The following is a 57,524-nucleotide window of genomic DNA, read 5'->3' as shown; positions in this document are numbered from 1 at the left end:
AACTTGATGGTTGTTGGATTTGATTATTTATTTGGAAAACAACTAATTGTGTAATCTTTCCAAAACACCAATCCGCACGTTAGAGGAGTTATTAGGAAGTAATTGAGAGAGATTAAAGAAATAAATAAGCAATCATTGGAAAGGGTGAGATAAATTGGGTTGTCAGATAATTAACAGGGGCTTGATTTATTAAGTGTCGTGTGAACTATGAAGGCCTTATTTTATCAAAGATATTTGGGACCATGAGTCATACATATAGGTCTTACTGGGTCAAAAATTAAGGCCTTAAATAGACTGACATAAGGGACTTGGTTGACCGGGGACCTCAAGCGAAGGCTTTACTTGCCAATAGCTTGGGACGGCCCGTATCCGTACCTCTATTCTCGGATTAATAGTAATGTTTATTATTGTTTACCTATAAAAAAAAAATCCTACCGCGATCATATGGCAAGAAGTCCAGATAGATTTCAACGGGGATTGATCGAGAGAGTAATATGCCATATAATTGTTATTCGTGATAGTATTCAAAAGGAAATTCCAAAACGAAATGAACATGGGGAGTAACATGAGAAACACGGCAAACATATAACCTTTTAACTTATCCCACGTTTCTTTTGTCTACGGTGAACGTGAACAGAACTTTACTTTGAACATTAATAAAATTAAGAAATAAAACTACAAATTTTGACTCTAATGTGCATAGACTTGAATTTGCAATTAATAGGTAGCAACGTCTCGTTGGCTCATGAGACTCCGACTGATACGTAAGGCCTAGTTTGGTTTGTCTTTGGTTCCACACCAGCTTTTTCGATATGTGAATAGCAGGAGAAACTTCCCAGCAAAAAATAGAAAAGCAGGGAAAACTACGGCAATGTAGATCAATGGAAACAGCAATGCCGCATTTTGCCAGTCTCACCATGCCGCTGCCCGCAAGATTCCACGTGAACTCACCACCTATATATATATATACTGGTAAATTTGTAGGCGGCACGTGAAACAATCTATATATATTATTTAATCTATTCTCACGAAGTTTTTCCCTCATGCAACGAAGGTTTTCCATTATTGGACATAAGAAAAATCTTCCATTCATGCCTCTCTGTCTGTTTGAGTCTCCCCATCAATATAAACTAAACATTTTTCAATTTTTTTCATAATTTTCATAATATACTTACAATTTTATTATGTGTTTCTTAGGAGAGTTTTGCAATTTATTTAGAGATACTAATTAATGTGACTACTCCCAATATTTTTATATTTATTTTCTAATATTCTGTATTGTGAAATTAATAATATCAATAACATCAACGAACGTCTGGGCAATGCATATGACTAGTCTTTGATTAAATTAGAACAGATAGTGCTGGAGTAATAAAAAATATGCTTGCTGGTAATCTATTCTTTTACACGCATCGGGAGTAATCGCAAAAGCCAGATCCAGTACATTATTGGTATCTCTTGAATAAAATATGATGCTACCAAGAAACTTCCTGCACCTTAAAGTTCATTGGACGAAAAGATAATTTTTTGAGGCCCTTATACTCACTTATTAATGACTAGCATTTAATAGGCTGGGTATTCACCTTATCAATATCTCAAATCAAGGATAGGTTCTATTTGACGCTTAAATGGGCAACAAAATCGGACCGAGAACCTTTTATCAGGCTATTGTTATCTTATTTTGTTCCCTAAACGTTATGGATTAAGACACCAATTTCTCCATTTTTGTACAGCAGGGTTATGAAAATCCACGAGAAGCGACCGGGCAGATAAGTATTAAAATATAGTGGGCTTATACAGGTTTAGACTCATCTCCAATTAAAAATTCAAACATTCAAATGTTGAAACTCAAACCTTATATAATCTTAATTACTTTTGCATGTTTGTTCTATGTGGGACATTCACATTGCTTTTTCACTCGTCAACACTCCGTCCTCACATGCAACGTGTGGCTTTTTTCGACCAAAAAAACTCGCGTTGATAGGTTGTGGAATCTAATCTCTTATAAACTTATGGTTTACTATTTAATTTTTGGGTTAATTGCACAAAGTATTCCAACCTTTGCCTTTTGTCTAAATTTTATTCCAACCTACGAAAATGACATGAGGCATCCCACCGTTTAGGATAACGTCTCAAAGATATCCCACCGTCAACATTCCATCCACTTTGGACGAAAAAACCTAACGTCGTACATAATGGTGCTGGGCCCCTCTTATGTTGGTTGACTTGAAGAGTTCATTGGGCCAATTTCGAGCTGACCGTTCTCATAGCTCGAGCCACTAATTTGCAAGTTCTTGAATGCTATGGAAAGCTCATGTATAACTTAAAAGCAAGTTTCGACTCAAAAAAGAAGAAACGAGCTAGACAATTATTATTGAAATTCGATTTTCATCAAATAAAGCAAAAACTTTGTAGAGCTACATCTTTCAACCGTACAACGAAATTACAAGCTATAAATAGCTGTAGCTTCCTTGCGAGATGAGAAATCTAGCCATGTGAGCCCGCGAAAGCTTGACATGCTCTGATACCATATTAAAATTTCCCTGGCCTTTTTCGACGTGGGACATTGCTTTTTCACTCCTGCATGTATAGGAATACAATTACAAATGGACCTAAAAAATGTTTCATGAGCTCAAGAATATGTTATTTATAAAAAATATAAATTATAAATAAATTAATATCTTAAAAGAGGAGGAAAATGCACCATAGAAATAGGTTATTGATGTATCTATATCCATATATAAATATAAACCGGAAGCATTTCGGAAGTTCTCGAGGAGAGTACGTTCATTTTTCATACTCTCAAGTTTCTCTTTTATTTTTTAAAAAAAGCAAATAAATTAATGTAAATATAGATATTACTTAACCATGAAGTAAGTAAGTAATAATATAATAATAATATCATAAAATAATAATATAATATAATATAGTATAGTATAATATAATATAATTGCTCTTAATTCAATCTTATAGGCCGATTTATAAAGTATTTAAATAGGGATTGTTACTTATGAAGCTTGAATAGGCCAACAATATTATGGATAAGATGCATCAATATAATGGCATAATAAAGGGGGTTAATTGCCTAAAAATACAAAATTTTCACATTTTATCAATTCTCGCACGAGCTTTTTTTCTTGACTTAAAAATGTACGAACTATCAATTTGATATCAATTTTAGCACGTTTCAACTTTTTCTTTTATTTAAACAAGCACCTATGGCCACACCCTTCGATCGAGGTAGCCGAGGTTGTCGGCGACATTATAGGGGCGACGGTGGGCCCTGATGAGGCCCTCATTGCCCGAATTTGAAAAAAAGAAAACGTAAAATCGAGAAAAGAATAAAGGAGACAGATGGTGGAAGTCTTATCGGCAGCCATCATCCTCTTAATTGGGGTCACCAAAGACCTTTGTCGTCATGAGCAACCTCGATTGGGCGGGCGATGGTTGTCATTGAGGCGCAAAATGGAAGTCATGCTAACATTAATATCAAATTGACAATTTGTGTATTTTTAGGTCAAAAGAAAAAGTTTGTGCTAAAATTGATAAAATGTGAAATGTTTGTGTTTTTTTGACAATTAATATTGTCGGTTGAATAATACATTATGTATTTTTAATAATGGTATTAAATTGTCAAAATTTTTAAATACTTTATAATGATTGGATTAAATTGAAGTAGAATTTAACTATGAAGCACAAAATATATATATGTTTTCCATCATATATATACTATGCATGATTTTATTTATTAGTTTCCCCTTGCATTGCACGAACAACCCTGCTAGTATAGTATAAACATAAACCGTTTGAAGAGATCTGAGATAAATTTATAATTATTAGGCAGTTCTTTCAGCATAAAATTTAAAAGGTTTGCATTATAGGTGAAGACATAATTTTTAATTTTATATATGCGTTTGCTTATTACAAAAGAAAAGAAAAATGAAAATCACGTCACCAAAATCTCTTCTTTTTGTTATACGTTTAAATAAATAGTCAATCAAAATAAATTGGAAAAATAAAACCCTACAACCAACTTTTTTGGATTTTTATATTGCAGCATAAATTCAAATAATTTCATGATATATCACAATTTTTTTTTCACCACACAGCACATTGTTGGTATTCCATAAAAACTTGGACAAAATGCTGATGTGGCGATATTTTTAATGTAATTTTGCACAAAAAGCAACTTGAGGGACCTAAAACAAATAAAATTATATAGAATTATTTTAAAAAAATAAATAAAATATGAAGGTAATATGTTTTAAATGATATGTTTTTTATAAATAATCTTTCATGTTAGTAATTACCCCAAAAAAATTTAAATAAAAAAATCTGAAGGTAAACTTTTTCTTTTAAGAAAAAGAAGTCAAATTATTAACATAAATTAAAGAAATTTAAACAAAAATATTGTTATCATTAGTAGTCTTGCAATAGAACCCGATCACCCTTAGTAGAGCACAAATGTAAGAGGGTCCTAGTCTACGAGTTCGTGCTCAAAATCCACAGGTATATCATATATGTTGTGTGTTGTTTAAGGGAGAAAAGCTGAGATTTTAAATTGACAAGGTGCAATGTGATGGACAAAAATCTGAATAGGCTTGAAGCACTACATTTGAACGGCAAACATCATGGAGGAGTTTATACATAGTATAGATATAGATTCATAATTATATGGGTGGGAATATCTGTTGGGGTTTATGTTAGAGATGGGCGATTTGGAGACGAAGGCGGAACGAATTTGGAGACGAATTCCCGAGAAAGTTGATGAAGAACACAAACATGAACTTCGATGACAAATTTCAATGAGGATGACGCTTTCCAAAGGGAAATCCCCCCCCCCCCCCCCCCCCCCCCCCCCCCCCAAAAAAAAACATGAAATCTTATTAGTACTTCTTTGACTAGCAAACTCGAAAAACTGCCTAGTTCTCTCACGGAAGCTCACACCTTTTTCAATATTTGATCATTTTGTGGACGTTTGGAGAGGGAAACTGCCACATTTCACCCTAAGACTGTGGTCGGCTGTGGCTGCAAAAGGACTGCCCATGACCATAGTCTGGGTGTTGCAAACTGAGGTCTGGGGCTCTCTTACACCGCAACTGCAATCATGGTTCCTTATTGCGGTCATGTAGCGTTAGAACTCCGAGATCTTACACATATGGTTGAACCTTTTTGATTCGAAGCCTTGATTTTGTTGATTTATGCCTTAATAATACCAAGTAATTCACTGGATAGTAGTTCAAAATGTATTTACAATCTCATTTTGTCAATGGTTTCCATATCTATAAGCGTTGAAGCAACATACTGTGAAGGCGGCATGTAATCTAGAATCGAACATTCTCAGGCCCTGACCCTTGTCCCCTGCAAGTATATTGGAAAGTCAACTATGTATCTAAGTTTCCTTTCGCTAGTTCCTTTGTTAGAGATATCAAATGTCTCCCATTAAGCTTCGGAAGACCCTAAGACTCAAAAATGAGGAAGCTGATCAAAAGGGGAAGAAGTCGCAAATTGCAACTAATGACTGTAGTCATGCGCTGCTGACCGCAATCAATAGGCGCAACAGATGACGATGACCACAATCACGGGAGAAGAGCTCGGTTAGGGTGTGTTGAAGTGAAGACTGCAGTCAAGTGGCTAACAAGACAGAGATAGGAAATATATCTTGTATTCAATTGAATCGTAACAGAGGTTACTAGACCAGATGTACAAGAGTGAATAAGTTTAGGAAGACTGAGAACATGGTAATTACAATGAATATTTACAGTATATAAAGTAATCCCAAAACTATTCTTGCCTAATGCTAGATGTTGACTGGCGACAATTAATTTTGTTGATTCATCAGAGGAAATCACTAATATTGTCGATGTAACCCATGAGATCGTAGCAGATCGACTAGAAGAGAGTTGAATTGTGCTCTCCAAGGAAGGATAAATGTACGCATGAGCTTGACAGGAAGCTGCGTTTGGGGTATTGTTATATGCTCGAAAAGTTTACGAGAACATATACTTGTGGAACGTGCGGCCGGGCTGGTGACCCTTTAATCTAAAGACTCTGTAATTATGAAATGCTCGTAATGGACGCAATCTTATTAATACCAGACTAGGTTACTCAATTTAGGCCCAGCTTTTATAATTTCCTCTAGATCATGGGCTCTTGATCATATGCGGCTTTTATACATCAAACGCAGCCTCTTCCCTTGCAAGCTGAGTCGACTTCCACTCATTTCTTCGACTACTTGAGTTAGGCCAGGGGTATTTTGAAATCTTATCGTACATATAGTTAATGTATGTACGGTACCGATGAGTTTTACGGTTTTTTCCTGACCGGCTCCCCCACATGAACTCAACGGATGACCTGTCATATATTGCAGAAGATCGAAGCACTCCTAGACTGAAACCGGATTTTGTTCCCTAACTCTATCAATTACCAGCGAGTAAGCTGTAAGTGCATCTTCAAAATCTATCTTCGAGTTGAATATCTTGGATATCCATAAAGCCTTGGCTCGTCTGTCATCTCCACGGGCTTTGACCAAGAGAAAACATCCGAGTTCTTTACTGCTATTCGATTATTTGGCCCTTCACGGCTCCTTGTTCTCTGTGTTGGCATAGTGTGTAACGTTCGCCTATTTGTCTGCGTTGGCATGGAAAAAAGAAATGCCTTTCCATATGGATATATACTATTGGAGATATGCTATGATATTGTACGATATTTCTGGTATATGTATTAGGCAATATAGTGATATATTAGGAATACTGGAACTGTCTTATTTCATCTTCTTGTAATCTATACGGATGTAATCCTCCATTAATCAATAGAAGAAAATTGCCCCATTCTTTGGCAATTTGTCATGGTATCTGAGCCACGTTCGCTTAATCAAGCCCTAGCTCCAGGATGTCAGGCGCGGAGGACAAAGGGAAGGGGATCGACCAGAAGCAAATCAATCATTCATCCCCATTCTTTCTAAGTCTTTCAGACAATCCAAGATCTACCCTCGTTCCGTCCACCTCTTTCTTGATGAGAGAGAATTATCCAACTTGGGCTAAGGCAACGAGAAGAGTTTTGCGTGCGAAGAATAAGCAGGGTTTCATTGATGGATCCATCAAGAACCGAACTCATCGTTGAGTGATTTTCACTCATGGGATATGTGCAACAACATGGTTGTTGCATGGATATACAATTCACTGGACAAGAGTCTCCAGAGGAGTATGGCATATGTTGATGACGCTTACGACATGTCGAATGAGTTGAAGGAGCGTTACTCTCAAGAGCGCTCAAAGAATCTAATAGCTGAAGAAGGAAATTTGTCGTCTTGAGCAAGGTAATGCCACTGTCATTGATTACCACACGACATTGTAGGGATTTTGGAATGAACTTGAAGATTATTATGAGGTGTCAGAATGTACGTGTAGAGCCTCGGGGCAACTAACCAAGGAGTGGGACGTGGAGAAGCTGTACCAATTTCTTATGGGATTGGATGCAGAAATCTATGGTTCGACTGTCTCACAGATTCTCAATGCCGATCCACTTCTTACCGTGAACAAAGCTTTTTCCATGATCAGTCAAGAGGAGAAACGCAAGGTTCCTTCATGCAGTAATGATCGAGTTGATGTTGCAACCTTCTCAGTTGCAATGAAATCGGGGGAGAAGCCTTACTGTGATTATTGCCAGAAAACAAGCCATTGGAGGAGCATGTGCTGGAAATTGCACGGATACCCGACTTATTAGGATATGAAGAAGGTAGGCCAAAAAGGAAAATCGAAGATCCGTGGGTCAGAAAAAGTAATTTTCAGCAAGCACATTCGGCACAACAGAATGTACTAGGTGATCAAGTCGATGAATCTGAAGGCGTGATAGCCAGGGCGAGCCGTCCATTGGCACTGGCTGGAATGCATTCCTCTTCGTCCACACAGGGCAGTGCATCAACAATCCCGGGATTATCAGCAGATCAAAATCAAGAACTGCCCAATTTTGTCAGCAAATTAAAGGGACCTACTGGTCGCCTCTCAGGTATGGAATTAATTTCATGTGATGGTGAATGGGTTTTAGACTCAGGAGCCTCATCACATATGACGGGCAATCTGCGAATCCTTGAGAGATGACGGAAGCTAATTAAAGTTTTCTCAATTACCCTTCCTAATGGGGAGGTAGTATCGACAGAAGTGGAAGGACAAATTAAGCTCGGTCCTAGCTTGATCTTGCATAATGTTCTTTATATTCCAGGTTTTTGTTGGAGATAAATGCATCAGAGTTGCTTTTGTCTTTTGTTAGTCAAATGTCAATTTTCTTTGTTTCTTAGTTGCTATTTTTAAGGAGTCAGTTAACTGGTGTTTAGGTGCTTAGTTTTTTTGCACGTTAGGTGCAGTTATTTTTCAGCTTTATGTTTAAGCTTTAACTGTTTTTTCTTCAGTGTATTGTATTGAAGTTTTTCTGCAGCAGACAGTTATTCCCTCTCTCTGTCAAATCTGCATTCTCTCATTCTCTCTAAATTGAGTTCTGCTGATCTACTGTGAGGATTAAATTAAGAGACTTAACAGTGGTATCAGAGCCGTAATTGATCTTAAGGGACTGTGAGTTGCTTGGTCGAGAGTCTTTACATTCAGTGAAGGCCAAAAGGAGATGGAATCAGGCTCAAGCAGTTTCCCTAGTATGGCGCCACCTGTGTTTGATGGAGAAAATTATCAAGCATGGGCAGTGAAGATGGCTGCTTACATGGAAGGGTGCGAGGTGGCTCCACTTCCTGAGAACTCGACCATGAATCAGATCAAATACCATAAAGAGAGGACAACCAGGAAGGCCAAGGCAAAGTCCTGTCTTTTTGCAACTGTCTCCCCAACAATCTTCACAAGGATAATGAGGTATGGATCAGCTAAAGCTATTTGGGATTTTCTTAAGTCTGAGTATGAAGGGGATGAGAGGGTGAGAGGAATGAAAGTGCTGAACCTCTTGAGAGAGTTTGAGAGGCAGCAAATGGATGATGCAGAAACTGTAAAAGGAATATGCAAAGAGGCTAATTGAGATTGTTGATAAGATAAGGGTGCTTGGGACAGACATAAAGGATGATAGAATTGTGCAGAAAATATTGATTTCTCTGCCTGAAAAATTTGAGGCTACTATAGCTTCTCTAGAGAACACAAAGGATCTGTCAGAAATAAAATTGGCAGAATTGCTCAGTGCATTACAGGCACAAGAGCAAAGGAGGATGATAAGGAGAGGAGAGCCCATAGAAGGGGCATTGCAAGCCAAGTTGCAGCTGAATGTTGTAGGCAAAGGGAAGAAATGGAACCAAAGAAAAGGAGACGGTGAAGGCTCCAAGTCAGTAGAAAGATCAGAAGGCTCCAATACTCAAGACCAAAGCAAGAAGGGAAAGCAGACCACTTGCAAGCATTGTGGGAAAACCAATCATCCCCACTACAGATGCTGGAGAAGGCCAGATGTAAAATGTAGAAAATGTCATAAAATGGGCTATATTGACAGGTTCTGCAAGGAGAAGAGCACACAGCAACAAAATGAAGCTCAAGCAGCACAGGAAGTTGAGCACTTATTTGTTGCATCCTGCTATGCCTCAAGTACTGCAGGTAGTGGTTGGCTCCTGGATAGTGGTTGCACAAACCACATGACCAGTGATAGAAGCCTGTTCAAGGAGTTTGATGGCTCATTTTCTACAAAGGTGAGGATTGGAAATGGAGACTACATTGCTGTAAAAGGAAGAGGAACTGTGGTGATTGAAGGTCATACTGGTGCCAAAGCTATCACTGGTGTACTCTATGTGCCCAAGATAGACCAGAACTTGTTAAGTGTTAGTCAGCTAGTTGAGAAGGGATATAAGGTCATGTTTGAAGGAAAGGAGTGTTTGATTTCTGATGTAAGTGGCCAGGAGTTGTTCAAGATACCTATACAGGATAAATGTTTCTCTTTCAATCCTTTGGAAGGGAAGCAAGTTGCCTACAAGACACAAACTGAGGCTACAAAGATTTGGCACAAAAGGCTGGGGCACTATCACAGTAAGGGCCTGGTGTACATGCAGAAGAATGAGATGGCTAAGGATCTGCCAGTCATGGAGGAACAGGATTCCACTTGCAAAATCTGTTTACTCGGCAAGCAAGCAAGAATTCCATTCAAGGGAGCAAGCAGGAGAGCTACTGAGAAGCTTGAACTGGTGCACTCAGACGTGTGTGGTCCCATGTCAGAAGCCTCTCTAAATGGAAGCAGGTACTTTATAACTTTCATTGATGACTTCATCAGAATGTGTTGGATCTATTTTCTGAAAGCTAAATCAGAAGTTGCTGAGGTGTTTATGAAATTTAAGTGCTGGATTGAGAATCAATGTGGTAGAAGGATCAAGGTACTTAGATCAGACAATAGTACTGAGTGTACCTCAAACAAGTTTAAGTGCCTTTGTGATGAAGCAGGCATAGAACGTCAGTTTACTGCCCCATATTCTCCACAGCAAAACGGAGTAAGTGAGAGGAAAAATAGAACTATAGTGGAAATGGCAAGGTGTCTTATGCAGGAGAAGGACATGCCACTAAAGTTCTGGGCAGAGGCAGCAAATACTGCTGTCTTTCTGCTCAACAGGCTCCCTACAAAAGCCTTGGAGAAGAAGACACCCTATGAGGCTTGGCACGAGATGAAGCCATCTGTGAAGAATTTAAAGGTATTTGGTTGTGTATGCTACACACATGTACCTCAGGAAAATAGAAGGAAACTAGATCAGAAGTCTGAGCCTGGTGTGTTTGTTGGGTATAGCCTGCAGTCTAAGGCCTATAGAGTATTTCAACCTCAAACTGAGAAGGTGATAATTAGCAGAGATGTCACCTTCTTGGAAGAGGAGAAGTGGAACTGGAAAGAAGGCAGTAAGGGTGAGAAGGGTGTGACTCAACAGTGCTGGTCACCACAACTGTCAAGTGAGAAAACGGTAGAGATAGAAGACTCTATCGATGATTATCCAGTAAGGGGCAGCAGACCATTATCTGAGATATATGAAAGATGCAATGTTGCAGTGCTCGAGCCTTCATGTTTTGAAGATGCCAAGATAGATCAGAAGTGGATGATTGCAATGAAGGAGGAGCTGAGCATGATAGAAAAGAACCAGACCTGGGAATTGGTTGATAGACCTCAAGACAGGAAGGTCATAGGAGTGAAATGGGTGTACAGGACCAAATTAAATTATGATGGTTCTGTCAACAAGTATAAGGCCAGACTTGTGGTAAGGGGCTATGCACAGGTTTGGGGAGTAGACTACTCAGAGACTTTTGCTCCTGTGGCTAGACTTGACACCATCAGATTATTAATTGCAGTTGCAGCAGAGAAGAGCTGGAAAGTATACCAGCTGGATGTTAAGTCTGCATTCCTTAATGGTGTGCTCGAAGAAGAAATTTATGTTGAGCAACTTGAAGGTTTTTGGGTCAAGAATCAGGAAGACAAAGTGTACAAGTTGAAGAAGGCACTATATGGTTTGAAGCAAGCTCCTAGAGCCTGGTATAGCAAGATGGACGAGTACTTGAGGAATTTGGGTTTTCAAAAAAGTTTGAGTGAGTTTACTCTATATGTGAAGAAGGCTTGCAGCAGTGAAATTGTTATCTCTTTGTATGTGGATGATTTACTTGTGACAGGAAATGATGAAGATCTAATTAAAGAACTAAAGCAAGATCTGATGAAGGTCTTTGAAATGACAGACCTTGGAGAAATGGCCTACTTTCTAGGCATGGAGATAAAGCAGACTCAATTGGGAATTTTCATCTGTCAAAGAAGGTATCTGAAGGAGATTTTAAATAGATTTAATATGGAGAAGTGCAGAAGTGTGAAGACTCCTATGGGTTACAAAGAGAAGTTGCAAAAGGAGGATGGAACAGAACCAACTGATGAAGCACAGTATAGGAGTTTGGTCGGCTGTCTCATGTATCTGACAGCAACCAGACCAGACATTTTGTATGTGGTAAGTGTTCTTTCAAGATTCTTGAACTGTGCAAAAGAATCTCACATGATTGCTGCAAAAAGGGTCCTAAGGTATTTGAAGGGGACATCTTGTCATGGAGTTAAGTTCACAAAGAGTAAGGAGTTGAAGTTGTCTGGTTTTTCAGACAGTGACTGGGCAGGAAGTGCAGATGACATGAAGAGCACTTCTGGTTACTGTTTCAATCTCGGTTCAGCATGTTTTTCCTGGTGTTCAAAGAAGCAGGAAATAGTTGCTCAATCCACTGCTGAAGCTGAGTTCATAGCAGCAACAACAGCAGCCAATCAAGCACTTTGGTTAAGGAAGTTGATGGAGGATTTGCATTTGAGTTCAAAGGAAGGAACTGAAGTATACGTGGACAATCAAGCTACGTTAGCTATCTCTCATAATCCTGTTTTTCATGGAAGGACAAAGCACTTTAAGGTGAAGTATTACTTTCTTAGAGAAGTGCAACAAAATGGTGAAGTGAAGCTTGTATACTGCAGAACTGATGAGCAGCTTGCAGACATCTTTACCAAGTCATTTCATGTTGAGAGATTTGAGTTTCTAAGGGAGAATATTGGTGTGTGCAGCAACAACTGATCCAAGGAGGAGTGTTGGAGATAAATGCATCAGAGTTGCTTTTGTCTTTTGTTAGTCAAATGTCAGTTTTCTTTGTTTCTTAGTTGCTATTTTTAAGGAGTCAGTTAACTGGTGTTTAGGTGCTTAGTATTTTTGCACGTTAGGTGCAGTTATTTTTCAGCTTTATGTTTAAGCTTTAACTATTTTTTCTTCAGTGTATTGTATTGAAGTTTTTCTGCAGCAGACAGTTATTCCCTCTCTCTGTCAAATCTGCATTCTCTCATTCTCTCTAAATTGAGTTCTGCTGATCTACTGTGAGGATTAAATTAAGAGACTTAACAGTTTTGCATATAACTTGATTTCTATTGGACAATTGACTAGAGACTTGCAAAGTTCAGCGACATTTTATGCCCAAATTTTGTACCTTGCAGGACCTCGCCTCGAAGACGCTGATTGGAGCGGGTGAATTGTTTGGGGTTGGGGGGGCGGTCTACTGCCTTCGGTACATGGGACTGAAATTAAATGCTCTAGCCGCAAAGTCTACAAATTAGGAGTTATGGCATCGACCATTGGGGCACCCTTCGTCTTCTCTCATGAAGTATTTATCTCAAGATATTGAGAGAGGTTATGTTTTTTTTTTTATTTTTGTGATGGGTATTCTCGAGCGAAACAAACTCGAAGACCTTTTCCAATTAGTGAAAATAAAACTTCCAATATTTTCGATTTGATACATCGTGACGTATGGGATCCTTGCAGTATCTCTTCTATTACGTGAGCACGATATTTTCTTACCATCGTGGACGATTGTAGTAGAAGCGTGTGGGTTTATTTGACGAAAGAAAAGTCAGAAATTTATGATCTTCTGGTTGCTTTCCAGAAAATGGTTAGGACTCAATTTGGCAAGCTTATTAAAATGGTGAGAAGCGATAACGGGAAGGAATTCGTTTCGGGGCAAAATTCACCAGTTTTATTCTGATAACGGTGTAATTCACCAAACATCATGTGTGACTACTCTGCAGCAAAATGGATGGGTTGAGCGGAAAACACCGTCACATCCTTAATGAGGCTCGTGCCTTGATGTTTCAAGCGGGTCTTCAGATCGAATTCTGAGGGGAGTTTGTCTTAACAGCAGCTTTCCTCATTAGTTATACTCCTACACCGTTCTTATCTGGAAAAATGCCATTTAAGGTCCTATTTAGTCATCCACTGAGATATGATCACTTGCCTGTGTTCGGGTCTCTATGCTATGCTCATTGGAAATCTCGAACTCATGATAAATTTCACGAAAGGGGGAGAAGGTGCATTATTTACCATTACGGTCAAAAGGGTGGAAGGTCCTTGATTTAGAATCAAGGGAGATCATTATCTCTCGAGACGTCACTTTTTACTAAGATAAGTTTCCATTTTTGGAAGAGAAGAAATTGCATGATCAAAAGCAAGCTACGAATCCACCAGAATCAAATTCTATGCAATTAGATTGCACTTGGCAAGAATCTGAGGCATCCGAGGTGACAACTGAGTTGTGAGAACAAACACAACAGAAGCAAGCCAAGTCCACTTCATTAAATCTCAGTCGAAGGGAAGAGGCGGACGTTCAGCCTGATGAGAACACAATCGAAGACCAGTTGAATGAGCCGACTATTTCAATGGACTTATCTGATTGCAGTGACCAGGAGGAACAACAAGGAGAGCCATTAGATTGTAATGATCAGGGGGAGCAGCTAGGAGGTCATGCTCGTCTACCTCGTGTCATCAAAATTCCTGCGAAATTTAAAGACTTTGTGATGTCTGCTACCTCTTCCTCCGCCCCTCACTTATCACCTCGCGCCAACACGTCTTCAGGTACAGTCCATCCTCTCCAGACTCACATTAGTTATGCTCGGTTATCAAATAATCATTGTGGATTCATAGCTGCCATAGATGATCACGAGGAAACCAGGACTTTTTCGCAAGCAATGAAGGATGCAAGGTGGAGAGAAGCGATGGCCCGAGAGATCGAAGCTCTTGAGGACAACAGCACATGGAGCATTCAGCCACTTCCACCTGAAAAAAAGGCAACTAATTGCAAGTGGATATATAATTTAACTACAACTCCGATAGGAGTGTTGAGAGGTACAAGGCTAGGCTCGTGGGAAGGGATATACTCAAGTTGAGGGCCTTGCCTATCAGGAAACTTTTGCACCGGTAGCAAAGTTAGTTACCATCCGTTGCCTTCTCATGCTTGCTTTGGCTCACCAATGGGAACTTCACCAGCTTGATGTCCATAATGCGTTTCTTCATGGACTTCTTTCCTTGGAATTGAAGTGGCACGGAGCCCTAGAGGTCTCTTTCCCTCACAACGGAAATACACTCTCGATATCTTATCAGAGTGTGGGAAGCTAGGCAGCAAACCTGTGTTATTTCCAATGGAGCAGAATCACAAGCTTCGGGACGACACTAGAGAGTTATTAGCTGAACCGGAACGCTATCCTCGGCTTGATGGACATTTAATCTACCTAACTATTACTTGTCCTGAATTATGCTACTATGTGCACATTCTTTCTCAATTTTTCCAATCGCCAAGACACCCCCATTGGGATGCTGCTCTCTGAGTTCTTCGTTACTTGAACCAAAGCTCAGGACACAAAATTCTCTTGCAGTCTCCAAGAGATTTGCAACTCCGCATTCTATGATGCGGATTGGGCAGGGTGTCCTATGACTCGGCGTTCGATTATAAGCTACTTTGTAACACTTGGAGGATGTCCGGTCTCCTAGAAAACCAAGAAACAAACAACCGTTAGCCGTTCTTCTACTAAGGCCAAATACATATCAATGGCGATGACCGCGACTGAATTGGTCTGGCTCCACAGCTTATTGCAATTCTTTGGAATTGATCACTGAACACCTATGGAGCTTTATTGTGATAGTCAAGCCGCAATTCACATCGCTGCCAATCCTGTCTTCCACGAACAAACAAAGCACATAAATAAATTGTCACTTCGTTCGGGATCATTTGAAAAAGGGTCACATTATTATGCGCCATGTCTCAAAGCAACTCACAGCTTGAGACATTTGTACCAAGACCCATGGACGGGACCGTTTCCAACTATTTCCCCATTGTTAGATATATATTGGGTCCTAGGACTCACGCACATTCAACGGGGAGAAAACTGTGTTAGCATGACATGAAGTCGTGCTAGAGGGCTCTTTTGCATTCTTTTTTTTTTGTTTACTAACCCCGGGTGTCCGGGCTTCGTCCGACTAATCCCCGGGGCTCCGTGAACTAGGGCTGGCAATATTTCACACGACATGGAGTTAAACGGGTTTGGGTTGGACATTTTTTATAATTGGTCTAAACGGGTCCAACCCGTTTAAACACGATTAATAAGCGTGTCTTATCGGGTTGAACCCGTGTAACCCGATTATACACGATTAAACATGTTTATTGTTTAATCGTGTTACTATAATCATGTAACCCGTTAACTCGTTTATGTATTTGGATTTACCAAAATATCCTCATGTAATCCTAACTTCCTAAGTCTCTAACCTAATTTATTGTCCTTTCTTTCACCCAATCCAATACATGTCGTGTTAATGTGTAAACATGTCGTGTTAACGTGTTCGGATAAACGAGTTAAGTGAATAAACATGTCGTGTTAATGTATCCGGGTAACTGAGTTGATCGGATAAACAAATTGTGTTAATGTGTCCTGATAACATTTATAATCGTCTCGTATATACATGTACCTATTATAACACGTTTCGATAAACAGGTTTAAACGTGTCTAAACGGGTTTAAACGTGTCTAAACGGGTTGATACGAATATAAACATGTAGTGTATGGGTTTCTAAAACCTAACCCGTTTAATAATCGTGTCGGGTACGGGTTATGACTTCAATGACACGAACCCGTTTAGACACAACACGTATAAACACGACACGACACGAATTGCCACCCTTATCGTGAACTCCTGGCAACGCACGGAGCGGGTAATTATGTTAAAGGCACTCCGGTGGTTCCAAGGAAATTTGAACCGGATCTCGACGTATATTTAAGTGCACATTAATCATTAGACCAAACCTTGATGTTAGGGCTCTTTTGCGTTCGACTGTACAAAACGTTGCGTAATTAGGCCTTCACATCATCGGCTTCAGAATTCACAGTCAGTCATAGATCTTCCTTGCCTTCCCCGAGGAAAGAAACGGGATGACCCCAACTGACTTTCCCATCAAATGTGAGCAATCCTTCCTCTACTTGAGCTTCATCTTCACATCTCTCTACGTTCTCCATTGCTCAGTCCTGCAGAGATTCCTGCTGGGCCACGAGCAAGTCCATATCAAGAAGTCCGCCGATCTTCCCCTCCGGTTCCGATCGGATGGCACCTTCAAGATCCTTCAGGTGGCGCCTTTCCGGGCTTTGTCTTGTTGGGTTCCACTCTTCCTCAGCTCAACTTTGTTGGGTTACTGATTCTGCTAATTCTCTGCTGAATTTTCTGAGAGTTTCTTTATTTGTCTTCTGTTAGGTGTCTGATATGCACTTCGGCAATGGGGCCGCCACTCGGTGCAGAGATGTCTTGCCGTCTGAATTCGGGTCTTGCTCGGATCTCAACACGACCCGTTTCGTTAGGCGGTTGATTGAGGCAGAAAGGCCTGATTTTATTGCCTTCACAGGTATTGATGATCATTTTCATTCTCTTTGCTTCCCTTTTGGTTGGTAACATTTTGGTTATGGAAGTTAAAGAGGCTAAAAATTCGGATAGTGGGACTCGAAGCTTATCCAAAGTGATCAGGCTGTACCGGAATCCAGCAGGGTATGAACACATTTACTTTAATTTAACGCTACTCGAACTGTTTCATTGGGTTCGAGCATTTGAGATGTCTTTGAAAGTTGGCTGGGAGCTCGCAATTTACATGAACTGCCCCCTGAGGTGTGGGGATTAAAGATACGAACTTTTCGAGTGGCACTTCTGTTGATACTTTTAATCCAAACCATAGTATTGATAAATTAAATAGTGCAGTCCTTTGCTGTAATACTCGAATTCCTATTCTCACTGGGTCGCATCATTGAGTGATGGAACTTTGTAAGGATGTCTTGGTAGTATGTACATAAATGCATTGAGGTCAAGCTTTTCATTAGTTTATGATATCAACTTCAGATAATTTCCCGTGAGGCAGAAATGGTAAATGAAAGGTATTGAGTTCCACTGGCAATGCTTACACAGGTTTACAGAGGTGTGAGATTTTATTTTCTCAGTTCATTGAAATATAAGATCTTTTATCGAGTGTTTGGTTGGCTCAGAACTATTTCCGAGTCAATCTTTTGCACATTTCTATGTATTGTGTTTGCAGTATGAGTGATACTCTCAATTCGGATTCATGATAAATAAAGGATAGCAAAATCTTCTGTCTTTTAGGGGATAACATATTTGGGCAGACCTCGGTTGATGCTGCTGAATCTATGTTCAGAGCCTTCACTCCAGCCATGGAATCGAAACTGCCGTGGGCAGCAATTTTAGGGAACCATGACCAAGAATCTACCATGACCCGCGAGGAGCTCATGTCCTTTATTTCTCTCATGGATTATTCAATCTCAGAGATCAATCCACCTGCTGAGAAAGGAATTCATGGGTTCGGGAACTATCACCTTCAGGTCCATGGGGTCCTTGGATCCAGTCTTGCGAACAGCAGTGTTCTCAATCTCTTCTTCCTTGACAGCGGAGACAGGGAAGTTGTCAATGGGCGGAGGACTTATGGGTGGATTAGGGAATCACAGCTTTGTTGGCTTCAGGGTTTGTCTCAGAAACTCCAGGTACTTAGAGAATGTAAAATTTTCGCATGACGATTTCCAATGGCATAATGACTAAGGCAACGACTTTGCTGGCCTCTCTATCAAGATAGATAGGTTTCATCATGAGTTTTTGGTGGGTGGTGACGATCTCATTTCATGGCAAGCATCTTCAAATAAATATAACATTGCACCTGAATCTTCTAGCTTGAGCTTTTGATGCAACTAAAACTGCTGGGATATCTCTTGTTAGGATGAAACACTTTATATTGAAGATGTTGAAACAAATGCTTGAGCTCGAAATTCACGTCTGGGATTTAATAAGGTTTTCCTGAACAGCAACTGTATTATCCTATGTCCAGTATGGTGGAAGGTGGGAGGGAATAGTATAGAAAGTGTCCCATTCTATACAGAGATTCCTCTCTGTACATCTTTTTTTCAATGTGTTGCACCAGATGTGGCCTTTAACTTCCTCCATTTAGATTCTATTAACGCGTCACAGATCACCCAATAACAGGACCAAAGATTGGATCTTGATCGAAAGTCAACAGATAGCTTGACTCCTGCTCTCGCTTTCTTCCACATCCCAATTCCTGAAATTTGGGATTTATGGTACAAAAAGTTCATTGGCCAATTCCAAGAGGCAGTTGCCTGTTCCTCGGTTAACTCCGGGGTTCTACGGGCCTTTGTCTCAACGGGAGACATCAAGGCTGCCTTTATGGGCCACGATCACAAGAATGATTTTTGTGGGAACTTAAATGGGATTTGGTTCTGTTATGGTGGTGGGAGCGGATATCATGGGTATGGGATGGCAGGGTGGCCTAGAAGGGCAAGAGTGATTCAAGCGGAGCTTGAGCAGAAATATAGGGAATGGACCGGAGTGAAGAGGATAAGCACGTGGAAACGTCTCGACAATGAGAGGCTGAGCGTGATTGACGATCAAGTGCTCTGGGAATTGCAATGATCTTGACCGTGCCACTCTTAGTTACAGGTTTCTTTTCGTCTGTAATATATCTTGCCTGTGTTTCTCTTTCACATCTTTGCTTCTTATTATTGAGAAACGGAATGTCATTGTTGTACTATATTGTGTTCTCTACTTGCATTTCTTTTCCACTTGTTTTCTAAGGCAAGGCTTTGAACATGAAATTGAGTTTAATAAAATCACTACTCTTGTATTATTTCTATAATGCTGAAAGCTAGAAGTGGCTGAAAAGGGAAGGTAATTCGACTCCAGCTATACCTAATAGTGTACACTGCTTTCCACTGCAGTAGTAATTTTTTTCCGGTTATGACTACTGCAGTAGCACTCTGTATCCAGCGTTTCATACTCGATGGTTTTCCCATTTAGTACATGAACTTGTATTCTTATCTTCCATGCTGATGGCTAAAGCATCATCTCCCCGCAGCGAACTGTTGGAGTCTGACGAGAGAAATATGCGCCGGATTCTCCCAAAGCGAGTAGCTCCTAGTGGGTCCCTTCCTCAAGGACGCATCCACTGCCTATCACTGATATTTTATATGCCATCTGGACTGTGGACAGTCGGTGGGCCACCAGCTGCAGGTCCTCCCAACCATTGTCTTGTCGAGAGTGTGCGTCCTGTATCAGGCTCTCTGACTCACTGTCGAGCGCACTCGTTGCCTCATCTAGAAGCAGTGTTGCGGGGTTCTTTAGGATCGCTCGGGCAAGGGATATTCTTTGCTTCTGTCCGCCAGAGAGCTGCACGCATCTCTCTCCACAGTAGGTCTCATATCCGTCCTTCATAGAGCTGCTCGGACAACATCATCTACAGGTTAATATGATTTATGACACGGGCAGTTGCCAAAGTAAAGGGAAAAAAATTAATCCGTTCAAAGCTCAAGGGAACAACAAAGTGCGAAGGAAAAACAGATGGAGATTGGACCTAATGAACTCATGGGCATTGGCAAGTGTTTTTCGCTGCCATTATTTCGGACTCCATTGTGGTCTCTTTCCCATATGCGATATCGTCATGGATTGTTCCAGCAAAGAGAGTCGGTTCCTGACTCACCAGTGCAATGTGCTACCTCAAGGCCCTGAGATTATACCTTCTGATATCTATCCCGTCAATTTCAACTGACCCTCTTTATGGGTCGTAGAACCTTTCTATCAGTCTTATGATGGTCGATTTCCCTGATCCGCTGTGGCCCACTAAGGCCACAAGCTTTCCGGCATCAATGCTCAGGCTTGCACAAGATCACTTGTTTAGACGTAGGGTAAATGAACTCCACCTGTTTGAACTCAAATTCCCCCTCAAATTTCTCCGGATTTAGGCCATCTGAGTCATTGGGATCCATCTTGGTTTTCCTTGATAAGGTGGTAAAAATGGCCTTCAGAGCATTTGTGCCCTTCAATAAGTCTGCAGTAATACTGCCTGTCTCCATGATAACTCTCCCTGTAGAGACCAACACAAAGAATGTCTGGAATAAGTGCTTGTATGTCAATTCGCCTTTGTACAGAAGCTTTCCACCGTACCAAATCAATACTGCGGCACTGGAGGAAGTTAGGAACTGAGACATGAAGAGCCCAAGGGCCGCAACCCAAGACTGCCTGCAGCTCAACTTCTTCGGGTCCAACTGTGTGAACTCATAGAGCTTCAAGACCTTCTCTTGGGACTCAAAGGCCGTTACCATTCTGTGGTTGGCTGCTGCTTCGCTTGCAAGCTCACTGGTTCGATTCTGGGCTTTGAGTATCTTCTTGGACATTGTCTTCATCACTATGGCTCTGATGTAGAAGGAAGCAATCATGAGAGGCTGGACTGCTGTGGCCACTAGAGCGAGCTTCCAGGTGGGGGGAGATCCCAAGAACCACTGCTAGAGTAGCCGAGCAGATCGACTGGGCCAAGAATGAGAGTCGATCAGCCACAAGGGTCCTCACCATGACCGCATCCGTTGCCAGCCTTAAGCACAGGGCCCCACTGCTGTTTTCCTCTCTATCAAACCACTTGACCTCGAAGGTAAGGATCTGGTTCAAGAGTGCCTCTCGTACCCGCTTCACTAGATTCTCTCCCATGATGCCAAAGAAGTAGCGCTGCAGCACATTGGTGATGTACGAGAAGACCGCGAAAGACAAGAAAGCAAAGCAGTATGGTAAGGTCTGAGTCTCGACCTTATGCTTATCGACAACATAAACAGTAACAAGTGCACCAATGCAGTACGCATGGAGGGGCTGACTAGTTCCATATGCAACAGCCCCGATGCAGCCTAATAAGGTGGACTTCCATTCTGGTGAAGTCATACAGATGAGGGCCCACAGAGATGGTGATGCTTGCTTGGCATCTTTCTGCTCTGTCGGTTCTCCGTTCATTGCTAGAGCCGGTCCTCAATGGTAGGTCATTGCCTACTTCTTGGAGCGGAGTGGATTTTCTCCTGATCAAAGGAGATTGCTCGTCCTCCGCTGTTCCTTTAGCAATTGAATTGGCTTTGTCATCATTATTAGTTCTTTGAAGGGTCACCATCATAGTGTACAGACCATCCAGAATCTGTCTTGAGTTGGTCATGACAACCAGATTCCACAACTTGTCCTTCATGAACAACTGTAATCAGGTCGGCATTGCAGAGAGTAGAGAGACAGTGGGCTATTGTTATGGTTGTTCAACCTATAGAAGCTTCATTGAGAGCATCCTGGACAGCCTTCCCAGAGTGCGAGTCCAATGCACTCGTGGCATCATCAATGAGGAGGACCTCTGGGTCCTGCAACAATGCCCTTGCAAGCATGAGCAGCATCAAATTACCATATTTAGGCTTCATTGAGAATTGATGTATTCCTAGACTACTATTATCGAAATATCAGTTACCATTGTGAAACTTGAGTTTTATGTGATTGAGATGTCCATTGGATTGACATAGGCTCTTTGTGGATTACCTGGGTAATATAACCGTCGGGCAGTTGGCTTATGAAATTGTGAGCATTGGCTGCTTTTGCAGCTTCGGTAATTTCTTCCATGGAAGCGCCCTCCTTCCCGAACATGATGTACTCAGTGGCAAAGAGGACCGTCTCTTAGACCCATTTGATTCCTTAACCGACTAAGCTGAAGAGTCTTTATTGCAGTACCATGTACTTCTCCCCCGATCGGGTCATAAAATCTCTGGAGCAGATTTATAATGGTCGGTTTTCCTGAACTGCTTCGACCCACCAACCCGACTGTCTGGCAAGCCGCAACTTTGAGATTGAATCTTTTTAGGACCAGACATGAAGGCCGCAATATTTGCTTCAGCAAAGTACTTCACATTCATCAATGAGCTCCCCAGGGCGCTGCAGCAACAAGGTATCTTATCAACATGTTCGTTAATCTCTTCAAACAAACACTGTAAAGGGGGTTTCATACTGAAAAGGATTAAGTTTAATTTTCACTTACAGTCCATAAATGGTCATAACTCCAGCACTGAAGACATCTCCACCTTTGGCTCCCTTTCTGCTGACCAAGGTACTACCATACATCCCTGCAGGGCCCACACGGCGTATGTGAGCCCCATGGTCCCCATAGCCATCCCCTTCATGACCCCTTGCTTGATCCCGACCTTTAGTGTAGGCTCAAGGGAATCCCTGTACCTGGTTGCTGTCCTCTCCTCCCCGACGTATGAATAGACTGTCCTGATGGATGAGAATGCCTGCTCAGTGATTCCCTCAGCCACATCGTAGGCTTGCTGGATCTTCTTGCTGACCCCACTCAGGAGCTTCCCGTGGACTAGTCCTGGTATGATGAGAATAATCAATGCTGGGACAGTGACCACTGCAAGCCGCCAGCAGAGGTACATAGCAGCCATCTGACTGGTGATGAACATCGTCATGTTCATTATGAAGTTGGCAATCTGTAGTTTTCAGTATTAGATAGATCGGGTCAGGGAGTTCACTCGTAAATTCAGCTCCTATCAAGCAATAATATGGATTAATTACATGGACCCAACTGATTTAATTATAAACAAATAAAATTACCCTTGGAGGAGCTGTCCCGAGCTTACTTGCTGTTTTGCATCTTCTGCTTCATAAGTAAAGAGACTGATTTCGGCCAGTTGATATTTTATTGACAGGAAGCGTCAGTTCAATGTGTTTCCTGGATGAAATTTTCAGTTCCTTCTCAGTGAGAACACCTTGTATGGTTATTGATGGTTATTGTGTCAACTGAGATGCTGGAAACAACCTGGGACGTTATTGTTGTGCCGTCACTTTTTTCGAAGAACCCAACCACTTGTTGGAGTACTGCTTGCAAGTACCTTCTGCAAAGTTGAAAGCGTTGCTTTTCTGCAGTGTGTGCCCAACGGAATCCATCTGCAGAAGAGACCAAGTTAACTCATGATGAACTATCAGATGATGGGTAAGTTTAGTTATCTAATTTCATGTCGTGCATATCTCATCGATGATCGGAGAAAAGATTAGAGGGACTTACCAAGAAATGCAGCCCACACCAATTGCAACGTATAGCAAGGCCAAAGCATACTGCATCGCCAAAATCAGAGCTATCGTTACTCGAAAAGTGAATAGAGTATTAAGTTCCTTAAACATTTAAACGTGTCAGATTTCTCTTTGAAGGATGTACTCGGAAGAATTTGAAAAGCAAAGCTCTCTCGTTGTCAATGGGAAGGGAGGAAATCTGGAAAGGACCTTGTTCATCAAGGCCAAGAGAGACGGAACCATAACGGTTCATCAAGTTAGATAGGATGATCATCATCAAAGCTATGGACAATCCATCTGCAACCGAACCGAGAGTTCCTAGTACCATCAGAAGCATATCTTTCCAGTCGGAATGCTTGAGAACAGTCAGCAACGACCCCGAAGAAGTTCTCGAGTTCCCTCTGTCTTCATTTTTTTTTTTCGGTTCTCTTTCTTCTTCTTCTTGATCATTTATATTTTTCTGATTGGGTTCTTCCCCCATTACGCGATCTAGCAAATCTGGTGTTTCCCTTCGTTTTACTTCTTGATCGAGTATAATCTATAGACTGCCCACCGTGAAAATCATTGTTATATAGACGCAAATATGTTGTCAGGATTGAGAGATTTTCGCTTCGTTGCTTCATTTGGTCCGCTGCCAAGTCACTTATATTTACTAGGCCCAAATGAGGGTGTATAATTTCTCTATAAATTTCTAAATTATATGTTGATGAGTCAGCTTTTTGGTTTATCCAATCCATTTCCCTACAAGATCAATGATCCAACATGTTTTAAAGGAGGCCGGTGGGCATAATAAGGAATAATAGAACGAAAATGAAAAGATCATTTGAAATTCTGTCTCATATTGATCAAATATCTAAAAATCCAAAATATCTTGCTTTGCTTTATCTACTTAATCGAGTCTTCCGTGGCTTGTAGAAGCTTTCCGGCTTATTAATTTATATGCATCATCATCGGCTCAATTCAGGATCTCGATATTAAGATCCTGAATTGGCACATTCATAGACTTTAGTTAGTTTAACTATGAAATCAGGTCAATGATGTACATACATCCTGAAGTCTAAGGGTAATTCAGGTTGATGATATGATACATTCATTCAGTCAATTGATACATTATACACAGTAATGAATTAGCCCTTGGTTTAATAAGTTTAAGAAAAACTCGGACTTAAATCGTGAGATGTTGATCTTGATGCATCATCCCTACACTTAATTGGCCCCTATCCAGCCATGTCGGGCAGTGTCCATGTCAACCTCAAAAAAAAAAAAATCTTTTTCCCTCAAATTTTTGAGGTTATACGAACCCGACCAAGTAGCAAAAGCTGCTGGCAATGGCGTCCTAACTAGGAAAATCCATAACAGGTTCTATGTGGAGGTCTTGTAATATGAGATTCCTCAGTAGGCTCATCCGCGGCATGCTATTTGCCATTATCAAACAATACATTTCCCCATTAACATTTTGTTTGGATTATGGGATGGGATGGGTTACGGAGAGATGGAGTAGGGATGGATTATAGAGGGGTGCGATGGGATATTTACGAGGGATTCTCTTAACCTTTCGTAATTCATATTTGGATAGCATCAATAAAGGATAAGGTGGAATAATATAGACATATCATTTTACCATTAACCCATTTCATATAATACACCAACAAAGATAAACAATATATTTTATAATATTTACAATATATACATATAGGTATATATATATGTATGTATATATGTACGTCCGTATAGTGTAAATGTGAATGTGTAATGAATATATATATATATATATATATATGAGGAAAAATATATTTCATAGCACAATTTTTACTTTTGTCTCAATTTTAAGATAGCCTTTTAAAATTATACTATTTAACACATCGTTTAGGGTATAGTGTTTATTATAACTTAAAATTTTACTTTTGTGTCAATTTTTATCACAATTTTATAAAATTACACTCTATAAAACATCGTTTAGAGTGTAGTGTCAATTATGGTACGTCAAAATTTCCTTGAAAATTAAACGGAAAACTAATGTGGCACACCCGTGGATGAATAGTGGGCTCAGACTCTTACCAAATGTGAAATAATCAATATTTCAACCCACTCATGCCCTTTTACCACCTGACTCCCTTACCATCAATACTCAAATCCCATTCATATCTCTTCACACATCTTCCGCCTCACTACAGTCCCAAATTTCTCTTCAGTTCAGCGGTTTGTCCTTTCTAACCACTTTTCACCCACGAGCTTACCAGTCTCTATCTTCACACTTCTCCCTCTCTTGTTTCCATAGAAGAAAGCGAATTAATATTTGCATTTCATCTAACGGGTATGAGCTTTCCTTTTCTTTCTAACAATTTTTCATCCCATGTTCACTATATGTACTGCAATAAGTTCAACATGTGATTTTCTTTTCATTCTATTGATGGTGTTGTTTTCAAAAAGAACAATTTTGTATGTCAAGAGGCAGGAATGTGATTCAGGTATTGATGGTGAGGAAGTCGGGTTTGTAAAAGGGCGCCGGACGAATCGGAATATGGGTTATTCCCAAAGTGGCAAATGTTTGGGCTAACTATTCATCCACATGTGCCCCACATTAGCCTTCCGTTTAATTTTCACAGAAAATTTAAGGTCGGGCTATAATTGACACTATACCTTACAGATTGTGCTATATAGTGTAATTTTAAAAGGTTGTGATAAATTTGACACAAAAGTAAAAGGTTTTGCTATGACATATATTTTTTCCTATATATAATCATACATATATATATATATATATGAGAACCAAGATAGACAGAGGTGGACGAACAATAGATATAAAAGAAAATGTAATAAAATTTAGACGATATATACATATACATATATATATATATATATTACAGAGGCGAAAGGGATTTATAATATCTATATATGTATATATATACATCTAGGGGCATATATATGAGTGAGCAAAGGTAATATAGTTAGAGAGGGCATTATTTCAATTTTATGAAAAGATAAGGGTTAAAAATAACTTTTGACAACTTATCCCTTCATAACACCCCAAATTAGTGAAATAAAAATATGGGTCTTTGGTGGAATATGAAGGGTTAAGTAATCCCATCATAACCATGTTTTCATCCATACATAAAACTCTCTCTATAACCCCATAACCCTCTATCTAAACAAGATGTAAAAGTATTTTTCTCCCTCTTGGGTAATTTCTTTTGTTTTGTATCTTTGAATATATTTAAGTCTATATTATATCATATTCATATAAGACAGGGAAAGAACATTATGTGATTAGGTCGACTCGCACTATAAGTTAAATTTGCTAGATAAATAATACTTTTAACTTTTTTGTTTGCTTTTTATAATCACTAGATTGTTGAATTGGCGCGTTGTTCGGATTTTATTCAAAGAATTTCATAATAAGAAATTAAGTATGAAAATAATAATTGATAAAGATTAGAAAGTTTAAATATGATAAATATTATATTACTATGATAAATATTTAATTCGAGAATTATAAGTAAGGATTCATGTAAATAATTATCGTTTCAATCATCAATGAAATTTCTAATAAAATAATTTTAAAAAATTATGTTAAGTCAAAATCGTCAATTTTATTTGGTAAAAGATTAGTAATTACAAACCCCTTAAGCTTTTGAACTTTTACACTCCGTTTGGTTTTACAATCAAGTTTTTAAAATTTTAACTCTACTCACTACACAACAAAAATCAACAACATAATTATTATTTTTCTTTTTTTTTCAATTTTTTAACCATTCAATTCAATTTTTAATACTAAATTCTCTCAACTATCCATTACTTTTTCAACAATTCAACAACACAGTCATTATTTTCTCTCAAATATTCATTACTTTTTTACACTTTTTTCATAATTCAACAACACAATCATTACAACCCAATTAAAATCAAAACTCAACTCTACTTAACTCTAAAACTAAACATATTATACGCATTTTTTTCTCATAAATTAAGTGTTCATGAATTTATAAAAAATTGATTGATTTCAATAATTCTTCTAGTGAACCTTGAATTTCTCATTTCTCTTATATTATTATTACTCGTAATAATAAATTATTACCATTCAATTTCGTTATAATATATTAACATATGAATTAATAAGATATTTACTATTTGCCCCTATTTGTTAGGGTGGAGTCAAGTTTATATATTATAAAGATAGATGTATATACGATATACATTAATGGGGTCGTGACAAATTAATTAAAAATAATGCTCAATTATTAAGATATAATACCTATTTAATGCAAATTTTAATTAGATATAGATTGACACTTTCATCCCTACAATATTATAAAATTTACCGTTATGATCATAATTATTGTTCCGTTGTCAAGTTTATATATATATATATATAGATCCGTCTCAATTTGCTTTTATTAATGTTGACACAAATTAATGGATATTGCTTATTACTCTGATTACCGTGTACTCATTAAATAATAGTAATAAAATCAAACTAGAAAAGAAAAGGAGGAGGTTTAGTACGTAACATTAATTTCTAGATGGTAATACCAATATTGCACATTCGGGGAATATGAATATGAGCAAGACTATAATATCAGCTTCTTTAATTTGTAACAGTATTGATAATTGGCTATCCAACATTGCGGGACTTACACCATTGGTGGACTTGTAATAGTGATGAACCGAGAAGGTTAGGAAAGATTATTGCATGAATTAAGATAGATGGTATAGCGTAGTACCCTCACCTAATAATTAAAAGGTTTTAGGCTCAATTCTCGTATTGAGATTATCCGTATCCTTTTTTTAAGTTATATTAGAATTTCATGGTATTACTCGTAACCTTCCTTTGTAATAATCGGAAAAAATTAATATTGTAACTAGTGGTCCACAATAAAATATAACTAAAAACAAGGTCACCAATGCCGTATAAAATGCAAAAAATTTCTTAATGGTTTTCGTAAGACCAGGCATCGGATTTTTCTTCCCATATTATTATGAATAATTAATACTGAGTCGATTGACATATGTGTTGAAGGATGTGACACATATCTAAATCTACATAAATAATAAATAAGCTGAAAGCATTTCGGAAGTTCTTGCAGATAGTATGTTTGTTTTTCATACTCTCAACTTTGTCTTTTATTTTTTTAAAAATTGGGAATAAATCAATTAATGTAAATATATAAACCGGAATTATTTCGAAAGTACTCGCGAAAAAAACGTTCGTTTTTTATACTCTCGAGTTTCTATTTTATTTTTTAAAATGATATTTAATTAATGTAAATATAGACATTACTTAACCATGAAGTCAATAATATCATAAAATAATAATATAATATAATAATATTATGGATAAGATGCATCAATATAATGGCATAACAAGGGTCGGTCGAAGAATAAATCATGTATTTTTAATAAGGGTATTGAATTTTAAGATACTTTATAATAATTGTATAATTGAAATAGAATTTAACTACGAAGTAAGTAATATATATTTTTTATCATATATATCTATTATGAATGATTTTATTTATTAATTTCCAAGTGTATTGCACGGATAACCCTACTAGTTTATATACATACTGGACAACTATTGACGTAATTCACACATAACATGGCAGTGACGCGTAAGTCATTGTCCTTTTCTCAATTATTATAGACTTAATATTTTCCATTAGCTAGGTCGTATAATCCTCCTTTTCCCCAAGAGGTACTCCAACAATTTTCCTCTTCTATCCAAGAACAAAAGGAAAGAAATTATTTCTCGTGTCCAATGCAACTCCATCATCAGCCATAAGTTCCTGTTCATAGCTACAAGAAAGGCATCATATCAGCTGGTTTTCACACAGAGCATCGTCTTTGCCAGAAAATTGCCAGGCCAAATTGATATATAAATACATTGTCATGTGAGGAAATTGTCGATCTTCGAGCCCGATCCGTGCTCCAAGGTTCCGGCCAAGAATGGGAGGTGGGGTTGGCCCCGATTTTTTTCCTCGTATGGCTATATCAGTAAGGTTATTCAGAGGGGAATGTTTATGAAATATTTTTTAGGATTTTTTTTATCATACCTCTTTTTTATGAAATAGAGCCAAACAAGACCTTACTTTTTGTTTTTATTTTTATTTTTTATAGTGTATCCGGATATCATTCAAATAATCCGCGACTGCTGGGCTTATTCGGCCAATGGGCCTTTGTGGGCTCTTGGACTTGGCTGGGCTTTCAAGGGCTGCTTCCTGGGCCCTATCATATTTGTAACTTGAATTTCACCACCAAGATATCTTTTGAATCACGTCCATTCTATTAATCAAAGTTTTAAGCCAATGGATTAGAAAAATCTTAACTGGGTCATTACCGCTATCAAATTCAAATTCCAGTTCTATCACTGGTGAAAATATTTCTGGGGTTAGTTTCTTCTCGATTTACGCCACCGGTCTTGAGAATGACAGAACAAGTTAAATAATTAAATTCATCGTTCAGATGATAGGCTTAACCTCACGATTTGGGCCTCTGGAAAACATTCAAAAGCTTGTCATTTGGTTGGGCCTGGGAATCTCACAAAAGCCCAAGTAACCCTTTTAATCAACTGACACAGGTTAACGATGCAATCAATCAACCGAATATACTCATTATTTTAATTCTAGTCAAATAATTCAGATCTTTCTGAGGTTTGGTACATGTCAAATTCAGACTTTTTGCAGGAATTCTTTATTTCTCAACCACTATCAGCGTCTCATGATTGATATTCCTCCATCAGAGCACTAGTTACGCTAATATGAACCTATGGCATTATATATATATATATATATATATATATTATTAAGAACAAATAAACAAATCACATGATATCTAATAAGGTTAATTTTTCAAATTAAACAGTTATAAACATTTCAAAATTTTATATGGTATTAGAGTATAAATTTGATAAGCCATGTACATGTTTACCTCCATTTAATTAATTCCACACGAACTATATCGTATCTAATAAGACTAATATTTTAAATTAAACAATTGGGGGCACTTCATAGCTTTACATAGATGACAATAGCAATTTATATTTCGGAAAATAAGAAGATATATTCATTGTTGATGTTTATGACATTCCTACTTTTGGGAGTGAGGGATTCCAGCATTTGCAATAGGGAGACCATTTCTCATTTAAGGGATCCCACATGGTGCCACGTCACCCGCAGTGAATTGAAGAAAAAATTGTCCCTCTCTCTCCCAATGGGAAAGACCATTTTGGGGGCCATTTGCGGCCCACATATTTTTTTTGTTTTAAAAATTCTATTTACATATTTATTAAAGGGGAAAAGCTGGCATGTCGGCGCGTTTTGAGTGGAGAGCGTCAACTGATTTTACTGTTTCCGTAAAATCACCGATCCAACAAAATTACCACCAATTGATGTGAAGTATGTAAGATGTGAAATTGAAAAAATGAACGCCTTAACTTAGCAATAGCAGCAAAGAGATACACCTTTTTCATTGCAGTTTTTGCAACTAAAGCAGTACTTTGAGATCCTAGCTGTCTTCTTAAACCATATCTATCGAAATTCAGCCAGAAAAGTTTCAAAATCTTTTATTTGAAACATTTTTTTTGAAAATAAAATTATAATGGATTAAAATATTTTAGAAAAAAAATTGATTAGTTACATCAAAATATTGAATGCATAATCATTAAGAGTGTAGAGCTGTGACGCACGCTCTTACCTGATAACTAAGAGATTATAGGTTCGATATCCGATGAAATTATCCATGCCCCTTGATTATCAACTATTCTGATTTCTATTTTTTTTTATATTAGGCCAATGCATGGACTTCCCCTGCAACAAAAAGAATATATATATTTAATGCGTAATAAATTCTTTTTTACTATATATATAACAGATTTTTTTCTGTTGTGGTAGGTATGACAAAAAGTTTTCAAGTTGATGATACAGTTAATCAAATATTAGGGCCTTCTCCATCTAAAGATTTTGATTAATTAATCAACTAATGATTCCACCAATGTTTAGTTGGGGTTGTAAATAATTTTACAAGAGAAAAGTAAAGCATCATATCGCAAACAATCTGTGCGTTATAATGAGTGATAAAGTCCAGGCATATTTTGCATTTATAGCATTCATTGTCAAAAAGCCAAAATTCAATGCCTTGAATATTCCTCCATTACAAGTTAATGGAGCAAAAAAGTGATTGACGGAAGATTTTTGCAAGTTCTATATGACCACCACATGATGATTTGGTTGAAAGTGTAGGGTTAATAATTTCACGAGGTGGATTGTTTAATTATTTAATAAACCAAGATAAAGGCTTGTTTATTATTAGATTTTTTTCGGTAGGGTTTGTTTTTTAATTTTGTATGTATATAGAACTAGACATCTGGAGAATCAGGGGATATATATCTTACTAGGTATGCTAAACTAACATTATGTGAATGAGTTTCTTTATGGAACTTGCTAAGAATCACATTTTTTATATGTGTAAATGAGCCAAACAAAATTTACATCATCCGCATTATTTCGTCTCACAAACAAGACAACTTTCGTATTTTACTCTAGAAAAATCAAGAGAATATTGTATATTTTCCTCGACCAAACATCTTCAGTTACTACCATTGTTCATCGACCTATTTTCAATTAATATAATGCTGGCATGGCACTATGTCGTCAAGCTCGCCATATCAGGATTTAACATTTTCAAATTCGTCCAACCGCATAACTAATTTTGCGAGCATATTTTCCTCTCAGATAATTCTACTTTAGGTCATAAATCTACTTTGGGTCAGCCTGGTACTATCACTTGTGAAGAGAACAAACCTTCCCCATCCAAAAAGATGGCTACAATTAAAAAATGAAAACACACTTTCTATAAGAGTAAAAAATTTCAACTCGAGTTACGTTTAAGACAAAAACGTAGATCACATGATTCTATTTATTTTAGTTCTTCAGAGGTTGTTATTTTTTTTATTATAATAGAGGCCCATAAAGTTTTAAAGAGGATAGAGGAATGGAAAAAACTAAGAGGACAAGAGACATGTTATTAAAGTGACACTAGACTCGCAGCCTTTTAGTTTCGGTCGAGACCAAATGTTACTTCACTGAATCAGGTCATATCTCGAGACGAACTCATTCACTTAGGTTTTTCAATGTTTGCATTTTTTCAGTAAAAAATTTCAACATATACACATTCATACATTAGCAAAAATATATATATGCTCTAAGAATTAATGATCCTAAAGTCTTAATGGACGCAATCAAGAACTCTTTAATAATACAAGTTCTCTCTTCTTTTTTTCCAGTTATAAAAGATATCCATAAGATTAGTATAAGAAAATAAAAACTTAATAAAGAAGAACAAAAAATCTCACTACAAAAATTAAATTTAAAATATCTAATTTATCAAACGAAAATGTATACCACTGCACTTCGTGACATTTTTTTATCAACCCTACCTATTTCAATTGAAGAACGGGGGAACAGAGAGAAAAAAAAAAAAAAAAAAAAAGAAACAACGGAAAGAGAGAGAGTTAAATAAAGCAATATAAATGCATCCCCACCACCTCAAGAGCAATGATGATGGGAAGAGTGGGAGTGGGGTCTAGACGAAAAAGCTTATAATAATTTATTGAAGAAAGGTGCCATTACATTACATATATTAGCTCACAGAGAACAAACCAATCGATCCCCATGCAAAAAATACAAAATAAAGTGGCATATGGAATTAAAATAAAGTTGTATTTATTGCGTTAAAATATGGTAGGGGAAAATGATGATGTCTCTCTATAAGTGAGTTTTGAGAGAATTTTGGAAGTGGGTGGTGATGAAATGTTTATTTAAAAACAATAGGGGGAAAAAAAAAGAAAGGGGACGGGAAAAGTAGAATCTAAGTACTATCTCTCGAGAGAAGTGATGTGTGTTTTGCTCGGGCAAACAGAATCCACGTTGGAATAATCCCTTTAAAAGAATAGATAGATAGAGAGATAGATAGAGAGAGAGAGATAGAGAGAAGGAGAGATGACAGACATCAGAGGTTTCCTTTTTTCTTTTTTCTTTTCTGTTCTAAGAAAATCCTTTTAATTGGAGTCTTGTTATCTAATGCAATTCTGCCCTCTGTGATTTTCGGTCTAAATTATGATAATTTGAAATTTAATGAATTCTGACTAATTCAGTTTGAGTCAAAAGATCCACTTAAGAATAAATTCTTCCAAATATGAATTTATTATTTTACAATAATTTGAGATATAATTTAAAAGGAATAAGCACACCGAATTATTTAAATTAATCCATGTTGAGATGAAGACACAAAATAAGAATTGTTGCTGAAACAACAGCATATTTTGTAGTATTCTGTCGAGAGAAAAGAGGAGTTGGTGACAAGAAAATTTATGAAGAAAATTTATGAGGACAAAAGAAGCACATATTGTAACTTGTCGTGATACTCCTTGATATTAAAATGTTAGTGCAAGTTTTTTAAATTACATTAAGATTTAATTTTGAAACAATACTATAATCTTTGCTCTATTTCTTAAATAAAACTAAAAACAAAAGATTTTAGAAATCTATGCATATATTTTTAAGATATACAATTATGTTTATAATCACTCTTAATTTTTATTATATTTTCGTTGAAGAATATTTTATTTAATTTTAAAAAAAAATTATTTTAAATATATTAATAAAGGAAAAAAGAAAGACAAAAAGAATAACTGCGGTAGGGCCCTAACGCCGGGCACTACCGCTGCTCCCTCTCGATCGTTCTCTCTTTCTGGTTTTCTTCTTTCTTTCTTTTTTATTTTAACTTTATTCTTATTAAAATTTTAAATTTTCTAAGTGAGCGAAAGATCCTTGGTAAAATTGGAGTTAAGCAATGTCATTTGAAAACACATACCTAAATTGCTAACCAAGTAGAGTAAAATCGTTTTTCCCCCAAAATAAACCCTAATATTATTATTCTTGCGTGTTGTGGACTATATGTGGACGGTGCCATTTTCTCTTAAAGTCCAATAATCTTCTTTTATTAAAGTCCAACAATCCTTTTTTTTTATGAATATTAAAGTCCAAAAATCTGTAAAACAAAAAAGAGATAAAAAGAGAAGAAATCATTGTAGAATATATGATTAGCTCAAGAATATAATTTTCCACTTTCGGGACCTTGAAAAATAATTGTATTTTAATTACTAATAAGGGAATTAAGTTAGTGGGTGAGTGAGTGTGGACTGATGGTTCTCGAAAGTCAAGGAAAAGAAATTCTTCGTTTCATGCAGTGTCGTGCATATATATGGGTACATATATATCCCATGTGGGTGGGAATTCATGGGGCAGAGCCCCAATGGCCACTCACCAGCCTCTTCTCAGCAACACGGGGATATTTAGATACGAAAATAGCTTTTCTAGATACGATTCTCTATCCAAGAAATTAATTATTTATTTTATTCGGCCAATATTACTTGATTCACTGTTTTATTTAAATAAAGTCATGGATTTGATTCATGTGAATAAAGGAACTCATGCTAGGAGAGTCTCATTTTTTAGTGTGCCGACTCGACTCCATCTTAGCTAGTAGAGATCCATTGAACTTTTAAATATCATATGGTACAAAAAAAAATATTAATTATTATAATTGAAATTATAATTTTTATTTTTTTATTATTTTGGTACAGTGTGACTCTACAAAAGATGTAAAAGGTTGAAGAGAACTTTTTGACTGCAATAGGCTTCTGTGAAGACTACGCATAGACCCATATATTTTACTTTATATTAGAAACGAGGTCCTTATAAGAAGCAGCATTTCTTGAAGGCTCTGCCTCAAAGTTATGGCCATCTAGAGAGTCTGACATCCTTTTTGGCGTTAATTAACCAAAAGTGGGATGTCTTAGCTGCATTGCGTTCCACTTTTTTCTTTCGGGTAGCACTTTAAATAATAATAATAATGATAATAATGCAGTACAGGTACATGCCGTATTGATTTGATTATTTTCAGAAACAAGCTGACGTTAATCATTTGAAATTTCCCATGTGATCGGAGGCGAAATTGTTGAAATTTAAATCTAACAAAGCCATTGACCTCCACATGCATGTTTGAAGTTCCTAAATATATGTATAAACATGTGACGTTTTGATATTCTAGCCATTTTTAACTATTAGCATGTGCGATAACTGTTATGTGATAAATGTTTTAGGTACTTACGATTAGCTGTTCTTAAAACTAGCCCATGATCCTGCACGCAAAATTTATCATTAATTTTTTTAAGATATCTCTCATTTGATTACTTCTTAAAACATTATCAACCATTGTCCATTTATGACAATCTCATGTTTAATCTGATCACAACTGTTGATTAAAGTGCCTCGCATTCGACCTTGGAGACTTGGAGATTCAGGAATCTCGGGAGACTTAAACAACGACAAAGAAAACGACGAAAATAATGCAGAGGGATTGGAGGAGCTGATCAACAATTCAGGGAATCCTCTGTTGGTATTACAGCACCGCACCACAGTATCGCCTAGAGAAAAATTTCTAATTCTCTGACAAAGTCGCAGCACATGCTACAGTATCGTCTGAAAGCTCAGTTGAAATATGGACGAGCTCGATCCATAACCCGACTCGGCTTTCATTGTGTTTTTCCACTCGAATTGACTTGGTTCACCTCCTTTGACCCGGTTTAGGACTCCTTTATATCTCTTTGGATTTCCCTTGTAAGCATAATGACAAAAGACCATATTTATGCATCTTTGAGAGAGAAAAGGGAAGCGAGGATTAGGGTTTTCGCAATTTGGGACTTTTGGGTTCTTTGAGTGATCAAGAGTGTATACACTTGTAATTTTGCAATCTTCTAATGAATTTCTCCGTGCTCTGGCACTGTGGTTGTTTCCCACTTCGGGTTTTACCACGTAAATCTCAGTCTCTTGATTCTCTTCCATTTCTCTACTCGACTTTGTTGCTTGGCTTGCTCGTGCTAGGAATCCTAGATTTTGGGTTATTTTCGTATTATTGTCGCTACAACAACTAATTTTTATTTTAAAAATTTACGCTATCTATACAAATAAAGGTAGACTACATTATATATCATATAGATAAAGGTAGATTATTTTCAAATTGATCACCCTCATATCATACTATGCTCATGGTATCAAGAAAGCCGAAAAAGGCAGACTAATAATTTTACATTAATTTTAACAAAGTTCTCCATTCATAAAATAGTAATATTTATGCTAAATAGATCATAGGAAGTATTTATATATCTTTACTAGCTATAACAAAGATAATAAAGTCAAAAGACAAAATTTATTACGCTTATCAAGTTAAGGATTGAAGAAAAAGAAAATCATATTATTTAGTTTCATAGACAATTTATAACAAAAATTATTATCTTCAGAGAGAGTTTTTTTTTAGAAATCAGAAATATATTAAATGTATAAGGTATACATTGTTTGATATTTCAAATATTGGGATAAGTAATGAATAAGTATCTTTTGTTACTTGCATATAAATAAATTATAAAAAAATAATTTTAGAATATATAATATAATGTATAAATTAATGCAAATCTTTTCGTTGATAGCTATATATATATTATCCCCTAATATTTAGTATCAATTTTTGACGTCGAACATGTTATTCTCTTGAGAAAATAAAATAGTTGTTTAGAATTTTTTATATATATTTTTGGGTGAAATTATTTTCTTGGGGTAAGAATCGATAGGCATTGTATCTTTACTCATATTTAATTGTTTTACCGGTTCATATGTTTCATTCATTCATTATTCTTAAATTGAATTGAAAGTTAATAATGAAAGGTTAAATCATCTGGAGTAATTTTTAGATTTTGCCTAAACAAAATCTATTTTAATTAAATGAATTTTGATTTTAAATTTTTAAAATATATTTTCTCACATTAAATTTTTATGGTCATTGTCGTTATAATGTGTGTGCATGTGTGTATATAATCTAATATTCTGCTAATTCAAAGGAAAAAACATTTTAAAATTTTCATTTTAATATACTTGTCTAATACTTTTAATATTTCTCAATAGTTATGAAGTTTAACTCTTTTTTAAATTAATCTATTCTTATTTCTATTGCTTTAGTATTAATTAACTTGAAAACATACAATTACTTTTCATAACAAACATTCTAACTTGAAACTTTCTCACATTTTTAAATTTGAAATTCATCTTTTATTTTCACTATTAGAATAGATTTATTTTACTATTACTCACTAATTATTTTTTAAAAAGTAAGTGTTCAGTTTTTATTATAAAATTGAGATAAAAATTTATAAAATAAGAACGTCAACCTGTGTATTTTATTTACTTGTACTAATAAATAACTTTTGGTGGAATTTATGTTGAATTTATTACATTTTGTAAGATAAAAAGTCGGTGAATGAGGAGCTCCCATTTTAATTTTTTGAACAAATGGCATACAACGGTGCATGAACCAGCAGTTATATATTATATATAGATGTTGTAAATGCATTTCATATTGGCTTTAATATATTCCAATACAGGAAAATAGCATAATTAATACTTAAGATCTACTGAATAAGAATATAGGAAATAATATTGCCAATTATATATGAAAACAATAAATAGCATAATTAATATTTAAGGGCTAGTGAATAAGAATATAGGAAATATTACCACTAATTATATATGAAAACAATAAATAGCATAATTAACTGGAAGCGAAAATATTGACAAGCTGTCCATGATATCAAAATGCAACGTATGATCTGGATGTTCTACTATTAAAACCATCAAAACTATATTGAAAAAAGTTGACTTCCAGCATGGAATAAATTGTCGTCCAAGGCATTCACTTGTTTGCTCTCCTTATACTCTTAAATTCATATTTTATTTGAATATTCTAGGGTCAATATAGATGATCTGCGTGGAATATGTCAAAAGGAGCAGCCATAAGAAATATGAGGAAAATGCTTTTACCGTTGCACTGAAAGAGGAGGAAAAAGAAAAAAAAAACACTTCTTGTAAAAGTAATTGTGAAGAAACTTTTTAATGCTATAATAAAAAGTAAAAGAGTGCGTCTACTGTTCTAAAAATCCTTAAAATTGGAGTCAATTTCAAAGATGCCCTAAAAATAATAAGACTCTTACGAAAATTCACGTTGTGACAGTTTTATCCTTTAATGGGCTTGACCTGATTCAACTGTATTAGTCGGGGCTCATTTAGACTTTCAGATATCAGAGTTTACACTAAAAAAAATCTTATGTATTCAAACTAATAAGTTTCTTAGAAAATAATAATTATCTTATTAAAGAATAGGCTTTTTATTCTTTAGTAAGTGCCTTCCCGTGTTGAAAAATAATAACTTTTCTATAATATAACAAAAATTTGACTATTTAACAAAGAAACTCATCAACAATTACTCGGCACACAGTGATAACGTACGTGATACTATATCCGATTGACCTCTGCAACTTAATCCCTTTTAAGAAGTCTCCAGATGAAGTTCAATCCAAAATAAAAATGATACAAGCTAGGTTTATTCAGTGAGTGAAGCACGCACCCCAATTCGCGATCTCAAAGGAACTAATGGACTGACATATAAGTCATTAGATTAATAATTAAATGACTAATCAGGATAATAATATTAATGGTTATTTTTTGTTTATCTGCTGTCAGCACCTAATTTTGGTCCATCAGCTCCAAGGCGGGCAAAATTATCATTTCCCAATTTATCATCTTTTCTTAAAAAAAAAAAAGGGTCAAGTCGGTCAGAACCGGTCAGAGCCGGTCTGACCGACAAGACGGATGGGCAGGGTCGGTCAGAACCGATCTGACCGACCGCTGCACCACCCCAAAAAAAAAAGGAAAGTCAAACGAAGTTTGACTTTCCCTGTTCTTCTTCCTCCCCTTCCTCTTCTGCACTCCTGAAATTTTGTCTTCCAGCTGATTCTCCAGAGATTGGCTGGATTTCCCTCAACGGCCGAAAAAGAAAAAAATAAACCCTAGCTCTCCCACTTTCTCTCTCGGATTGATATTTTAAGGAGGATCGGCGACTAGATTTGGATCCCCTCAGCTGACAGAAAAAAAGAAAAAAATTTTGAGCTGAAGGCCCCCGGAAACCGCCAGCTCTCTTTCTCTCCCTTCAGCTCACGCGTCCCTTTCGGTCAGCCCGAAATCCTGAGATCCGGAGCTAGTTCATCCTCCTCCACGGGCGCCTCCGATTCGCGATTCGCTCCTTGTCCGACACACAAACGCGGCTTGCTCCCACCCCAGCCGCGCTCAACGACCTTTCGGGATCGGGTGCAACCGCACCGCCACCCGAACCGCGTCCCTTCTCTTCGGTTTACCTATCAGCACTAACCGGGTCGATTCATTTTTTTTTCGGGTCGCACAGGCAATTCGGAACAGACACACACCAGCCCTCAATCCGTATCCAGCAGCCCAACCGGCCCAGCATCCGCGATCCAGCCCGGCCCAGTATCCGCGATCCAGCCCGGCCCACTAGTCGCTGTCCACTCTAGTCCAACAACGGCCCATCGGCCCATTCGGCTCAGCCCCAAATCCCAGTAGCCCATTCGGCCCAGCACGGCCTGTCACGATTCGGCCCATTCCTGCAATTTTTATTTTTTTATTTTACAGAGAAGCCCCTCAACTTTCCGGACTAGGTAAATTCTCTACTTAGTAGCATGTTTAGGGCTCCATTTCTGAATGTTTATGTTTGCTTGGATGAATATGATGTGAAATGAGTGCTCTTGGGTCGCGTGGGTGATCGGATTTGTCCCGAACTCGATTTTACGAACTTTTTGTTTTGTCACATTTCAGTCCAGAGGACGTATTTTATTTTTTAAGATCTGCCCCGAATTTCAAAATCATTTTCAATCAAGCCCCGGTCATTTTATTATTTTCCAATCAGTCCTTGGATTTTTCAGAATTTTTTCAAGAATCCCAAAGAACTTTTCAAATTGTTTCATTTTAGTCCGGGGACCATTTTTTCACCCTTTTCAGATCTGCCCCGAATTTCAAAAATTCTTTTCAATAAAGACCCAGTCATTTTACTATTTTCCAATCAGCCCTGGAATTTCCAGAATTTTTCAAGAATCCCTAGGAACTTTTTGAGTTGTTTCAGTTTAGTCCTGGGGTCATTTTTTTGTTTTCCGATCAGTCCCGATTTTCAACTTCATTTCAAATAAGTCCTAGGACATTTTCAGTAAATTTTTTACAGTCCCCATTTTTTTTATAATTTTCGGATTAGTCCCCAATTTCTTAGAATTTTCAAATCAGTCCCCAATTTTTTCAGAATTTTCAAATCAGTCCCTGCTCTTTTAAAATCGTTCAATTCAGTCTCCTGGACATTTTCTAAATATATCCGGCCTTTTTCTACTTGGATCACCCACCGACAATGTATGTACCCCATTTAAATATTTCATTTTTGTAATTATGTGACCATGTCGGAAATTAATATTTATCGGGCGGTTAACTAATGGCTATCTCGACGGCTCGAAATCCGTAGACTAAAGCATTCGGCAAGTTTTTAATTAACCTAAAATTCTACATACGAGATAATTGGGACGTTAAATTTGGCTAAATTAAATCACTTAATTTCTTTAAATGGATTGTACGAATTGATTAATAATTTGTAATCGCGTCGATAGTTCAAGAACTGTTAGTCATGCCCTTTTCAAAATTCACAATTTCAAAAGCACCGAAATACGTACAACGTAATCTTAATTTTCGTGCACACACATATTTACCGATTCAAGGGCATGATTACCGGTTCTTGTCCTGCCGTGATCCTAGCGTAGGTGTATGCGTAGAATTGATCAAAACATGGGAAGACAAATTAATCACAAACTCGGCTTAAATCAAACATGGGCAATAGTCAAATAGAGGGTTAGGTTTTGGGTTTTTAGGTGAAAATACTTTTAATCTGTTAAAGTCATATTATCGCGATACAGAATAATCTAAAAATAACCCACTCATTCGAGACTTGACTATGGACATCATGTCTGTCGGGTCCGTTAAATGATGCCGAATGCTATATACTCTATCCATCATCCTATTTGTTTGTTTTAGGGTAGGATTTGTATGGCAAGATACTCCGGATAATAATTGATTAACTCACGTAAATTCGGCAATAAAAAAATCTCATTGTTTGTTTATTTGCGCTTACTTGTTACATTTTTACACTTATTTGTTATGCGGGTCGAGCCCAATCCTTTAGGATACGATTCACATGGGGTCCAACGCCCCAATCGTAGATTACGGGATCTAATCCCCTAAACACCGAGTGCGCACCTTAATTTCAATTTCAGTCTTTTCAAACCACACGGTGAGCACGAGTGGGATAATGACCGAATGCGAACCGACCGGGATTCAGTTGTTGTAATTTGTATTTTATTTATTTGAGAGGACAATGTAAGGATTTATGTTGTACGTTTATTCATGTAAGAATCCCGGTCGGAGAGCGGACGGTCGGAGTGTTTCTTCGAATTTACGGTGTCAAAACGCCTAAGATGAGCGGAACTTAATTAAGCGGTAATTAAATAAAAAATGGCAAGTCTAGACAAGTTAGAGTACCAATAGGGCATGCGAGATATAGGCTCGCATGTAACAGAACCCCCGAATTCGGAACCTCGGGTTTCGCAGACCATATGCCTTAGCAATTAGGTGTACCCCGTACCCCTAGACCCGGGCAACTCACCGGCCCTCGACCTTCGGGTCGTAAACAGGTAGTGGCGACTCCTTCTCACATGCATCCGTCGCGCGTCCCCGGGAAGGTGGACACTCCCAAGCCGCGTTGCATTTAGGCACGCGCATGCGTGCCCCGACAAGACGAAATTCGGGTGCGCACAGCTTGGCGACTCCATTGGGGACACTTAGAGGGTTCGGGCTCGTTTTCGCTTGCTTTGTTTGCTTGTTTATTTATCGCTTTCCGCAATTTTTCGCTTATCTACTTTATGCATTTTTATTTCCCGCACACGCATTGCATATCATACTAGCTTATGGGTACCTATGGGTCGCGTCCCACGACCGGTAATAGGAGCATAGGTTAGATAGGGGTTCGAAGTAGGGGTACGGCGCGCAGTTCGACTGTCGCTTAGGCCTTGAAAAGAATCCCGCTCAATTTCAAGGAATTGACACCCTTGAGTCGGGGGCCCCCATCCCTAGGTAGCACGGTCCTTGTAGTGCCAAAACTATGCATACTGCAGGTGCTCCACGCCATATTCCAACCCGACTTCAGTAACAGTCCATCGAGTCGGCCTGCGCGCCATTTGAGTCCTTTTCTGTTTTTGAGAGAGATGTATGTTGTATACATCAAGCCGTGGGCATTTATTTTCTATACCCATGCATCATCTAATTTCAAAATTAGGCGTCATTTGTATTAACTAGTCCTAAATCGGTTTTCCTTTCATCTTGGTAAGAGATGGCGCGCTCGGTCTCCTTTCCACACCTCGACAGGGTCATGCCACTACTCGAGGAAATCAGTCACATCTGGGCTCATCTACATCAAGTCAACCGCGATTACATCAGGACTTTTGTTGGGGATATACCAATGCTAGCCATGCGCCGAGTGGATTGGAACTTTTTAGGAGCAGCAGCGACGTTTTGGGACCCAGTCCACGCCGTCTTCAACATCCAAGGTACCGAGCTCACACCTACTATCGAGGAATATCGCACTCTCGTCGGAAGAATTGCAGCCACCCGCAACATTGTGGAACCTAACTTCCACACCACCCAACTCGTTTTGGTATCGCGTCTACTCGGGGTGCATAGGTCTCAGCTACAAACCGAACTCGCATATTCCGGTGGCACGGAGATAGTCACCGCGAAACTCCTCCATTTTATTGAAATACGAGCGCGCGAGGTTCAAGGGGATCTTTTACAAAAAAAATTTTGTCATGCGATCTTATTCTTAATTTTTGGGACTCTATTATTCCCTCGCTCGGCCGGTCACATTGACGCAGCCTTAGCTAGCGTTGTCCTCCAAGTGGTGGGAGGCCGCGAGTACGAGGTGGCCTTGTTGGCCAAGACCATACGGTCCCTCGATCGCGTTACAAGAAAGACCGATCGAAGGTTGAGAGGGTCCCCAATCCTTTTGCAAATTTGGCTTCAAAGCCATGCAAACCCCTTCGGCCTTGTTCGTCCGGTTATGTTTTTCACACGTCCGGAGTCTATCATTTCACGGTTACTACCTCTAATTGTGGAGGAACGCAAGTTCTCCGAGTGGATCAAAATTTTTCGAGAAATAGCACCAAAGGGCTTTAAATGGCGCGCCGCGTGGATGCCACCTGGACCCATGACCCTTAAATGTCCTGATTTTAACGGAGTACCACTCGTGAGCCATGCGGGGTCCACCACCTATTTTTCTGCGCGAGTAGTGAGGCAATTAGGTGGCCTACAGACAGTTCCCAAAGGTACGACGCGAACCGAGTTCGAACATACTTGGCGGGAGGACCAGACGTCCATAGATCGCCTAAGTGAAATCGAACGGGTTATGACCGCGTGGCAGACTACGGTCATCGAGCATCTTTACTTCCCCGAGCACCCGACCCAAGATGAACGGGACTTTCAAGCCACGGAGGAATATATCTTCCGCTTTTATCGATGGGGTCCATTAGAGAATGATGATTTCACAGACTCCCCTCCGGTCGAGAGTAGCACATCATCCGGGGCACCAGTACCGGACATGACCATCCAAGCCGAGCTCGCTAATCTCAGGGTTGAAAGGGATCGCCTCCGCCGAGAGATCGCTGAGAAGAATGAGCAGTTGGGCGATCAGCACCAACTACAGAAGGAACTTGCCCAGACCCGCGCCCAACTCCAGAAGCGTGACCAGGAGTTGGCGCAAGCGAACGCTGCTTTGGAAAGGGTCAGGAAGAGGGCCCGTGTAGGTCCATGCACATCCTAGGATAGACACCTCAACCAGGCCCTCATCGGTGCTTTCCATGGTGACGGTCGCTTGCACCTCGGGCACGTTGGAAGACCGACTTAGGACTATCTTTTCAAAATTTGTATTGCACTTTGAACCATTCAGAGTTAATATGAATGACAGCATTAGTTTTTGAAAATTCATGCATCTCATGCATCTCTTCTTTTATTCACTGCTTTGCATGTTATTTTAGAGATAATTTTCTTGCATTAAACTCACGCACTTATGGAATCCAGGTGTTAACAACTGGCGGCACCTCATCGATATCCCACTTGTTTCCAGCAAAGAATGGCAGAAGAAAATCAATTAGCTGTCTTTGAGGAAGATACGCCTATCACCCCAATTCATTCTCAAGCACCGACTATGCATGCGCCACCACCACACGTGTCTCCTGCAGGCGTGCCACCAGCACATCGGGGAGCTTCCCCGACTCATCTTCCGCTACCTGCATCTTCGGGCCCACACCCAGCATATTCTGGAGGGCAGGCATCTTCTACAGCTGATGATCGTGCACGTATTGCAGTATTTGAGAGCACGGTCAATCAACTGGCTGCCACCATGGCTACCAATATGGCTGAGCTCATGGCCCTGCTCAAAGGCCCAAATCGTGCTTCTTCGAGCTTCACCCCACCTCCTGGGTACGGGCCAGCGGTCGATCCAAGCTCATGGGCCCAGCCGACCTTGATCCCCGATAATGGAGATACACCTGCCCCAACGATAGTGAATGCATCGGCGGCTCATCCGGTTAACAATCTTCCAACACCACCTACTTTAGCGACAATGTTGGAACCACCTACGCTCGTACCTCCACCGATCTTCACATCAGTCCCGGTTCCGATCTCTGCGTCGATTCCAGCTCTGACTTCCGCTGTCCCACCGCCGATCATATTCCTGCCTACAACTGCCCAGGCTCCTGCTCACACTGCTGAACCTCCCCCGTACCAAGCTCCACAACCCCATATCGGCCTTTCTTACCAAGCTCCACCTCCCATAAATATAGCCTACTCTGAACCGGGCACGCCGAACCACGCGGCCCCTAGAGCTCCACCCACAAATTTTCTCCCGGAAACGGGGACTGAACAGGAACAGAGATTGAAGAAATTGGAAGAGAATATCCGAGCCCTACAATCAGGCGGCTCCCGCCTCGATGCCGGCGACGGCGATTGGAGTCTTTTCCCAGGTATGCAGCTACCCCCAAAGATTAAGGTGCCTGAATTCCAGAGGTACTACGGCACGACCGACCCTCGTCACCATCTCCGTCACTACAGGGGAAAAATGTTGCAGTACTGGGACTACGAAGAGTTTGTCATCCATACGTTCCAGGATAGTTTGGCAGGAGCGGCTCTGGATTGGTACATGTCACTGAAAGCTGCGGATATCCCCACGTGGTCAGACCTCTCAAGCAAATTCATCGACCAGTACAGGTACTGTGCGGAGACGCCCCCGACTCTGCTGGAGCTCAGCACGATGGAGATGACCGATGACCAGGGCTTCGAGGCTTATGCAGTGAAGTGGCGGGCTAGAGCAGCGAAGCACGTCCCTCCGATCAGTGAGGCACAGCAGATCCAATTATTCCACTCCACTCTTAAAGGGGCCTACTACTTGCACTTGTTGGCCCACACGTCTTTATTCTCCAACCTTATTGACGCCGGAAAGAAGCTCGACATCGGCATTAAGCTCGGCAAGATAGAAGGTCCGGCCGAGAAAAAGGAAGGAGAGTCCTCGAAGAAGGCCGCCACTGGGACAGCGGGAAACAGAAGAGGGAAAGACACGTCCGTCAATGCTGTCAACTCAGGGCGCCAGGCTCCCCAACAATATTCCATAAGCTACACGCTCGCACCACCGACCACTCAAGCGTATGCCCCACTTTCGGTGCATTATCAACAACAACCCCCAACGCAGCAAGCTTACTATTCCGCTCCGCCGGCTTCCTTTCCGTCGCCGGTCCCGCAGCAATACGCCCATAATTATGCCCCCGCTCCTCCTCCGATCCAACAAAGCAAGCCCCCGACTTCGAGAACTCCTCAGCCGGTGCAACGGGCTCCGGCTCCGCAGGACCAACAAGGCATCGCAACACAAACGCGGCGTAAACAGTTCACACCTCTGCCGGCTCCGCTCTCCCACATATACCGGCAACTCCTCGCGGGTAACAAGATCCGATCGATAGCACCTAACCCTGATTTCGACCCAACCATCCAAGATCAGAGTCGGTGCTGCGAGTACCATCAGGGCGCACCCGGTCACTCCACTGACAATTGTTGGAAGCTACGGGAGAGGATCCAACAGATAATTGATGATAAGCAGCTCACGTTCAACGCCGTCAAACCCCCGAACGTGCAATCAAATCCTCTTCCCGATCACGGGTCGAGCTCGGGACCCAGCATTAACATGATCGGTGTTTGTGCTATAGGGGAGTATGAGACCGGACAGGAGGCACCGGCCCCGTTTGTGATCGAATATGTTCTTGCAGAAACTGTTATAGGGTACGCAGGGTTCGATGCCACGCCCGCCCCATTCGTGATAGAAGTCCCCGCACGAGAGCCATATCAAGACAGCAAGGTCCCGTGGACCTACGAAGGAAGTGTTGGGAACCTCGAGAGTCAATTTAGCGTCATGGGCGTGACGCGCTCGGGTCGAGTCTATGAAAATCCGAAGGCCGCAAACAAAGTGAAAGCCCTGGCAGTACCCGGAGTCGCCCCGGAAGCCTCGTCTATTCCCCAGAAGAAGGTGACTGAAGAGGAGGCCGAGGCTTTCATGAAGATTATCAAAGCAAGCGAGTATAAGGTCATTGAACAAATGGGCAAATCTCCAGCCCACATTTCACTACTCGCCGTTCTCTTGGGTTCAGAGCCACATCGTGAAGCGCTTCTGAAGGTCCTGACAGCAACGCAGATCCCCAAAGAGACGGCTCCGGAGCGGATTGAGGAGACTATCAGTTCGATCTTCTCTAACAACATTTCATTCTCAGATGATGAACTTCCCTCAGAAGGGTGGGCACACTCGCGGACACTACACATTGTCTGCAAGTGCAATAACTTTATCATCGGTCGGGTCATGATCGACAATGGCTCTGCACTCAATGTTTGCCCGGTTTCCACGCTGAAGCAGATGAACGTGGACTTTAACCGCATCCATCCGAGCAAGACTGCGGTTCGAGCCTTCGACGGCTCGCGGAGGGAAGTAAATGGAGAGATCGACCTGGTGATCGAGGTGGGTCCCTGCACATTCGCTGTTACATTCCAAGTCCTAGACATTCCGAATGCTTTCAGCTTGTTGCTCGGGAGACCGTGGATCCATGCAGCTGGCGCCGTTCCTTCGTCCCTACACCAAAGGATCAAATTCATCGCAGAAGATCGACTTATCACGGTCAAGGGTGAGGAGGACTACGCCATTTACAAGGAGACAGCTGTCCCCTACATCAGTATCGGGGACGATCAAAACCTCCCCTTCCATTCATTTGAAACAATCTCCGTCATTCGAAACTACGGAGAGATCGATCCAACCCGCGCTGACCGCATGGTGGGGAAGGTTTTGCTGCGCCACAATTACATTCCCGGCACCGGACTCGGAGCACATGGGCAGGGGATCAACCGCCCCATCGAGGTCGAAGAGTACAAGAACAGGAGGAGACTCGGTTTTCGCCCTTCCTGTCACGAGATTATTGAGGCCCGCAGGGGCAAGCACCTTCACCGTCTCGCTGCACGTTATGGGAAGATCAACAGGGACATCCTGGTTCAGCCGCTCTCCTACTTCTTTCCTGGGCCTCCACACATCGTCGGAGGTACTCTTGACGGTCCCTCCTCGGATTCAGACAGCGAGCCTATTGACCTGCCAAACATATGCGCCGTCACCGAGGAGACTACTCCAGGGGCTTACATCCGCCTCGCGCAGGAAAATGAAGAGCTCAACAACTGGACCTCAGTCCCGCGTTACTCGCCTGTAATCGCCTATGTGTAAGGCCATTTATGTTTTGATATTCCCCGCGACGGAAGAGGGATTCTTGTTATGGCATTGCGCCCTCATCATTAATAAAATCCCTACGTGCATTTTTCAGAATTCTCTCGTCTTCTTTCTTTCTCTCTCACTTATTCGCAGCACTTTAAATTTTCTAAGACAATTTATTTAAATCGCCAGGCTCCACTCGAATCTGAGTCTTCGACGCGTCGATTCGAACCCATCCGAGGAACTCCTTGAAGAGTCTCGACCCATATACTTCGGGGAAGGACTCGACGAGGATGGTCGAGTGCCCGAGATAGAAGAGAGTTTGCGCCGCCTTGAGAACCGCCAACTCACTTCCGTGGAGCCGACAGAGGAGATCAATGTGGGTACCGAAGAAGAACCTCACATCCTGAAGATTGGGACGGGTCTCGACCCTACACAACGAGCCAGGATGATCGAATTTTTAACAGACTACCAAGAGGTCTTTGCTTGGTCCTACGCCGACATGCCAGGCTTAGATCCATCGATAGTCAAGCACTTCCTACCGCTTCATACAAAGAGGTTTCCACCCAAGCGACAGCACTTACGGTGACAACATGCCGGCCTTCTTCTCCGCATCAAAGAGGAGATTATCAAACAGATCAACGCAGGGTTCCTAGAGGTTTGCAATTATTCTGAATGGGTAGCGAATATCGTGCTCGTAGAGAAGAAGGATGGAAGAGTTAGAGTCTGCGTCGACTACAGAGACCTCAACAAAGCCAATCCCAAAGATAACTTCCCCCTACCTCACATTGACGTCTTAGTCGACAACACAGCACGCCACACGTTGTTCTCCTTCATGGATGGCTTCTCCGGATATAACCAGATTCGGATGGCCGAAGAGGACAAGATCAAGACGACGTTCATCACAATGTGGGGCACTTTCTGTTACCGAGTCATGCCCTTCGGCCTCAAAAATGCCGGGGCAACATATCAGAGGGCGATGGTCACGCTATTCCACGACATGATGCACAAAGAGATCGAGGTTTACGTTGACGACATGATTGCCAAATCCAAAGAAGGAGAGGACCACCTGGTTAATTTAAAGCGCCTTTTTAACCGCCTCAAGAAGTACAAGCTCAGACTCAACCCGACGAAGTGCACATTCGGCGCTAAGTCAGGGAAACTGTTAGGATTTGTGGTCATTGAGCGAGGCATTGAGGTTGACCCGGACAAGGTGAAGGCAATCAGGGAGCTACGTCCGCCATCGACGGCCCGCGAAGTACGAGGTTTCTTGGGACGGCTAAACTACATTGCAAGATTTATCGCAAACTTGACAGACAAATGTCAACCACTCTTTCGTCTGCTTCGTAAAAATGCGGCAATTGAGTGGGACGAGGAATGTCAGAAGGCCTTCGATACTATCAAGGCATATTTGGCTCAGCCACCAGTGCTAGTTCCGCCGACACCAGATCGTCCGCTGATACTTTACTTGACAGTACGCCGGCAATCCCTAGGATGCATGTTAGGGCAGAAAGACGAGTCCACGCGCACAGAACACGCCATTTATTATTTGAGCAAGAAGTTTACCGAAGGGGAGTCTAACTACCCGGAGATTGAGAAGATATGTTGCGTGCTAGTGTGGGTTATGCAGAGACTTCGACAATACACGCTCTACCACACTATCCGCTTATTGTCGAAAGCGGATCCCCTGAAGTACTTGCTCGATAGTCCATCTTCCATGAAGAACATTTCAAAGTGGCGATGTCAGCTGACGGAATACGACATTGAATATGTGCCCCGTACATCAGTTAAGGGGCAGGCAATTGCAGATCACTTAGCGGAGTTCCCAATCGAAGACGATACGCCAATCAACTCTAATTTTCCGGACGAAGGGATCCTCCAAATAGATAGTGAGGAGAACAAATTCGCATGGAAGATGTATTTCGACGGCGCAGTGAATTCCACCGGTTCTGGTATCGGCGTAGTGCTGATATCCCCCGATGGACGTTATTATCCGATTGCAGCAAAAGTCGATTTTCCTTGCACCAACAACGTGGCCGAATACGAGGCATGCATCCTTGGCTTGCAAGCGGCGATCGACTTCAAGGTGAATGAATTGGAAGTGTTCGGAGATTCTATGCTTACAATCTTCCAGACTCTGGGGCAATGGAAGACGAAGGACGAGAAGCTAGTGCCATATCACGAGTATCTTGAGGAGTTAGTGGAGAACTTCGAGAAAATCTCATTCACATACACGCCGCGCATCAAGAACCAATTTGCAGATGCACTCGCGACGCTCGCATCCATTGTGAGCATCACGAAAGAAAACCTCATTGAACCACTCGAGATCGAGATCGCCAAAGGCCCTGCTAACTGCGACGCAATCGAGGCGACTGATGAGCAGCCATGGTACGAAGACATTAAGCATTTCTTGCAAACCAGTCAATACCCTACATTCGCTAACCGTCGTGATCGAAAAACACTTTGACGACTCGCAGCACATTAATTCCTGAGTGGAGAAACTCTCTATCGTCGTTCTTTCAACGCCACACTACTCCGGTGTGTCGACGAAGTCGAGGCACAACGTCTCATGGGAGAGATACACGAAAGGGGCTGCGGACCCCACATGAGCGGGCTTATGCTTGCTAAGAAACTCATGCGTTTGGGTTACTTTTGGTCCACCATGGAAGTCGATTGCGTCAAACACGTCAAGCATTGCCACTTGTGCCAGGTGTACGCCGACCAGATCAAAGCACCGCCTAACGAATTGCGCCCGATGGCAGCCCCATGGCCCTTTTCAATGTAGGGTATCGACGTGATCGGTCCTATCAACTCCAAAGCATCCAACGGACACCAATTTATTTTGGTAGCGATAGACTACTTCACCAAGTGGATCGAGACCATAACACTTGCTGCAGTCACTGCAAATGCCGTGGCACGTTTTCTCACGCGTGACATCATCACCCGATACGAAGTCCCCGAGACGATCATCACTGACAATGCCAAGAACCTGAACAACAGGATCATTGACGAGCTTTGTGAGCGATTCAAAGTGCATCACCGCAACTCCACTCCATACCGTCCCCAAATGAACGGTGCAGTGGAGGCTGCAAACAAAAATATCAAGAAGATCATCGAGAAAATGACGGTGACTTACAAAGATTGGCACAAGATGCTTCCTTTCGCGCTCTTGGCATACCGAACATCTATCCGCTCTTCAATCGGGGCAACCCCGTATTCTTTGGTCTACGGCATGGAGGCCGTCCTCCCAATCGAAGTGGAGATTCCTTCCATGAGGGTCCTCGCCGAGACCGAACTTGAAGAAGCAGAATGGGCGAAGCAACGTTGTGAACAGCTCAATCTCATCGATGAGAAACGGCTAACAGCACTATGTCACGGCCAATGCTACCAACAGAGAATGGCCCGAGCGTTCAATGCGAGATTCCGCCACCGCGAGTTCAAACCCGGTGACCTCGTCCTGCGGAAAGTCCTACATATTACACCCGATTCTCGGGGCAAGTTCGCATACAAGTACGACGGGCCTTTTGTCGTCAAGGAAGTCTTCTCTGGAGGGGTAATTATCTTAAGCGACATGGACGGGACCGAAAATGCGCTCCCAGTCAACGCCGATGCTCTTAAGAAGTACTATCCCTGATTGGGTGCTTCGTCGTTCTACAGCCGTTACATGTCCCCGCAGCTACAACTCGCACTTCCAACACTTGTCTTCTTCCGTATTCTTCAGGCTTCACGCCCGCTTTACTTCAGCACATTTTCTGTTATCAGCATTTATGCCATCCCCATCCAATCCTTCCATATAAGAACATCTCTGAGAGAAAAAAAATAATTTTCCCGCTAGGTTGAAAACCTCCCCGAGGCGACTTAGGCAAAAATTAGGGAATGAGGGGCACGACTGAAAATCTCGCAAAGGGGAGCCGTGGCAAAAGGAGAGCATGAATTATATCCTTGGTAGGCTGAAATCCCACAAAGGGCGGTCTAGGCAAAAGTTAAAGGAACCGAGAGGTGCGATTAGACCCTATCTTGGGCAGTCGTAGCAAAAGGAGAGCATTCATGAGAGAAAAGTCAAAATAAAATACCCCGTCAGGTCGTCGCGCGTTTTGCGGCCTGGGCAAAAATTAGGGGAAATTGTCGGTTCAACCACGAAAGAGCTGCGACACCTCGTGTGGAGCTATAACAAGTAGTGGTTTAGTGGTTTTCAACGCAAGCAAACTCTCTTCAACTCTACGGGTTCAAGACATGCCTCAAAATGAGTTCGAATCGTCGTATCCTTGATTTAGAGGATTCCTAAAGATCCTTCCTTTTATCTTCATGCAAAAACTCTACGGGTCATGCCCGTCTTGCAAAGGCCATTCCTTCAAGTCAAATACATGTCATACTCGGGGACGCGGTCACCCCTCAAACGGCCATTGAATTTAAATTCCCGGAATATCATTACATAGATTTCTTTACATATCGCAATTTCAGCAAGTTCTGCCCGACTGACAACGATCGTTGGTTATCGTTTTCCTGCATACAGGTCTGAGTGTACAGATCCCGGGAGGCGTCCCCCCGAGCGGGCGTATATCTGTCTCGTTCGACAAGTCGCAGTCCCTATTCGAGTGAAGAACCCAAAAAGGAGCACACGTCAACTTCGCCAAACAAACCCATGGGCGCACGACCAGCGACAGGGCGCAGTTATCACTGCATTATTTCAGCACAATACCGGCTTAACACCGAACAGATAGCCCTATGCTACCCCATAACAGTGATTCTTACTCTCGCATTCACCGTTCTTTGGACTTCGTGTCCTTATTTACTATTTTCCGGACTTCGTGTCCGCATCTACTGCATTCAGGACTTCGTGTCCACATTTACTGCTTTTCGGACTTCGCGTCCAAGACTTCGTGTCCATCTTTACCGCTTTTCGGACTTCGCGTCCAGGACTTCGTGTCCATCTTTACCGCTTTTCGGACTTCGCGTCCAGGACTTCGTGTCCACATTTACCGCTTTTTGGACTTCGCGTCCGGGACTTCGTGTCCATCTTTACCGCTTTTCGGACTTCGCGTCCCGGACTTCGTGTCCATCTTTACAGCTTTTCGGACTTCGCGTCTAGGACTTCGTGTCCATCTTTACCGCTTTTCGGACTTCGCGTCCATCTTTACTGTTTTTCGAACTTTGCGTCCATCTTTACTGTTTTTCGGACTTCGCGTCCAAGACTTTGCGTCCATCTTTATTGTTTTCGGACTTCGCGTCCATGACTTCGTGTCCATCTTTACCGCTTTTCGGACTTCGCGTCCAGGACTTCGTGTCCATCTTTACCGCTTTTCGGACTTCGCCTCCAGCACTTCGTGTCCATCTTTACCGCTTTTCGGACTTCGCGTCCATCTTTACTGTTTTTTGGACTTCGCGTCCATCTTTATTGTTTTCGGACTTCGCGTCCAGGACTTCGTGTTCATCTTTACCGCTTTTCGGACTTCGCGTCCAGGATTTCGTGTCCATCTTTACCGCTTTTCCGACTTCGCGTCCAGGACTTCGTGTCCATCTTTACCGCTTTTCGGACTTCGCGTCCGCATCTTTACTGCATTTTGGACTTCGTGTCCACATTCATTGAATTCCGGACTTCGTGTCCGTGTTTACTGCATTCCGGACTTCGTGTCCGCATTCACTGCATTTTGGACTTTGCGTTCGCATCTATTGCATTTTGGACTTCGTGTCCACATTTATTGCATTCCGGACTTCATGTCCGCATTTACTACTTTTTGGACTTCGTGTCTTCACTTAATGTCTTTCAAGTATGCGTCCACATTTACTAATTTATGATTTTTACTATTTTTGCAACAGGCCCACATATTAGCAAAAACGAAGAGAATTGCCAAACGGTCGCCAGGACCAAACGAGGTGCTTCTTATAGTCTTTGGCTGCATCCTCTATCCGAGCACGCAACCAAAGAGGGGTAAGCTGTCAGCACCTAATTTCGGTCCATCAGCTCCGAGGGGGGCAAAATTATCATTTCCCAATTTATCATCTTTTCTTAAAAAAAAAAAGGGTCAAGTTGGTCAGAACCAGTCAGAGCTGGTCTGACCGACAAGACGGATGGGCAGGGTCGGTCAGAACTGATCTGACCGACCGCTGCACCACCCCAAAAAAAAAAAAGGAAAGTCAAACGAATTCCTCCCCTTCCTCTTCTGCACTCCCGAAATTTCGTCTTCCAGCTGATTCTCTGAGGATTGGCCGGATTTCCCTCAACGGCCGAAAAAGAAAAAAATAAACCCTAGCTCTCCCTCTCTCTCTCTCGGATTGATATTTTAAGGAGGATCGGCGACTTGATTTGGATCCCCTCAGTTGATAGAAAAAAAAAAATTTTGAGCTGAAGGCCCCCGGAAACCGCCAGCTCTCTTTCTTTCCCTTCAGCTCACGCGTCCCTTTCGGTCAGCCCGAAATCCTGAGATCCGGAGCTGGTTCATCCTCTTCCACGGGCGCCTCCGATTCGCGATTCGCTCCTTGTCCGACACACAGATGCGGCTTGCTCCCCCCCAGCCGCGCTCAACGACCTTTCGGGATCGGGTGCAACCGCACCGCCACCTGAACCGCGTCCCTTCTCTTCGGTTTACCTATCAGCACTAGCCGGGTCGATTCATTTTTTTTTTCGGGTCGCACAGGCAATTCAGAACAGACACACACCAGCCCTCAATCCGTGTCTAGCAGCCCAACCGGTCCAGCATCCGCGATCCAGCTCGGCCCAGTATCCGCGATCCAGCCCGGCCCACTAGTCGCTGTCCACTCTGGTCCAACAACGGCCCATCGGCCCATTCGGCTCAGCCCCAAATCCCAGTGGCCCATTCGGCCCAGCACGGCCTGCCACGATTCGGCCCATTCCGGCAATTTTTATTTTTTTATTTTTTTTATTTTACAGAGAAGCCCCTCAACTTTTCGGACTAGGTAAATTCTCTACTTAGTAGCATGTTTAGGGCTCCATTTCTGAATGTTTATGTTTGCTTGGATGAATATGATGTGAAATGAGTGTTCTTGGGTCTCGTGGGTGATCGAATTTGTCTCGAACTCGATTTTACGAACTTTCTATTTTGTCACATTTCAATCCAGAGGACGTATTTTATTTTTTAAGATCTACCCTGAATTTCAAAATCATTTTCAATCAAGCCCCGGTCATTTTATTATTTTCCAATCAGTCCTTGGATTTTTCAGAATTTTTCCAAGAATCCCAAAGAACTTTTCAAATTGTTTCAGTTTAGTCACGGGACCATTTTTTCACCCTTTTTCAGATCTGCCCCGAATTTCAAAAATTCTTTTCAATAAATACCCAGTCATTTTACTATTTTCCAATCAGCCTTGGAATTTTCAGAATTTTTCAAGAATCCCTAGGAACTTTTCGAGTTGTTTCAGTTTAGTCCTGGGGACATTGTTTTGTTTTTCGATCAGTCCCGATTTTCAACTTCATTTCAAATAAGTCCTAGGACATTTTCAGTAAATTTTTTACACAGTCCCCATTTTTTTAGAATTTTCGGATTAGTCCCCAATTTCTTAGAATTTTCAAATCAGTCCCCAATTTTTTCAGAATTTTCAAATCAGTCCCTGCTCTTTTAAAATCGTTCAATTCAGTCTCTTGGACATTTTCTAAAAATATCCGGCCTTTTTCTACTTGGATCACCCACCGACAATGTATGTGCCCCATTTAAATATTTCATTTTTGTAATTATGTGACCATGTCGGAAATTAGAGTTTATCGGGCGGTCAACTAATGGCTATCTCGACGGCTCGAAATCCGTAGACTAAAGCATTCGGCAAGTTTTTAATTAACCTAAAATTCTACATACTGGATAATTGGGACGTTAAATTTGGCTAAATTAAATCACTTGATTTCTTTAAATGGATTGCATGAATTGATTAATAATTGTAATCGCGTCGACAGTTCAAGAACTGTTAGTCATGCCCTTTTCAAAATTCACAATTTCAAAAGTACCGAAATACGTACAACGTAATCTTGATTTTCGTGCACACACATATTTACCGATTCAAGGGCATGATTACCGGTTCTTGTCCTACCGTGATCCTAGCGTAGGTGTATGCGTAGAATTGGTCAAAACATGGGAAAACAAATTAATCACAAACTCGGCTTAAATCAAACATGGGCAATAGTCAAATAGAGGGTTAGGTTTTGGGTTTTTAGGTGAAAATACTTTGAATCTGTAAAAGCCATATTATCGCGATACAGAATAATCTAAAAATAACCCACTCATTCGAGACTTGACTATGGACATCATGTCTGTCGGGTCCGTTAAATGATGCCGAATGCTATATACTCTATCCATCATCCTATTTGTTTGTTTTAGGGTAGGATTTGTATGCCAAGATACTCCGGATAATAATTGATTAACTCACGTAAATTCGGCAATAACAAAATCTCATTGTTTGTTTATTTGCGCTTATTTGTTACATTTTTACACTTATTTGTTATGCGTGTCGAGCCCGATCCTTTAGGATACGATTCACATGGGGTCCAACGCCCCAATCGTAGATTACGGGATCTAATCCCCTAAACACCGAGTGAGAACCTTAATTTCAATTTTAGTCTTTTCAAACCACACGATGAGCACGAGTGGGATAATGACCGAACGTGAACCGACCGGAATTCAGTTGTTGTAATTTGCATTTTATTTATTTGAGAGGACAATGTAAGGATTTATGTTGTACGTTTATTCATGTAAAAATCCCGGTCGGAGAGCGAACGGTCGGAGTGTTTCTTCGAATTTACGGTGTCAAAATGCCTAAGATGAGCGGAACTTAATTAAGCGGTAATTAAATAAAAAATGGCAAGCCTAGACAAGTTAGAGTACCAATAGGGCATGCGAGATATAGGCTCGCATGTAACAGAACCCCCGAATTCGGAACCTTGGGTTTCGCAGACCATATGCCTTAACAATTAGGTGTACCCCGTACCCCTAGACCCGGGCAACTCACCGGCCCTCAACCTTCGGGTCGTAAACAGGTAGTGGCGACTCCTTCTCACGTGCGTCCGTCGCGCGTCC

The 57,524-nt window shown here is 40.5% G+C and overlaps 2 protein-coding genes across 3 annotated transcripts; both read left to right on the top strand.

The window, feature by feature from the left end:
- Positions 1 to 16,586: 16,586 nt before the first annotated feature.
- Positions 16,587 to 19,465, top strand: LOC116187810 (probable inactive purple acid phosphatase 28). 2 transcript variants are annotated; one of them, XM_031516757.1, is made up of 4 exons: positions 16,587 to 16,728; positions 17,017 to 17,164; positions 17,908 to 18,302; positions 18,796 to 19,465. In XM_031516757.1, the coding sequence occupies exons 2-4, from the start codon at positions 17,026 to 17,028 to the stop codon at positions 19,240 to 19,242; spliced, it is 981 nt and encodes a 326-aa protein (XP_031372617.1). In that variant the 5' UTR covers positions 16,587 to 16,728; positions 17,017 to 17,025; the 3' UTR covers positions 19,243 to 19,465. The 2 variants fall into 2 exon arrangements, with proteins under 2 accessions (XP_031372617.1, XP_031372616.1); XM_031516756.1 differs by having other exon boundaries at positions 16,607 to 16,892.
- A 25,385-nt stretch (positions 19,466 to 44,850) lies between these two features.
- Positions 44,851 to 48,519, top strand: LOC116188720. Its single transcript, XM_031518205.1, has 5 exons — positions 44,851 to 45,500; positions 45,603 to 47,289; positions 47,437 to 47,580; positions 47,671 to 48,165; positions 48,277 to 48,519. Exons 1-5 carry the CDS (start codon positions 44,851 to 44,853, stop codon positions 48,517 to 48,519), a joined length of 3,219 nt encoding a protein of 1,072 aa, XP_031374065.1.
- The last annotated feature ends 9,005 nt before the right edge of the window (positions 48,520 to 57,524 follow it).

Source organism: Punica granatum, chromosome 8 (assembly GCF_007655135.1).
Source record: "Punica granatum isolate Tunisia-2019 chromosome 8, ASM765513v2, whole genome shotgun sequence".
Lineage (NCBI taxonomy): Eukaryota > Viridiplantae > Streptophyta > Magnoliopsida > Myrtales > Lythraceae > Punica > Punica granatum.
Note: the sequence above shows the minus strand (reverse complement) of the source record. Positions and strands in the feature narration are given on the sequence as shown.

Coding starts and splice junctions, on each gene's coding strand:
- LOC116187810 (XM_031516756.1), top strand. CDS start 16,701: ATGACCCCAACTGACTTTCCCATCAAATGTGAGCAATCCTTCCTCTAC. Junction 16,893..17,016: donor GCACCTTCAAGATCCTTCAG/GTGGCGCCTTTC, acceptor GTCTTCTGTTAG/GTGTCTGATATGCACTTCGG. Junction 18,303..18,795: donor GTTTGTCTCAGAAACTCCAG/GTACTTAGAGAA, acceptor ACCCAATAACAG/GACCAAAGATTGGATCTTGA.
- LOC116188720 (XM_031518205.1), top strand. CDS start 44,851: ATGGCAGAAGAAAATCAATTAGCTGTCTTTGAGGAAGATACGCCTATC. Junction 47,290..47,436: donor CGTCTATTCCCCAGAAGAAG/GTGACTGAAGAG, acceptor GCGCTTCTGAAG/GTCCTGACAGCAACGCAGAT. Junction 48,166..48,276: donor GGATCAACCGCCCCATCGAG/GTCGAAGAGTAC, acceptor CGTTATGGGAAG/ATCAACAGGGACATCCTGGT.